The 72,089-nt window shown below is 42.9% G+C and overlaps 3 protein-coding genes across 4 annotated transcripts in view; all 3 read left to right on the top strand.

Moving 5' to 3' along the window:
* LOC110522040 (fibroleukin) overlaps positions 1-2,727 on the top strand; it is a 3,913-nt gene extending 1,186 nt beyond the window's left edge. Inside the window, exon 2 of the mRNA XM_021600111.2 lies at positions 1,309-2,727. Coding sequence (XP_021455786.2) covers positions 1,309-2,018 — 710 coding nt within the window. The 3' untranslated portion in view covers positions 2,019-2,727. The remainder of the gene's footprint in view (positions 1-1,308) is intronic.
* Positions 2,728-22,089: 19,362 nt separating this feature from the next.
* Positions 22,090-32,136, top strand: fam185a (family with sequence similarity 185 member A). The gene is made up of 8 exons (XM_021600264.2): positions 22,090-22,774; positions 23,037-23,146; positions 28,156-28,248; positions 28,385-28,523; positions 31,143-31,184; positions 31,303-31,401; positions 31,603-31,737; positions 31,888-32,136. Exons 1-8 carry the CDS (start codon positions 22,351-22,353, stop codon positions 31,998-32,000), a joined length of 1,155 nt encoding a protein of 384 aa, XP_021455939.2. The 5' UTR covers positions 22,090-22,350; the 3' UTR covers positions 32,001-32,136.
* A 5,357-nt stretch (positions 32,137-37,493) lies between these two features.
* On the top strand, positions 37,494-64,171 carry LOC110522092 (leucine-rich repeat-containing protein 17). Of its 2 annotated transcripts, none has more exons than XM_021600198.2 (9): positions 37,494-37,747; positions 43,670-43,934; positions 44,089-44,225; positions 46,894-47,233; positions 47,415-47,641; positions 58,227-58,382; positions 59,554-59,695; positions 59,811-60,068; positions 63,524-64,171. In XM_021600198.2, exons 2-9 carry the CDS (start codon positions 43,807-43,809, stop codon positions 63,597-63,599), a joined length of 1,464 nt encoding a protein of 487 aa, XP_021455873.2. In that variant the 5' UTR covers positions 37,494-37,747; positions 43,670-43,806; the 3' UTR covers positions 63,600-64,171. The 2 variants fall into 2 exon arrangements, 1 of the variants encoding a protein (XP_021455873.2); XR_002473256.2 differs by having other exon boundaries at positions 37,495-37,747; positions 59,811-61,633; positions 63,524-63,604.
* The last annotated feature ends 7,918 nt before the right edge of the window (positions 64,172-72,089 follow it).

Raw genomic sequence — 72,089 nt, 5'->3', positions numbered from 1 at the left:
AATGTGTTGACTTATTCAAAGCAAGATCCAGAAAGGCCATTCACTGTTATTAAGTTGTTAAGATGCCACTTTTTTTGTAAACTTAATAGAATCGTGCTATACAAATACGACACTACAAATTCTGATGACAGCTTACACAGATGTAGGATCTTCATTTGAGCCAGTTTGCTACGGCAGGAAAATAAACCTGCAGCAACAGGAGATTTTAATTATTATGTGGATTATAATTAATGGACATTTTTGTAGAGGTTAATACATTTTTCATAATGGAAAATCAAGTATGACACGTCTAAGTGGAAATGACAAATGACAAAAAGAAGCCTTTTTGAACCTCAAATACACTACAAGTTTTAAATGTCCTGCATTGCAGAAAATACATCCTGCAACAGATTGATCAAATTAAGATCCCACATAAGTACAAAAACCCTATTCCTTTCCCCGTTGGTTAAGATAAATTATAAACTTGTATTGAAACAGTGTAGCCTAGGTTATGGCAGATAACAGTGGAAATTGTGACTGGAAAATATATTGTTGTGAGTGGAACAATGTTGTTCTGGAATTTTCTTTTAAATATTGCTCAATCAACTTTATATCAGTGTGATATCATCTCCATTATAAATGATGAGGATTGTAACTTTGAAGTCCAAGCGACCTAAGGTGATGTTTAATGAGCCTATTATAATGTAGTGGAGGTTTGAGATCATCATCTTTGTAACAGATGTTGTGTGGTTTGTGGTTATTCTCTGTTAAATTAAGAATTTATATATGTGAGCATGTGCTTGTCTGTGAGTGTGTGTGGCTTAAATAGGGATCAAGGTGTGACTGTGCAGAGCATGCTTTTAGGTCATAGTCAGCTTAAACACACATTGTTATTGCTGAGTGGCACATATATCAAATAACAAATTAAGTGTCACACAAAGCTATTGCTAGCTTTTATTAATGTTCAAGGCCACTTTAAGCCAAGCACCTAAATGTCTTACCGACTTAACAACTCTAATTGACATTTAACTGAAATCTGTTTCAGGGACATTTTCTTTAACATAAAAAAGACTTCAAATTTATGGTAACCGATAAATGCTAGCTATTTCAGCATGATACAATCATATTCTAATCTTGTGTGTATAGTTTCAAATGTAAAAATTGCAAAAAATAAAAAATAAAATAACCTTTATTCAACCAGTTTAGTTTCTGTAGACCTACAGTAAGAATATGTATATTTGTGTTATGCTGCAAGGCACCTTTTCTTCAACAAAGATTACAGACTACTCCAAACTAATTTTGTCATTTCACTATCCTTACACTCAACAGTTACCATGGCACCCAGAGACTGCTCTGACCACATGGCCAGGGGGGATAGGAATAGCAGAGTCTACCAAGTGACCCCTGACCCTAAGAACAGAACCATTGCAGTGTTCTGTGACATGGAGTCTCATGGCGGAGGGTGGACCGTCATTCAGCTCCGTCAGGATGGCAGTGTGGACTTCAACCGGACCTGGGCTGAATACCGGACAGGCTTTGGTGACCTGATGGTTGGGGAGTTCTGGCTGGGCAACGACCACATCCACCTGCTGACACGAAACAGGGTGATGGTCCTTAGGGTGGAGCTGGAGGACTTTAACGGCATGATGGAGTACGCAGAGTACAGGCTCTTCCGTGTGGCTGGCGAGCGGCTACGCTACCGCCTGTCTGTGGGTGGGTACTCGGGCACGGCAGGAGATGCACTTCAATTTAGCAAGAGTTACGACCACAACAACAGGTTCTTTACGACTCCTGACAGGGACTATGACCGCTACCCTTCAGGGAACTGTGGGGCCTACTACAGCTCAGGCTGGTGGTTTGACGCCTGCATGGCTTCCAACCTCAACGGGAGATATTATGTGGGAAAATACAAAGGGGTGCGGAACGGAATCTACTGGGGGACGTGGCATAACATATCCACAGAGTACTACCCGACTAATGACAGACAATCTTTCAAGACTGTCAGAATGATGATCAGGCCAAGGGGCTATGCAAAGTGATCTACGGCTGGCTCCTCGGTTGGCGTTCTCAGCTGTTGCAATTCTCAAATAGGGGGGCCGGGGACCCCTATGAGGCCTCCGAGATTTTCAATGGGTCCATGACAAAAGCAGGAAAAAGCAGAACAAAAAATTAAAAATACGATTTTTTTAGGGAGGAGCACTGTTTGATACGCAAATGGAAACATTCAGATTGTACTGCTGATTCATATTTTGGGGGTTTATAATGCCTTTTGTTTAACAAGCAATTTTAATATATTCCATCATTTCATTTAATCTTTCAAATATTAAATCTCTGATTCAGGCGGGTCAACAACACCTAAATCTTCTTAATTTCTTGATAAATATTAGTGGGCCTCGGAAAAGCCTGCTCTGTTGGTAAAATACTGCCACTTAGTGGTCTGAAACGAAACAACATGGTTTATGGTTTCAAATGGAACACTCAAACTGTGGAAAAGATGTTCAGAGTTCCTGAAGTAATTTATAAGATGTCTTCTTGTTATCTATGTAAGGTTACAGTGTGAAAGTATTGTTGGAGAACGGTTTCATAGAAGTCTTTCTCCTGTGACGAGAAAGAGAAATACTCCTTGAGGAGGGTAATGAAATTGTACTGAAATTGTACTGGAATGATTGACTGACGATTGATTGTTGTAATGTTTTTTTATTCTCAGTATTTTTTACGGGAAAAATTAAATGAGGTCAATAAAACATAACTTAATTCCTTTGTTGATGTGTTCAGTCGCACCATGGTGTTGACGATACATGTATAACTTGTAGACTATTTATGCAAACCTCTCAGCTAGCACGTAAAGACTCACCCTCCACAGGTATGTATCCAAATATCCTCTTTGCAATGGCCTTTGTCACGTAGAGTATTAAGAACATAACTTACCGTCTACAACGTAATCCGAACGCCACAACCCACAGAAGTTGAACTCCAGTAAGAACCTGTACAGAAGTAGAGTTGTGGAGAAAATAAAGTTAAAAAACAACATCAGATCAAAGCAACTTTCCACTAGAGTGATGACAAACAGTATGTAGAGATCATTTCTCCCAAACTCATGGTGAATAGCGCATCTCACACTTACATCAACATGTGAGAGAAGAACCATTTGATTGATCGCTGCCGGAAGGCCGTAGAAAGGCTATAGGAAGGAGAGACGGAGATACAGAGAGAGAGAGAGAGAGTTGAAAGAGAAGAAAACACTAACACAGGTAACTCAAGTGAAAGAGAACAAGAGAGCATCTGCTAAATTACCATATTATTAAATTAGAAGGTAACACTTTATAATAAATTGAGTCAAAAGCCATTGATGAATAAATAATTTATAAGGCATTCATGTTCATGATTTTCAGATTATTTGTTCATCTTTACAACTATTTTTAAATGTCAGTGAGCAATTGATTAAAGATAAATAAATAAAGTCGCACACTGTATACAGTTGAAGTAGGAAGTTTACATACACTTAGGTTGGAGTCATTAAAACTTGTTTTTCAACCACTCCACAAATGTCTTGTTAACAAACTATAGTTTTGGCAAGTCTGTTAGGACATCTACTTTGTGCATGACACAAGTAATTTTTCCAACAGTTGTTTACAGACAGATTATTTCACTTAATCACAATTCTAGTGGGTCAGAAGTTTACATACATTAAGTTGACAATTTCTAAATGCCTGAAGGTACCACGTTCATCTGTACAAACAATAGTATGCAAGTATAAACACCATGGGACCACACAGCCGTCATACCGCTCAGGAAGGAGACGCGTTCTGTCTCCTAGAGATGAACGTACTTTGGTGTGAAAAGTGCAAATCAATCCCAGAACAACATCAAAGGACTTTGTGAAGATGCTGGAGGAAACAGGTACAAAAGTATCTATATTTACAGTAAAACGAGTCCTCTATCAACATAACCTGAAATGCCGCTCAGCAAGGAAGAAGCCACTGCTCCAAAACCACCATAATAAAGCCAGACTACGGTTTGCAACTGCACATGGAGAAATGTCCTCTGGTCTGATGAAACAAAAATAGAACTGTTTGGCCATAATGAACATCGTTATGTTTGGAGGAAAAGGGGGAAGCTTGCAAGCCGAAGAACACCATCCTAACCATGAAGCACGGGGTTGACAGCATCATGTTGTGGGGGTGCTTTGCTGCAGGAGGGACTGGTGCACTTCACAAAATATATGGCATCATGAGGCAAGAAAATTATGTTGTTATATTGAAGCAACACCTCAAGACATCAGTCAGGAAGTTAAAGCTTGATCGCAAATGGGTCTTCCAAATGAACAATGACATACTTCCAAAGTTGTGGTAAAATCGCTTAAGGACAACAAAGCCCTGACCTCATCCCATAGAAAATGTGTGGGCAGAACTGAAAAAGTGTGTGTGAGCAAGGAGGCCTACAAACCTGACTCAGTTACAGGTGACTGAGGTAGGGAGGATAGTCTCGGGGTCAGATGGTGTAGCAGCGGGGCTATACAGGCGTGAGAGCGCATAAGGCTTCACATACTTGGACCTAGGGCGGTAGGAGATAGTCCAACATTTTTTTTTTTGTTGTTGAATTTTACCCCTTTTTCTCCCCAATTTCCCCAAACAGTTCTATTTTTGTTAAAGTAGCTCGGGAGAGATGAAGGTTGAAAGTCATGCGTCCTCCGATACACAACCCAACCTAGCCTCACTGCTTCTTAACACAGCGTGCATCCAACCTGGAAGCCAGCCGCACCAATGTGTCGGAGGAAACACTGTGCACCTGGCAACATTGGTTAGCGCGCACTGTGCCCGGCCCGCCACAGGAGTCGCTGGTGTGCGATGAGACAAAGACATCCCTACCGACCAAGCCCTCCCTAACCCGGACGACGCTAGGCCAATTGTGCTTCGCCCAACGGACCTCCCGGTCGCGGCCGGTTACGACAGAGCCTGGGCGCGAACCCAGGGTGGCACAGCTGGTGCTGCAGTACAGCGCCCTTAACCACTGCGCCACCCGGGAGGAGATAGTCAAATTTAACAGAGTGAATAACAGGGCCCATCGAGATGAGTTGGGGCACTTAGCTGTGCGGAGATATTCCATGTTCTTATGGTCAGTCCACACTAAGAATGGATGTTCCGCCCCCTCTAACCAGTCCTTCCGCTCCTCCAACGCCATCTTGCCCGTGAGTAGGTTTCAATTTTCAATTTTCAATTTTCAATTTTCATAGATCCTCTTAGCGAGGTTAAGACAATGGGAAAGGAAAGCACAGGGATGCAGATTTTGGTCCTGTGCAGAACGCTGGACGGCCCCCACTCCGACGTCCGATGGGTCGACTGCCACCGCGAACTGACGGGACGGATCCGGATGGATTACGATGGAAGCTGTAGTGAATCAGTGCTTGAGGTCTGAGAACACCCGGTCAGCTGCTGGAGACCACGTGAGCAGAAACTTGGGGGAGATGAGTGCTGAGAAGGGGGAGGCCAGGGTGCTGTAAACCCGGATGAAACGGCTGTAGAAATGAGCAAACCCCAAGAAACGTTGCAGCTGCACTCTGGATGTAGGTTGAGGCCAATCCACCACCACTCTAGCCCTTGTCAGAATCCATCTGAGTATTTCCTGCAGCGATGGCGATGGCGTATCCTAGGAGGGAGATGGTGGAGCAATGGAACTCACATTTTTATCTGCTTTAACAAAAAGCTGGTTCTCCAAGAGACGCTGAAGGACCTGCGGAGGTCATGCTCTTGAGCTGAATGGGAAAAAACAAGGATGTCGTCGAGGTAGACAAACACGAACCAATTCAACATGTCACGGAGCACATCGTTGACCAAAAAACTGGGGGAGTGTTGATCAGTCCTTATGGCATAAGAAGGTATTCGTAGTGTCTGCTAGCCGTGTTAAAGGTTGTGTTCCATTCATCTCCTTCACGTATCAGAACCATGTGATAGGCGTTCCGAAGGTCCAACTTCGAGAAGATCGCCGCCCCCCGAGAGGCTCGAAAGCGGAGGAGATGAGTGGTAGAGGGCAACTTTTTTTTAACCGTGATGTCATTAAGGCCCGATAGTCGATACACGGGTGCACGGGTGCAGGGTTTTGTCCTTCTCCACAAATAATAACCTTGCAATGGCGGGGGGGGGGGGGGGGGAGATCTCTTGCAGCAAGAGAGTCCTCAATGTTTCTTTTCCATAGTCTTGGTCTCCAGACCTGACAAGGAATAAAGCCGCCCCCCAGGCGGTGTAGTACCTGGGAGAAGGTTGATAGTGCAGTTGTAGGGTCTATGCAGAGGGAGAGATGTAGCGTGGGTCTTGTTGAAAACCTCCTACAGGTCCTGGTCCTCTGTGGGAATGGCGGAGAGATCCAAGGCTTCTCCCAAGCCCACAGGATGACGTCCCAGGGCAAGTTGCGCAAACTTCAGACAATGTGCATAGCAGAACGGGCTCCAAACCCATGTTAGAACCAGTAGCTCAGTCGACCAGGGGATTGTGCCTCAGGAGCCATGAAAACCCCAAACCCATGGGTACATGAGGAGATTCAATGAGCAGGAACTGCATAGACTCATTGTGATTACCTGACACTCACAGGTTAATAGGAACCTTATTGTGGGTGACCTTATTGTGCCAATAGAACACCCATCCAGTGCTCTGACTTCCATGGGAATGGAGAATGGTTGTGTGGCGATTCCCAGCTCCAACACCAGGGTAGTGTCCATAAAGCTCTCGCCGGCCCCAGTCAATTGAGCACACGAAGAGATTTGGACTGGTCACTCCACAACAGGATGTTATGGAAAGGCATACGAGTAATGAAGGATTGGAAACTCCCCGTACGGTTCACCAGTGTACTCGTACCTACTGATGAGCCTGATCTTTTAATGGACAGGTAGATATGTAATGTCCTGTTGTTCCACAATACAGACAGATATTGGTGCTCAGTCTGCGTAAGTTTCAGCAGGAGACAATCTAGCCCTGCCCAGTTGACAGCCCTCAGTGATTCTTGAGGGAACTTCGGTGACATCGGACTATCCTGGTGTTGTAGATGCCGGGAACTTCCGGGATTCCTCGAAAGCGAGGTGGGAGCTGTTGATGAGAGAGTGTTTCAGGGAACAGACCTCCTCTCCCTCCTACGTAGCCGCCCATCGATCCGATAAAGGTTATGCTCATCTTTAACCACCTCCGATAATCCATGAAGGAATGTGTCAAACAGAGATTATGGGTTCCAGACACTACCACGCAGTTGAAGTAGCTTCCGAGCAACCTCTCTCCTAGACAACGGAGAATCGTTGTCCTCCAGACTGAGGCAAACGGTGGATTGTTGCTCCCAAATTGCCGTAGCCCAGGCGAGTGCCCTCTCCGACATCAGCATTATCAGGTACGCTATCTTCGAGCGATCAGAGGGAAACGAAGAGGGCTGCAGCTCGAAGATGAGGGAACACTGGTAGAGAAACTCCTGGATCTCCAGCGTAGCGCTCTGGAGGAGGTAGGCGGGGTTCTCGGGAAGCCGGGGTAGGCTGGGGAGAAGCGGGGTAGGCTGGGTAGCAGAAAACTACTCAAGTAAAAGTGAAAGTCACCCAGTAAAATACTACTTGAGTAAAAATCTAAAAGTATTTGGTTTTAAATATACTTAAGTATCAAAAGTAAATGTAATTGCTAAAATATATTGAAGTATCAAAAGTAAAAGTATAAATATTTTCAAATTCCTTAAAAAAGCAAACCAGACAGCATCATTTTCTTGTTTTTTTTAATTTACAGATAGCCAGGGGCATGCTCCAACACTCATACATCATTTACAAATGATGCATGTGTTTAGTGAGTGCCAGATCAGGGGCAGTAGGGATGACTAGGGATGTTCTCTTGATAAATGTGTGAGTTAGGCAATTTTCCTGTCCTGCTAAGCATTCAAAATGTAAAGAGTACTTTTGGGTGTCAGGGAAATATATGGAGTAAAAAGTACATCATTTTTTTTGAGGAATGTAGTGAAGTAAAAGTAGGCACAAATATAAATAGTAAAGTAATGTACAAATACCCCCAAAAAACCTGAGGAGTACTTTCAAGTATTTTTACTTTAGTACTATACACCACTGCTGCAGTGTTAGTAGGCTGATAGTAAGGACTTTTACAGTACACTGCTTATAGTCAGCATGACACACAACATGAACACCATCTATTTGATCCAAGAAGCTTAAGTTATGTTGTCTTGCTCTATTCAATATTCTGTAACTCTATGTACAGTATTTACCTGTTTACTATCATGTACTGTGTCTATGAATGAGTGCAACAGCTTATTCAACACAAAATGACCTAACCTACAGTACAGCATATGCTCCCATCTAGCTTTCCTTTGTCTGTCTTCTCTTACTGTAGCACATATCTGTTCCCCTGAATTATTATTCAAGGCCACTTTGTTTTAGCAACACTGTCCAAGTTTGCAAGTCTTTTCCCCCCATTATCCCCTTTCTTTCTAACTGTGGCTGACACTTTATTTCAATCGCAGGGAGAAGGGGAAAAGAGAGGAAAGGAATTTCCCTGTGGCTTTTTAAGAGATGCAGTGTTTACTGAGTGTGTGTGTGTGTGTGTGTGTGTGTGTGTGTGTGTGTGTGTGTGTGTGTGTGTGTGTGTGTGTGTGTGTGTGTGTATATGTGTGTGTGTGTGTGCTTAAGTTCCTAAAGCCAGAGCTCGGAATAGGACTTGACGCTCTATTTACATGGCAGAAATGCTGTGAAATAAAACTGCAATAACATTTTGGTGGAAAGCTTTGCAAACAACGCATCCATCATGGAATAGGAATCCAATGCAGTTCCAAAGAAGCAATGTGTCCTCGATCAAATCTATTACCGACATTTGCCTTTTGGTAGGTCGTCATTGTAAATAAGAATTTGTTCTGAACTGGCTTGCCTAGTTAAATAAAGGTTAAATAAAAAAATACTACATGTTATGAAGTCATCATCTAGACTTAGATCCACTTAGTCATAGTACAGTACTATACCTTTGGTACATCAGAACTTCTAAGGAAGTTGTGCATTGACCCATTTCTTGAAGTCAGTGCTGTAGTGCTTCTGTAGTAGAGTTAAAATGGTTATTCCATCAAACTTCAAATGATTAGAATAGTACACAACGCAGAACAGAACAACCAGGTTGAGGGTCAGTGGCCAAAGCCCGCCAACAGGAATATTCCAAGTTCAGACAGAAGTTCAGACAGTCAGATCGCTATGATCGCCAGGAACTTTACTTTAGGTGTCTATTTTTAATTGTTGCGCTACTGGTGCTGCCTGCTGATGTTAGATAGGCAGCTACAGTAGCTGAATTATGTTAACATCTTCGGGTTTTGTTTCAGTAAATGTATTTTATTTCATCTGGGTGCTTGCATCACCTACTAACACCTGGTACTACCCGTAGCTCCCGTTCTCCTCAATCCGAGAAAACACTGAGAAAGGTATGTGTTGCAGCTTAGTCCTTTGTAGCAGTCCATAACGTGAAATAAATAAAACATCCCAAGGTTAATGCTGTATATATTGTTATAAGGGAGTGTGAGACTATTGAAACATGTAATTTTCAGAGTTTTATTGTTGTTATTAATATAGTTTACAGAGTGCTAAAAGTGCTGCTGTCGCTAGCTAGCATGCCTTTCTGTGATGCAGACTGTTAGCTGAGCTGCCGACTGGTGCTGGCGTTGTATTATGGGAGATGTAGTTTGGTCCTCTAAGGTTTGAATGGGATAGTGTCGACTTCACGTTGTAACTTGTCTGTGTTGCAGTGTTTTTGTACACGAGTTGTTGTATTTTGGTACTGTCAACAATGAAAGCACCTAGCAATGTATTGGGGATGTGAGACAGGATATGTGTTTTACCTTTCTTCATGCTCCTGTGTAGAACAACTTGTCAGATGGTGCATTGGAGACTGATGTGTTCCTGTCCTCTTTTCACAATACTATTACAGGTATGGTTCTATTGTCTAAGAATTAAGATGATATATTCTTTATATTAAGGACTGGTTATTATTTTATAGTATACATTATGGCATTATGTATGAGTGTGATTGTGTGAGTCCGAGAAAACACAGAGAGAAAGAACAACTTGTCAGATGGTGCATTGGAGACTGATGTGTTCCTGTCCTGTCTTTACACAATACTATTGCAGATACTATTGCAGCCTAAAAGACAGCCGTGGTGTCGCTCTTAATTTCTTGGTTCTCCTGTGGTGCATATAAGACCCGCTACACTTCCATATGTCCAATGATTAAATATTTACAGAGCTCTCTGCCTTAGCGCAATCTCTCTATTGGATTATGTGACTTATGCCATACTATGATTAAATATTTACAGAGCTCTCTGCCTTAGCGCAATCTCTCTATTGGATTATGTGACTTATGCCATACTATCGTATATAAAATAGTCTAAAATCGTTTTTTTTAAACACACAAGAATTACGAAATAAGAAAAAGACAGAGAAAGTAAGCCATTTACAGGGTCAGTGCCAGTGCCACATTGTAACGATTGTCATCAGGAGAAGGAGAAGAGGACCAAAGTGCAGCGTGGTACGTATTCATAATAATTTAATAAAGAATGAATACTGAACAAAACAACAAACCGACATACGAACAGCTCTGTAAGATGCAACAAAAACACTAAACAGAAAATAACTACCCACACCCATAGTGGGAAAACAGGCTGCCTAAGTGTGGTTCTCAATCAGAGACAACGATTGCCAGCTGCCTTTGATTGGGAACCATACCAGGCCAAACACATAGAAATAGAAAACATAGAACACAAAACATAGAATGCCCACCCCAACTCATGCCCTGACCAAACTAAAATAAAGACATAAAAAAGGAACTAAGGTCAGGACGTGACACACATTTACAATGCAGGGTCAGTGTTGTGAGTTAATTAATTGACCATCTTCCCATTTAATGCTAAATACTGTAGCCCCAGATATTTCTGTAGTGAGTGAAGAATGCCCTCCAGTTCCTTCTCATACTGCTTTAAGGAGTACATTTTTTAACACTCAATGTTATACTATTTTAAACTGGTTTGTCTACTATATATGGATTTAACATGTGTGTTTGGAAAGAATAAACATCTACCACGAGAATCCAAATAGGTCAGAGCAGGTTTGCAATGAATAACTTCAATCAGCCTAGAGAGTTAAGGAAAAAACTAGTAGGGGTTAACAACTCACACCCTGTTGTAAATCAAGGGAGAAGATTCAGACCTGCACTCTCAAGATTCATCAAAGGAATGTACTTTTCCCCACTGAACCTCTTAACACATTCAAAAGTGAGTACTGGAACAATATTTCTAACATAGAATGTGGGGAATGGTCAGAGGCGATCTATAGAACACTGTCATTTTGTTTGTTATTTTGTGATGTCATAAAAATGTTCTAAAAGAAATACTGTAATTTGTAAAGTAAAGTATATAAAGTTTCCATACTCTGCGTTGTGCATGTAATATGAAAAATTATGAGTCTTTTTGTTAAGAGAGGGATGTGATTTGAGAAGCTATAAGAGATAATTGTTTTACCTAACTTTGCACAGTGAGTAGTTACCGCCCGGAGTGAGGTCAGAGAGCGTGCCAGCCTGCTGGAACCACCTCTTTCGACCAAACTCTATTAATCGATGGGTTAAGAAAAAAAAACGAGACCAGAAAAGTGTGAAGCTGCAGCTGAGTAAAGTAAAGTATCTTCTAAGTAAAGTATCTTCAAAAGCGAATTTAAGTAGGACCATCCTGTTACTCCGCTCAAATCAAATGTTATTGGTCACATACACATGGTTAGCAGATGTTAATGCGAGTGTAGCGAAATGCTTGTGCTTCTAGTTCCGACAGTGCAGTAATATCTAACAAGTCATCTAACAAATTCACAACGACTATCTTATACACACAATGTAAGGGGATGGAAAAATAATATGTACATATAAATGTATGGATGCGCGATGGCCGTGCAACATAGGCAAGATGCAATAGATATATTGCATCTTGTATAAAATACAATATATACATATGAGATGAGTAATGTAGGATATGTAAACATTAAAATGGCATTATTTAAAGTGAGTAGTGATACCTTTATTAAATCCATTTATTACATGGCCAATGATTTGAGTCTGTATGTTGGCAGCAGCCTTTCTATGTTAGTGATGACTGTTTAACAGTCTGAGGGTGGAAACAAACACTGACACGGAAAATAAACACCCACGAAACACAAGTGGGAAAAGGCTACCTAAGTATGATTTTCATTCAGAGACCTCGGCAGCTCAGGACAGACGGGCGACTCCGGCAGCTCAGGACAGACGGGCGACTCCGGCAGCTCAGGACAGACGGGCGACTCCGGCAGCTCAGGACAGACGGGCGACTCCGGCAGCTCAGGACAGACGGGCGACTCCGGCAGCGCTGGGCAGGACGAAAACTCTGGCAGCTCAGGACAGACGGGAGACTCTGGCAGCTCAGGACAGACGGGAGAACCTGTAGGGAGGAGACGGAGAGACATCCTGATGCGGGGGGCTGCCACCGGAGGGCTGGTGCGTGGAGGTGGCACCGGATAGACCGGACTGTGAAGGTGCACTGGAGGTCTCAAGCACCGAGCCTGTCCAACCCTACCTGGCTGAATGCTCCCCGTAGCCAGGCCAGTGCGGCGAGGTGGAATAGCCCGCACTGGGCTGTGCTGGCGAACCGGGGACACCATGCGTAGGGCTTGTGCCATGTACCCCGGCCCGAGGAGACGCACTGGAGACCAGAGCCGGCTTCATGGCACCTGAGCCGGCTTCATGGCACCTGGCTCAATGCCCAACCTAGCCCGGCCGATTCGAGGCGCTGCTATATACCGCACCGGGCTATGCCTGCGCACCGGGGACACCGTGCGCCTCTCAGCATAACACGGTGCCTGCCCGGTCCCTCTCTCTCCACGGTAAGCACGGGGAGTTGGCACAGGTCTCCTACCTGACTTCGCCACACTCCCCGTGTTCCCACCCCCCCAATACATTTTTGGGGCTGCCTCTTGGGCTTCCAGCCGCGCTGCCTCCTCTTTCGCTGCCTCCAGCTCAGCCTTGGGGCGGCGATATTCTCCAGCCTGTGCCCAGGGTCCCTTGCCGTCCAGAATCTCCTCCCATGACCAGGAGTCCTGAGATCGCTGCTGCTGCCCGTTACCATGCTGATTGGTCCTTTGGTGGTGGGTGTTTCTGTCACGGCTTTCCTCTTCTGAGGAGGAGTAGCAAGGATCGGACCAATACGCAGCGTGGTAAGTGTTCATCTTGGTTTTTAATAAGAACACTGAACAAAACAATAAACGACAACGTGAAAAAACAAAACCGAAACAGTTCTGTGTGGAAACAAACACTGACACGGAAAATAAACACCCACGAAACACAAGTGGGAAAAGGCTACCTAAGTATGATTCTCAATCAGAGACAACTAACGACACCTGCCTCTGATTGAGAACCATACCAGGCCAAACGCAAAACACAACATAGAAAACGGAACATAGACAACCTACCCAACTCACACCCTGACCATACTAAAACAAAGACATAACAAAGGAACTAAGGTCAGAACGTGACCAGACCATTGCGCCACCCGGGAGGCCGCCATTCCATTTCCTTTTGATACTTAAGTATATTTAAAACCAAATACTTTTAGACTTTTACTAAATAAGTATTATGCTGGGTGACTTCACTTGAGTCATTTTCAAAAAGGTATCTTTACTTTTACTCAAGTATGACAATTGAGTACTTTTTCCACCACTGGGCAGACGGCAGGTTGTATCTAATGAAGTCCGGGACATCGTCGTTGACCATGTGGTAAGAGGCTGACAGATTAGTTCACACCAATCTGAAAATATTAACTGTCAATTCGATCATGAGAACATTTCGCCAAGAAAACCGGTCTGCAGGATATACATTATGCATTATCATTACATTTACAGTAAATTACATATTGTAATGCATGTAAATTCACTAAACATGTTACAGTATACTCTATACTACCCTCAGAATTGACAGGAGAACACATGGTGGTGGCTGTGTGCTGACCGACCAGCAGGACTGGACAGTGGTGGAAATGGTGAGGGCCAGGAAGGACATACGGCTGTCCAAAATAAAGTAGGCTATTGAGGAGAACGATGTCACCTTTGCCAATGTGTGTTCCATCATGAAATACATTTACCTGTTGCCTTTTGAAAGAATTAACAATCGGGTAAAACAACTGTGGGTCAAGTATGTTCAGGTACAGCACTATATACTGTATTATTGTTAGTATTTGATGCACATGCTACTTCAATATTATATTGGAACTATACTGTAAAAATAACTCCCCCAAAAATGTAGATGATGGTGCTTGATGCTGCTGTGAACCATCACAAGTATATCTTTGTTGTTGAAGTGGGCTTCAACCTGGCCAAAACCCGGCACCTTGGGCGGATCGTCATCGGCCAACGGGCGACTGTCCAAGTGCCTGTAAAACGTGGGGGAAACATCTATATGCGCGCAGCCTTCTCTGAAGATGGTGTGGTAGGCCATTACTTGGACCATACAATGCTGCACACCTCATTGTGTTTCTCAATAAAATTGAGCAGGCAGGCAAGGTGAAGGGGTCACCTATGTCATTGTGCTCGACAATGTCAGGTTACACCATGCTGAATTGGTTCAGGCATGGTGTTGGGCCCATCCCCGATTCATGACCCTATACCAGCCCACATACTCTCCTTTCCTCAAACCTATTGAGTATTTTGTTTCAGTATGGAGGTGGAAGGTGTACGATCGACATCTCCATGAGCATGCCACCCTCCTTCTGGCCATGGATGAGACATGCAACGATATTAATGCAGACCAATGTCAGGCTTGGATTCGCCATACCAGAAGGTTTTTCCCACGGTGCATGAACAATGACATCCACTGTGATATGGATGAGAATTTATGGCCAAATGCTCAACACAGTCTTGATGCAAATTAATGCGTGCTAAACGTTATGTTTTACTTTCATTCGTTTCATCAAATTTCTTACATTTGATTACAGGCAGTACACCTATGTTGCAATTGTGCGTGAATGATTCTAGAGGATGTCTATGTTGATCACATATTGGATAGATATGGAAGGGATAGATTCTCTGTCAATTTTGTTGGGTAATGTACACTACCGTTCAAAGGTTTGGGGTCACTTAGAAATGTCTTTTTTTTTTTTAAAGAAAAGCGATTTTTTTCCCATTAAAATAACATTATATTGATCCGAAATACAGTGTAGACATTTAATGTTGTAAATGACTATTGTAGCTGGAATTGGCAGATTTTTTTATGGAATATCTACATAGGCGTACAGAGGCCCATTATCAGCAACCTTCACTCCTGTGTTCCAATGGCACATTATGTTAGCTAATCCAAGTTTAGCATTTTAAAAGGCTAATTGATCTTTAGAAAACCCTTTTGCAATTATGTTAGCACAGCTGAAAACTGTAGTGCTGATTAAAGAAGCAATAAAGTTGGCCTTTAGACTAGTTGAGTATCTGGAGCATCAGCATTTGTGGTTTCGATTACAGGCTCAAAATGGCTAGAAACAACACTCTTCTGAAACTCGTCAGTTTATTCTTGTTCTGAGAAATGAACGCTATTCCATGTGGGAAATTGCCAAGAAACTGAAGATCACGTACAACGCTGTGTACTACTCCCTTCACAGAACAGCGCAAACTGGTTCTAACCAGAATAGAAAGAGGAGTGGGAGGCCCCAGTGCACAACTGAGCAAGAGGACAAGTACATTAGATTGTCTAGTTTGAGAAACAGACACCTCACAAGTCCTCAACCGGCAGCTTCATTAAATAGTACCCGCAAAACACCAGTCTCAACGTCAACAGAGGCGACTCCGGGATGCTGGCCTTCTAGGCAGAGTCGCAAAGAAAAACCATATCTCAGACTGGCCAATAAAAATAAAATATTAAGATGGGCAAAAGAACAGACACTGGACAGAGGACCTCTGCCTCAAACATTGCCAATTGCATGTTATTCTAGGTACCTTAGGCAAAACATCTATCCTCTCAGAACAGAGATTCTGTAATTGTTGGCTAACAAAATAAGTGGGGCACATCAACTCAAAGTGATCCTCCAAATAAGAGTTTACAAGATCAAGCAACACATAAATTCTTATCACTGAACCATTTTCCATTGCTTATTGAATCAAAATCCTCAGCGGTTAGTGAAGACAGTTCTCTGAGTTGGCTTAGGAATGTCTTTACATTGAGAGAAATTCACATTCCTTGCATTAGACAGTGCATTAGTGAATTACTTTTTGAGACCAAAGTGGAGAACCTCTACTCTACTTATCCAGTCATATGCAACATGACAAAATGTGTCTTTGTGCAGCAATTTGTTGAGTAATTCTAAACTACAGCCCACTGACAACTTTGATGTCTCAGTGCAGTTTACATGCCAAAGCTTTTCATGACATGTATACCATTTCACAAATTAGTTTGTCTGAAAATGTGACTATATTGGAAATAGAAGTTTGGACACACCTACTCATTCAAGGGTTTTTCTTTATTTTTACTATTTTCTACGTTGTAGAATAATAGTGAAGACATCAAAACTATGAAATAACACATATGAAATTATGTAGTAACCAGAAAAGCGTTAAACAAATAAAAATATATTTGTACATATAATATACAACTGAGCTTTGAAGGAATACGCAGATTTAAAGAGGAGTCCGTAATTTGCTTTCTAATGATCATGATCTTTTCCTCAAAGAAGTTCATTAATTTATTATTGCTGAAGTGAAAGCCATCCTCTCTTGGGGAACGCTGCTTTTTAGTTAGCTTTGCCACAGTATCAAAAATACATTTAGGATTGTTCTTATTTTCCTCAATTAAGTTGGAAAAATAGGATGATAGAGCCCTCACTGCTGCTCTTCGATACTGCACGGAAGTCGGAAGACTTCCAGTTTGGTGTGGCGCCATTTCCGTTCCAATTTTCTGGAAGCTTGCTTCAGAGCTCGGGTATTTACTGTATACCAGGGAGCTAGTTTCTTATGACAAATGTTTTTAGGGGTGCAACTGAATCTAGGGTATTGCGCAAGGTTAAATTGAGTTCCTCAGTTGGGTGTTTAACTGATTTTTGTCCTCTGACGTCCTTGGGTAGGCAGACGGAGTCTGGAAGGGCATCAAGGAATCTTTGTGTTATCTGGGAATTTATAGCACGACTTTTGATGCTCCTTGGTTATGGTCTGAGCAGATTATTTCTTGCAATTGCAAACGTAATAAAATGGTGGTCCGATAGTCCAGGATTATGAGAAAAAACATTAAGATCCACAACATTTATTCCAGTGGACAAAACTAGGTCCAGAGTATGACTGACAGTGAGTAGGTCCAGTCTGGCTCAGAGTCAACGGAGCCAGGGCTGGCTGATAACCCAGGACACACTGGAAGGGAGTAAGCCCGGTGGAGGAGTGATGTAATGAATTCTGGGCGTATTCCACCCAGGGATGCAGTCGGGCCCACTCCCCCTTGACTCCTCAGGACCCTCCCCAGCTCCTGATTCGTTCTCGCCACCTGCTCGTTGGACTGAGGCCGGTACCTGGAAGTGAGGCTGACTGTGACCCCCAGTTTCTCCATGAAAGCCCTACATACCTGTGACATGAATTGGGGGCCACGGTCGGAGACAATGTCCTCCAGAAGGCCAGTGTCGGAAGACCTGCTGGAACAGTGCCTTAGCGACCTGGAGAGCGGTAGGGAGACCAGAGAGAGAAATAAACAGTCATGACTTAGAAAATCTGTCTACAACCACCAGAATGGTGGTGAAACCATCAGAGGGGAGATCAGTAACAAAGTCAATGGACAGATGAGATCAGGGATGCTGAGGCACGGGAAGGGAGCTTCCCTGCTAGAGCATGCCGGGGGGATTTTGTCTGGGCACATACGGAACATGAGTTTATCTAGTGGGCCGTGGCCTGCGCCAAGGTGGGCCACCAGTATTTCTCAGAGATGGAGTGAATAGTGTGAGTGATACCTGGGTGTCCAGTATGGGATGTGTGCGCCCAAGTCAATAGCCTATTCCTTACCTCCGAGGGGGATGTAGATGCTTTCAGGACGGCAGGTAGAGGTCGCGGTTTCCCTCTCCAGAGCCTGGCGGATGTCCACATCCACGTCCCAAAACACGGGGCCAACAGTAAAGGCGGGATAGGCTGGTGGCCGCTACCTGGCTCTCAGAAGTGGAACCACAAGGTGAGGGAAAGCAGGTCAACCGGCATCCTGGTGCCCAGGCGGTGATTCTCATCCTCAATCAGGAGATGGTGGGGTTATGAAGTTGAAGCCACGGGAGGCTGAGGATGACTGTGCGTGGGTGTGGTGATGAGGAAGGGAAGGCTATCCTGGTGCATAGGTCCCACAGTGAGAGTGAGTGAGTGTGACATTACATGATCCCAGTGGTTGTCCAGCCAACGCTTGAACCGGAAATTGAGAGCAGATATGAGGGGATGTTCAGTGAGGCTGCAAGGGCCTGTTCAATGAAATTCCCCGCGGCCCACTAGAGCAGTTGACAACATTTGAGGGACAGCCGGCTAGTGATATGGATTCTAGAAAGGGTTTGGCGGAAAGTTAGGATGGTGGAATACTCACGCCAAACCCAGGAGACGGATGATCACGGGACCGTCCCTCTACTCTTGGGACATATCAGACACTGCTGAAGCTGGTGCCCCTCCTGTCCGCAATAGGGACAGATCCCCAGCTGTCTCCGACAGTGTCGCTCAGCCATAGGTAGGCGAGGGGCCCCTACTTCCATGGGTTCAGGCTCTGACTCAGATTGGTCAATGAAGAGAGGTGGTGGTACATACCGCTACCGCAGAAGGTTATCTAGATGGATGGCCATCACGATAAGTGCGTCCAAGGAGAGATCTCAGCACGCCAACACCGTCTGGATTTCCTCGCGCAACCCTCTTTGGAATAGGGTGCGGAGTGCCAGCTCAGTCCATCTGCAGGATGCTGCCACTGTCCTGAAGATGAGGGTGTAATCCGCAGAGGTCTGGCCTTCCTGCCGTAGGTGGAGTAAGCACTCACCTCCATCTCTGGTGGATGATCGAAGACCCCCCTGAACAGAGCTGACCTGGACAGACTGCTGGATGGGCTGGGATACTGGCTCAACAGTATCCCAGCCTCTTGGGCAACGATGATACACCTCGCCAATAGCCGTCACCAGTTGAGCCAGCTGGTCGTGTTGTTGGCGAAGTAGGTCTTCCTGTTCGCTGACCATCTGGGAGATGCCTTGATCAACTGCTGCTTCCATGAGGTGAGGTGTTATTCTGTAATGAAGATGCAGGTCGTTAGGAAGCAGTTGTGTTCAATTTTATAAAATGTTCCATAATGATACACAACCAAGCACAGCATCTAAACATGAGAACATAAACAGAGACAATAACGCCTGATGGGAAATGACAATGGAGTGATATATATATATATATATATATATATATATATTAGGGGGAGTAATCAGGGAAGTGATCAGGTCCAGGTGTGCCAAATGATGAGGCACAGGTGTGCGTAATGAGGGTTGCCAGGTATACGCAGTGATGGGTTGCCAGGACCGGTGGTTAGTAGACCAGAGACGTCAAGTGGTGGAGCAGGAGTAGACGTTAGTCTTTTTCTACCATTTTCTGCTACACGGGGCACAGACATAAGAATATCTGGTGTGGTGGTCCAAACAGTCTGTCTAATGTATACACCATCACATTGACTGCATTTTGTGTGTGCACCCCCTTTAGTGATTAATTGCCTGAATATAATATCTAGCAATGGTGTGTCTGTATTTAGACTAACCTGAAAAATGTAGCTGAAGTAATTCTCATTGTGTGAGATGCTGTTTTTGCAAGTTTCACAGCTATCAGTATGCATAGCACTGATCACTGTTTAAATGGCCAACTATTTTAACCAGGAGTAATTGATACGTCAAATCTAGATGTGTCCAGGCCTTTGTACTGCAGACAACAAGAGAGCAGCAAAGTTCTTATTTAATATCTGAACATTTTGTCATGGATTGTGGGTCAAAATGTTTGACGGTAGAATTCACTATCCTGAGATATAACAATGATGCAAGGATGAGTTGAACTAACAGTTTGAAGCCCTGTTTGCAAATCTACATATTGTTATCTTGTATCGTTCAAGAAATCCTGCTGAAATGTCAACCTATTGACCAGATTTGGCACATTACACAGTAAATTCTGATCATTGTTCATCCCTGTCTTTTTCATTAAGACTGAATGATTCAGAACTTATAGCTGGAATCATTTGAAAAGACCTACAGAGATGCTTTGGTGATTTTTTTTCCCTTTTCTCACAGCTTTCCTCGGGTTGCGTTGCCTTTTGGGATTTCTAAGTTCGGTTTTCTCACATATGTTTCTCTGGATAGCTTTATGCAGAGTATAGATTTTGACAATGCACTCGTCAATTCTATGTTTTGTATCATCAAGAAATAAAACTATGATTTTGAACATTACCTCACTAATTGCTGTACTTATTCCGTCTTGGTTTTGACTTGTATGATGCAGAAAACCTCAGACCAAGTTTGTTTTACATGGAGAACGTTTTTGAAAAGTGTGTCCAACAGCCCTTTCATAAAGTAAGGGTTTTGATTAGTGTCCAATGCACATATACTAATGTCTCACAAGAAAACACAAGAGGCCCATACATTTTTAATGACTAACAATAACAACAAAGAAACACACTATTGATAACTATACCTACTTGAACATGGAGTTCAACTGTAAATTAATGTGAATTGGATAGCCTATGGATCTGTAATGCATTGCGTGCAGTGCGATCCTCATCTCATTTGAGTGCTGGATTTAGGCCTCAGGGTTGGGGTCAATTTGAATTGAAGGTTGTTTATTTTCATTTTCTTCTAAATAAGCTGATAAGGAAAGCTATTTAAAGTCAAGAAGCTATTTTTTCTCTCCATTTTCTAATTTAAAATTACTTCCAGAATTTATTGACTTCAATTTGACTCCAACTCATTTAGACCTATTAAATTAACAACACATAGACCTCCATACACAAACAGTAATAGTGACAAAAAATGTACAAATAACAACCAAAACACTGCATTGAGACCAATGTGGATTTAACAGAATCGTTGGAAGGCAATGAATATTTGAGATAATATAAAAGTATAGCAATATGATTTTGCTAGGATATGGCCTCAAAAATATTTTACACGTCGGGCCAAGATACATTTTTTGGCACAGGTCAAGGCTGGCCTTGTGTTGATTTTAATGTGTAGTCCCGTGTGGCTCAGTTAATAGAGCAGGGTGCTTGCAATGCCAGGGTTGTGGGCTTGATTTCCATGGGGGACCAGTACGAAAATGTATGCTCTCACTACTACTGTAAATGGTTCTGGATAAGAGCATCTGCTAAATGACTAAAATGTGTAGAAGGCGCAACTGGCTCATCCTTAATCTAGGTTAGTATGTCAGTCCTATGTTGTGTCTTTGAAGTAACTAATCACCTGCTAATAATTAGTATTTGGCACCTCCATTAGTGCAAGGCATGAGTTCATGAAAGTCTAGTATGGAATGGCATTTTATTTCACACTGGAAGCAAACAGGGTAAGCTAAAAAAACATTTTATAGACCTACAGTGTATTATTGCATTGGGGTGGAGTATAAAGTGTTGCTGGGTATTTAGACCCCATGAAATAAGACCATATATAGATTTTACACCAGTGGAGGCTGCTGAGGGGAAGACAACTCATAATAATGTCTGGAACTGCACTTATGGAATGGCATCAAACAAGTAGAAACCATGTGTTTGACACCATTCCACCGATTCTGCTCCAACCATTACCACGAGCCCGTCCTCCCCAATTAAGGTTCCACCAACCACCTGTGCTACAGACTCGACAGAGTTTTCCCAACCCTCCTTTTACAGTGGCACATAGAATACTTTTTTCTCTACAAGCCAATGTGTAATTTATAGGCCTACAGTGTATTGCATTGGGGGCATTTGTTTAACTTTGGGGGGAAATATAAATGTCACTTAAATATGAATCATTGTTAATGTTTAGACAATTATATTTAATATTTTATGATAAATACAGGTTAATTACAGTTTTCTACTATTACGTGGGGGACTTTTATTTAGACATTTTCAAAAATTCCCTCACCCGGAAGTACTTAGACGCTGACAGTGAATGACGAGAGGCTGGTTTATTTTTGGACAGGGGAAAAACACAGTGGTTCTAAACCTGTATTTGGTTAGAATATCACCTAAGGAACTTGTTTCATCATCCTTTGGCCAAAAGTATTGTCTTCCCGTAGGACGTGGAGCGTAACGCAACGGAGTTCCGCGCCGCAATAAAGGAGCCCTGGTGCAAATGTTTAAGTCTTTTCAAGACTGTTTATGATCTGTGACCGTGATGTTTTGTTGTTCCGCGAACCAACGTATAAGTCTCGGACTTCTATGCTGGAGGTCTCTGGCAGCGTGTCCAAATAACCTCCAAGACTCTTCCTTGTTGATTCTGAAGGCGTTCTCGACCTCGCCCCGCTCTTCAACCAAGAAAGAGGCGAGCAAACCCTTGAAGCAGTGGACTCTTGTTGTTAACCCCTTCAGCAAAGTACGGGTTCAGCTCCAATGTGACATCTCCGTACGACCTCTGGACCCGCACGCTTTCCCCGAGGCGAACCGGGCCTTCATCACCATTCATGGCACCAGCGCAGATCAAGCTGTCCAACTAGACAACTTCCAGGTGCACTATGATGACCAAAACAAGGAACTGTCCATCTTGTCCGAGGTCAAAAACAGCAACGTGTCAGTGGAGCTGACCGCTCCCATCAAAAGCGGTGAGTGTTTTGGTTTGTGAAGTTGAATCACGAGTTTAGAGTCACTGTCTGCTTCATGAATTAAATAAGTCCATTAAGAGAATGGCTCTAGGTGTACTAACTGTACTAGGATCAGACTGTCAGCTGATGCTCATGATTACATTATTAATATGATGACCCCAAGCCAAGCACTTCCCCTCCCTCTTATACAACCAGTGATTTAGTTAGATAAGACAGCAAAACGGTGAGTGAAAACACGTGTGTGTGTGTGTGTGTGTGTCAGACCTTTACATCACCACTCAAGGAGAGGGCAACGTGCATGTCCAGAAGATGGAGTGTGATACCTGCAGGGTGCAGACAGAGAGGGGGAATTGTGTGCTGCACTCAGTCAAGGTAAATATGAATATGATTAAAGTCTGTACAGTCAAGTGAAATATGAATAAGGTTATAGTTTGACTAAAACTACAGCCACATCTGTTATAATGGCCCAGCAGCCCCTTCAATTATTATTCAAAGGGCTTTATTGGCATGGGAAACACATGTTTACATTGCCAAAGCAAGTGAATACAGAATAAATATATAAAGCATATAGGAAAACATGGTAGCAATTGAAAAGAAACAGTTTGGAGATTATGAGAAAATTATTAGACCAAAAGGTGAGGGAGGACACAATAGGTTCACCTGACACGAGACTGAATCCAAACATTATATTAACCACGTTTACATCCACAGCTTTCATTTTATTTTATTTCACCTTTATTTAACCAGGTAGGCTAGTTGAGAGCAAGTTCTCATGTACAACTGCGACCTGGCCAAGATGAAGCAAAGCAGTTTGACACATACAACAACAGTTACACATGGAATAAACAAACATACAGTCAATAATACAGTTAGAAAAAGTCGATATACAATGTGTGCAAATTAGGTAAGATAAGGCAATAAATAGGCCATGGTGGCGAAGTAATTACAATATACCAATTAAACACGGGAATGGTAGATGTGCAGAAGATGAATGTGCAAGTAGAGATTTTATGTATTTATTTATTTTATTTCACCATGTAAAAAAGCTAACGTTTCAGTTCCTTGCTCAGAACATGAGAACATATGAAAGCTGGTGGTTCCTTTTAACATAACTCTTCAATATTCCTAGGTAAGAAGTTTTAGGTTGTAGTTTTTATAGGAATTATACGACTATTCCCCTCTATACCATTTCTATTTAATTAACTGTTGACTATTGGATGTTCTTATAGTCATTTTAGTATTGCCAGTGTATTAGTATAGCTTCCGTCCCTCTCCTCGCTCCTCCCTGGGCTCGAACCAGCAACACAACGACAACAGCCACCACATCGAAGCAGCGTTACCCATGCAGAGCAAGGGAAACAACCACCCCAAGGCTCAGAGCGAGTGAAGTTTGAAACGCTATTAGCGCGCGCTAACTAGCCAGCCATTTTACTAGCCAGCCTCATCTCGGGAGTTGATAGGCTTGAAGTCATAAACAGCGCAATGCTTGGCGCACAACGAAGAGCTGCTGGCAAAACGCACGAGAGTGCTGTTTGAATGAATGTTTACGCGCCTGCTTCTGCCTACCACCGCCTCAGTTAGATACTTAGATACTTGTATGCTCAGTCAGATTATATGCAACGCAGGACACGCTAGATAATATCTAGTAATATCATCAACCATGTGTAGTTAACAGTGATTATGCTTGCTTGTTTTTTATAAGATAAGTTTAATGCTAGCTAGCAACTTACCTTGGCTTACTGCATTTGCGTAACAGGCGTAAACTCCTTGTGGAGTGCAACGAGAGAGAGGCAGGTCGTTATTGCGTTGGACTAGTTAACTGTAAGGTTGCAAGATTGGATCCCCCGAGCTGACAAGGTGAAAATCTGTCGTTCTGCCCCTGAACGAGGCAGTTTACCCACCGTTTCTAGGCCGTCATTGAAAATATGAATGTGTTCTTAACTGACTTGCCAAGTTAAATAAAGATTAAATAAAGGTGTAGAAAAAAATACAGATTTCCGATTGTTATGAAAACTTGAAATCGGCCCTAATTAATCGGCCATTCCGATTAATCGGTCGAACCTCTAGTCCAGAGTGGTGATGCTGGACGGGCAGGCAGGTGCGGGCAGCGATCGGTTGAAGTGTAAAGCAGTGGAGTGTGTAAAGCAGTGGAGCCTCTGAGGAGGAAGGGGTGGACCATCCTCCTCTGAATTTCATAAAAATAGAAACATTACAATTATGCTTTTTAGATAAAAATATACTAAATAGATTCACGTCACCAAATAATGGATTAAAACACTGTTTTGCAATGACGGTCTACAGTAGCCTCAACAGCACTCTGTAGGGTAGCACCATTGTGGAGCCCGGAGGACAACTAGCTTCCGTCCTCCTCTAGGTACATTGACCTCAATACAAATCCTAGGAGGCCAATAGTTCTCACCCTTCCATAGACTTACACAGTAATTATGACAACTTCTGGAGGACACCCTCCAACCTATCAGAGCTCTTGCAGCATGAACTGACATGTCCACCCAATCAAAGGGTCAGAGAATTAATCTAGTACTGAAAGCATAAGCTACAGCTAGCACTGCAGTGCATAAAATGTGGTGAGTAGTTCAAATCAAACTGTATTTATCACATGCGCCGACGGTGATGCAACCGGTCAGGATGCTCTCGTTGGTGCAGCTGTAGAACCTTTTGAGGATCTGGGGACCCATGCCAAATCTTTTCAGTCTCCTGAGGGGGAAAATGTTTTGTCCTGCCTTCTTCACGACTGTCTTGGTATGTTTGGACCATGATAGTTCGTTGGTGATGTGGAGACCAAGGAACTTGAAACTCTTGACCCACTCCACTACAGCCCCGTCGATGTTAATGCATTTCCTGTAGTCCACGATCAGCTCCTTTGTCTTGCTAACAGTGAGGGAGAGATTGTTGTCCTGGCACCACACTGCCAGTTCTCTGACCACCTCCCTATAGGCTGTCCTGTCAGTGATCAGTTGTGTCGTCAGCAAACTTAATGATGGTGTTGGAGTCATGTTTGGTCATGCAGTCGTGGGTGAACAGGGAATACAGGAGGGGACGAAGTACACACCCCTGAGGGGCCCCAGTGTTAAGGGTCAGTGTGGCAGACGTGTTGTTGCCTACTCTTACCACCTGGGGGCGGCCCATCAGGAAGTCCAGGATTCAGTTGCAGAGGGAGGTGTTTAGTCCCAGAGTCCTTAGCTTAGTGATGAGCTTCATGGGCACTATGGTGTTGAACGCTGAGCTGCAGTCAATGAACAGCATTCTCACATAGGTGTTCCTTTTGTCCAGGTGAGAAAGGGCTGTGTGGAGTGCGTGGATCTGTGGATCTGTTGGGGCAGTATGCGAATTGGAGTGGGTCTAGGGTGTCCGAGAGGATGCTGTTGCTGTGAGCCATGACCAGCCTTTCAAAGCACTTCATGGCTACCGACATGAGTGCCACAGGGCGGTAATCATTTAGGCAGGTTACCTTCGCTTCCTTGGGCACAGGGACTATGGTGGTCTGCTTGAAACATGTAGGTATTACAGACTTGGTCAGGGAGAGGTTGAAAATGTCAGTGAAAATACTTGACAGTTGGTTCGAGCATGCTTTGAGTACACGTCCTGGTGATCCATTTGGCCCTGTGGCTTTGTGAATGTTGACCTGTTTAAAGGTTTTGTTCACTTTGGCAACCTTTATCGCGTTATTACAAAGTCATCCAGAACAGCTGGTGCTCTCATGCATGCTTCAGTGTTGCTTGCCTCGAAGCGAGCATAAAAGGCATTTAGCTCGTCTGGTAGGCTCGCGTCACTGGGCATCTTGCGTCTGGGTTTCCCTTTGTAGTCCGTAATAGTTTTCAAGCTCTGCCACATCCGACGAGCATCAGAGCCGGTGTAGTAGGATTGTCTTAATCCTGTATTGACGCTTTGCTTGTTTGATAGTTCATCTGAGGGCATAGCGGGGTTTCTTATAAGCGTCCGTATTAGTCTCCCGCTCACTGAATGCGGCAGCTCTAGCCTTTAGCTTGATGCGGATGTTGCCTGTAATCCATGGCTTCTGGTTGGGATATGTACGTACTGTCACTCTGGAGACGACGTTGTTGATGCACATATTGATGAAGCCGATGACTGAGGTGGTATAGTCCTCAATGCCATTGGATGAATCCCGGAACCTATTCCAGTCTTTGCTAGCAAAACAGTCCTGTAGTGTAGGGTCCGCGTCATCTGACCACTTCCGTATTGAGCGAGTCCCTGGTACATCCTGCTTTAGTTTTTGCTTGTAAGTGGGAATCTGGAGGATCGAATCATGGTCAGATTTGCCAAATGGGGGGGGGGCTTTGTTTGCATCTCCGTGTGCGGAGTAAATGTGGTCTAGGATTTTTTTCTCTGGTTGCACATGTGACATGCTGATAAAAATTTGGTAAAACTGATTTAAGTTTGCCTGCGCTAAAGTCCCTGGCCACTAGGAGCGCCACTTCTGGGTGACTAGAGAGACAGTATTGAACAAATTAATTTCTTAAAAAATGAAGGAGAAGCAAAAGGGAGAGCTAGCTATATTTCATAGTGTTTTTCTTTTCATTTAGTCAATCCAGCTAGCTAGTTTAGCCTACTTAAACATAGAGGGGTGCTATTTTAGCTAGCTAGCTATGACTATCCAACACTGGAACTCTTCCAAGTCAAGGTAAGCTTTTGGTTTTATTAATTTATTGCCATTGCAGCATACGCTCAAACCGGTGTGATTAGAACGCTTATTTAGAGCGTCCAGTTTCAATTGACGCAAGTCAGCGTTTGAGCTGGCCACACTGTTTTTTCACAGAAACATTTTGCACAAACACAGTCCTTACAAATGTTCTGAATGTGACCAGTTTCTTTTTGGATGCAATGTTCAGACATTCACAGAAGTAGAGACAGCATAACACAATCATGCAAACTGGAAAATGTAGGCTACAAGTCTAGCCTTTAGCATCATAGGTGTCCATTACAATCTAAGCGATAATCAGAATGAATTATTTGTCACAGTACTTGAAAACATGTGAATAATACAGTAAATACATTATCGTAGATATATACATACAGTAGAAACAACATGATAAAAATATAATTAGCAGGCAGCACAATGATCACATTTTGTAACCGTGATTGCTTTCGGACATCACGTGCATAAAACAACTCATGCTGGGATGACTGTTAGAGATATTTGGAACTCACAGGTGAAAAGGTTGATTTCGATTTGTCAGTGGGTGCTTCACCCTCAGCACCCCTACTTTCCGTGGCTATGCCTAGAAGGTTAGGGGGAGATTAGATATTGCTTGGGCATGCATTTTCTTGTGTGGGTTTTGGGGGCAATGGGAGGAGAGCAAAAAATATTTCCATCGTAAAAAATCTCCTATTCTACTCTACAGGGTCACCAGGTGCAGGTCCAGTCCCAGGGGGGCAACGTCACTGGGGTGGGAACCATCCATGGCAATGTGGACATCAGCACATCTGGACACAGTGTACAGTAGCTGCTGTTATACTCTGAGACCTACCCTACCCAATTATGTTTATTTTATATAAGTATATTTGTGTTGAATGGTATGAGTATTACAGTTAATACTAGATATAAGCTCTTTCTGTGCTCTGTGTCTGTAGGCGGTGAATGTGAAGAAGATCCAGGGTACTACTATGAACGTGTCGACAGAACATGGCCCTCTGAAGGTGAAAGCCATCTACGCTGAGTCCACCTCCATATCGTCCTCTTCAGGGAGGATACAGCTGGGACACATACATGGTGAGGAGGGGAGTGCTGCGCATATAGTGGATGGTACAGTTAGCATTGCATAGTAACATGGCCTTCATGAGACTTGAAACATTGTCACCCCAGAGCTTTGGCTTTTATGAGTCAATGGTAATGACAGTGGTTTGTGGGATACTTTGTCGTTGTGATATCGGTTTGAATTCACACATACAGTTGAAGTCGGACATTTCCATACACCTTCGCCAAATACATTTAAATTTACCACAGGTGGACTCCAAGTTGTAGAAACATCTCAAGGATGATCAATAGAAACAGGATGCACCTGCACTCAATTTGGAGTCTCATAGCAAAGGTTCTGAATACTTATTTACATAAGGCATTTCTAAAGACCTGTTTTCACTGTCATTACGGGATGTTGTGCGTAGATTTGAGGAACAAAAATGAATGTAATACATTTTAGAATAAGGCTGTAACGTAACAATATTTGGAAAAAGTCAAATGGTATGAATACTTTCCGAATGGACTGTACATGTTGGCCACAATATAATACTGTATACCTAGTCATATACAGTTGAAGTCGGAAGTTTCCATACACCTTAGCCAAATACTTTTAAACTCAGTTTCACAATTCCTGAAATGTAATCATTGTAAAAAATTCCATGTCTTAGGTTAGTTAGGATCACCACTTTATTTTAAGAATATGAAATGTTAGAATAATAGTAGTGAGAATCATTTATTCAGCTTTTTTCTCTTTCATCACATTCCCAGTGGGTCAGAAGTTTGCATACACTCAATTAGTATTTGGTAGCATTGCCTTTCAGGTAGCCTTCCACAAGCTTCCCACAATAAGTTGTGGGAATTTTATCCCCTTCCTCCTGACAGAGCTGGCTGGTATAACTGAGTCAGGATTGTAGGCCTCCTTTCTCGCGCACACGTTTTCAGTTCTGCCCACAAATTTTCTATGGGATTGAGGTCAGGTCTTTGTGATGGCCACTGCAATACATTGACTTTGTTGTCCTTAAGCCATTTTGCCACAACTTTGGAAGTATGCTTGGGTCATTGTCCATTTGGAAGACCCATTTGCTACCAATATTATGACTGATGTCTTGAGGTGTTGCTTCAATATATCCACATCATTCTCCTGCCTCATGATGCCATCTATTTTGTGAAGTACACCAGTCCCTCCTGCAGCAAAGCACCCCCACAACATGATGATGCAACCCTTGTGCTTCACGGTTGGGATGGTGTTCTTGGGCTTGCAAGCCTCCCCCTTTTTCCTCCAAACATAACGATGGTCATTATGACCAAACAGTTCTATTTTTGTTTCATCAGGCCAGAGGACATTTCTCCAAAAAGTACGATATTTGTCCCCATGTGCAGTTGCAAACAGTCTGGCTTTTTTATGGAGGTTTTGGAGCAGTGGCTCCTTCCTTGCTGAGCGGCCTTTCAGGTTATGTCGATATAGGACTTGTTTTACTATGGATACAGATACTTTTGTACCTGTCTCCTCCAGCATCTTCACAAGGTTATTTTCTGTTGTTCTGGGATTGATTTGCACTTTTCGCACCAAAGTACGTTCATCTCTAGGAGACGGAATGTGTCTCCTTCCTGAGCGGTATGGCGGCTGCGTGGTCCCATGGTGTTTATACTTGTGTGCTATTGTTTGTACAGATGAACGTGGTACCTTCAGGCGTTTGGAAATTGCTCCCAAGGATGAACCAGACTTGTGGAGGTCTGCAATTATTTTTCCTGTGGTCTTGGCTGATTTATTTTGATTTTCCCATGATGTCAATCGAAGAGGCACTGAGTTTGAAGGTCGACCTTTAAATACATCCACAGGTACACCTCCAATTGACTCAAATTATGTCAATTAGCCTATCAGAAGCTTCTAAAGCCATTACATAATTTTCTGGAATATTCCAAGCTGTTTAAAGGCACAGTCAACTTAGTGTATGTGAATTCTTACCCACTGGAATTGTTATACAGTGAATTATAAGTGAAATAATCTGCCTGTAAACAATTGTTGGGAAAAATTACTTGTGTCATGCATAAAGTAGATGTCCTAACCAACTTGCCAAAACTATAGTTTGTTAACAAAAAATTTGTGGAGTGGTTGAAAAACAAGTTTTAATGACTCCAACCTAAGTGTATGTTAAATTCCGACTTCAACTGTATACTGCCAAATACTGGCCAGCACTTTTAGTTAAGGCCCTGAATTTTTAGTGAACACGTGACATGTCATGCAAAAACCCTGGGCACTGTTTATCAGCTATATCTAAGGCACAGAGTTTTTCCTGGTCAGTACTGTTTTGGTTTAGTGACTACCATTAGACTAGACTAGAGACTTAAATGCTTTCCCTAACTTGGTGTAAACAAGATGATTAAGTTGTGGATGGCCTGAGTGAGTCACTGCTTAGATAAATCAAGGTTAGGTAGAGTGAAAGAAGAAGAGGAACCTCTGGTAAAGAAAACAACCAGGAAGAGCAATTAACAGAGAGAAAGTGAGGCGAGAAGAGGATGAGTCAGCCATAATTAATAGAGATTTCCCCTGAGATAGACAGCCTCTCTGTTCTTCTAGAGGACATGGAAACCATTAGCCTGTGAGCTCTCTGGGTACATCAGCATCTCACATTGAGTTTCTTTGTCATACAGGCGATGCCACAGTGCGGAATGAGACTGGAGATATAATTGTAGGTAAGTGGGAAAATACTCTGTTCTACATTTGAAAACCGATTGTGGCAAATTTTGTTTGAGGCTATTTTAACCTGATTTTAAGCGTTGTTCTTTTTTTTACTTTGACACGTTTTGCCAGATGGTTCTAACAATGGCTACCTGAAGGTGTCGTCAAAGAGTGGAAACATTGATGCATATGTAGGAGACAATGGCAGTGCAGAACTCCACTCTCAGCAAGGTAAACATAACATTCTGGGTGGATGTACTGGGTATAGAATGCTCAATAGGATGAGCCACATCTGGTCATCCTTCTGAATTGACTCTTTCTCTCTCTCCAATGTTACACCTCTGACCCAGTCTTCTCCTGTCACTGTCTTCCCATCACTATTTTCTCCCTTTTGCTTTCTATCCCCCCCCTCCTTCTTCCTCCCTCTCTCAGGTGCAGTGTCTGTGCGTGTCCCCTCCTCTATAAGAGCAGGAGTGCAGCTGTGTGGAATGTCAGTAGAGATCAGCCCAGAGATAGTCCTTCAGCAAGCAGAGAGAGATTCGAAAGATAGCATGACTACTGTCACTGGTCAGTCATCCCTATAAATACTACTGGGACTAAACTCACCAATGAGTTACACTTACTCCTACTATGTTTACTCACCCAGTGAGTATAGTACACAACTGCTACTGTTATTACTAAACCCACCCGATTCCATTTATTCTGCTCTCCCTGTAGGCCATATGAATGGGCAACTCCAGGGTGACCAGTGGATCAGGGCCCAGGCAGACAGAGGCTCCATCACCCTGAAGGCACAGAGCTGGTTTGAGTCTCTGAAGCTGGGCAGCTGAGGCTTCACTGCTACGCCCCATTCCAAAAATGTCCTACCTACAGTGCCTTGCGAAAGTATTCCGCCCCCTTGAACTTTGCGACCTTTTGCCACATTTCAGGCTTCAAACATAAAGATATAAAACTGTATTTTTTTTTGTGAAGAATCAACAAGTGGGACACAATCATGAAGTGGAACGACATTTATTGGATATTTCAAACTTTTTTAACAAATCAAAAACTGAAAAATTGGGCGTGCAAAATTATTCAGCCCCTTTACTTTCAGTGCAGCAAACTCTCTCCAGAAGTTCAGTGAGGATCTCTGAATGATCCAATGTTGACCTAAATGACTAATGATGATAAATACAATCCACCTGTGTGTAATCAAGTCTCCGTATAAATGCACCTGCACTGTGATAGTCTCAGAGGTCCGTTAAAAGCGCAGAGAGCATCATGAAGAACAAGGAACACACCAGGCAGGTCCGAGATACTGTTGTGAAGAAGTTTAAAGCCGGATTTGGATACAAAAAGATTTCCCAAGCTTTAAACATCCCAAGGAGCACTGTGCAAGCGATAATATTGAAATGGAAGGAGTATCAGACCACTGCAAATCTACCAAGACCTGGCCGTCCCTCTAAACTTTCAGCTCATACAAGGAGAAGACTGATCAGAGATGCAGCCAAGAGGCCCATGATCACTCTGGATGAACTGCAGAGATCTACAGCTGAGGTGGGAGACTCTGTCCATAGGACAACAATCAGTCGTATATTGCACAAATCTGGCCTTTATGGAAGAGTGGCAAGAAGAAAGCAATTTCTTAAAGATATCCATAAAAAGTGTTGGTTAAAGTTTGCCACAAGCCACCTGGGAGACACACCAAACGTGGAAGAAGGTGCTCTGGTCAGATGAAACCAAAATTGAACTTTTTGGCAATAATGCAAAACGTTATGTTTGGCGTAAAAGCAACACACCATCCCCACTGTCAAACATGGTGGTGGCAGCATCATGGTTTGGGCCTGCTTTTCTTCAGCAGGGACAGGGAAGATGGTTAAAATTGATGGGAAGATGGATGGAGCCAAATACAGGACCATTCTGGAAGAAAACCTGATGGAGTCTGCAAAAGACCTGAGACTGGGACGGAGATTTGTCTTCCAACAAGACAATGATCCAAAACATAAAGCAAAATCTACAATGGAATGGTTCAAAAATAAACATATCCAGGTGTTAGAATGGCCAAGTCAAAGTCCAGACCTGAATCCAATCGAGAATCTGTGGAAAGAACTGAAAACTGCTGTTCACAAATGCTCTCCATCCAACCTCACTGAGCTCGAGCTGTTTTGCAAGGAGGAATGGGAAAAAAATTCAGTCTCTCGATGTGCAAAACTGATAGAGACATACCCCAAGCGACTTACAGCTGTAATCGCAGCAAAAGGTGGCGCTACAAAGTATTAACTTAAGGGGGCTGAATAATTTTGCACGCCCAATTTTTCAGTTTTTGATTTGTTAAAAAAGTTTGAACTATCCAATAAATGTTGTTCCACTTCATGATTGTGTCCCACTTGTTGTTGATTCTTCACAAAAAAATACAGTTTTATATCTTTATGTTTGAAGCCTGAAATGTGGCAAAAGGTCGCAAAGTTCAAGGGGGCCGAATACTTTCGCAAGGCACTGTACTTCCTCTCTACCTACTGAACTAAGTCCTCAGGGACAAGAACTATCTCATTGACTGTGACTGTTGGGCAGAGTCCAACCACAGTTGTCTTTCTCGGTTACTGCTGAGCTGACATAGGAGAGGAGAAGAAAAAGAAAAGAGAAAGTTGCCAATGTGGAACTGGGAGACATATCAGTGATACGATGAAATGAATCGCCCTCTGGGAGCCTTGACACATGCAGACGGAGAACCCCATGAGAGCAGATTTAAACCAAATAAAATCTCATTGATTTCTGTTCTTAATCAATAGTTTTTGGTGAATTTCATGATCAAGTTTAAATCATATCTGTAGTATTGACAACGGCTACTAGGCTTTATTACGTGTCTAAATGCAGTTGCAAAACATGATCAAGATCATGTTTCTGCTTTAGCCAACTGTTATCATGAAATGGCTCAAGCATAATTTATGAAAAAAAAATCAAATTTACCTTTATTTAACTAGGCAAGTCAGTTAAGAACAAATTCTTATTTTCAATGACGGCCTAGGAACAGTGGGTTAACTGCCTGTTCAGGGTCAGAACGACAAATTTGTATCTTGTCAGCTCGGGGATTTAAACATGAAACCTTTCGGTTACTAGTCCAACGCTCTAGCCACTAGGCTACCCTGACGCCCCATGAATCTAGTGGCAGCCAGGCTAGTTCAGTCATTGGCTGTTTCTGAATACCCACGCTTGCGTTTTAAATACTATGCGAAAATAGAAAGTTTGATAGTATGTGAAATGTAAATGTTTTAGCTTTCTTTTAATGGCAGGATGTATATTCATTTTGGCTTTTCATCTAGTAGAATTCATTACACACTATTGAGGAAGATAATTGTCTTGTTTGTTATGACAAACCAGGAGAACCTCACTCTTAAGACTTTCTGACCGTAGGGTTGAAACTGCAAAATGTACAAAATGTTTTTGGATGCTTCGTAAAAGAATTACAAGTGTTTGTTGCCTTTTATTTTAAACTATTCATGGGGGGTTCAATTTACTGTGAATAAAAAATACTGGGAAAAGTGTTGACATGAACACTGACAATGAAATCATTGAGGCAATTTTGTTTTTTGAATATTTCAATGCAAAACTGTTTTGCTGTATGATGTAAATGAAATTCAACAATCTGTTGTAATGCATATAAAAAATCTAGATCCTTTCTCCCACTCAGTTGAAATGTTTTGATGTAAAAGCTTTACATAAATGTATATAATGCATTGATGTTCTGCTAAAAATTCAACAATATTTCCTAGCCTAAAAATAATCTGTTTTGTGGTTATTCATCTTTGGTCATTTGAGTCAGGTGCTTGACATTGAGTTAAAGGTGCAGTGAATGGTAGGGATTTGGTTGACCTTAAATTGGTAGTTGGAATGTATATATAAACTGTATAAACTCAGTCCTGGTGTTTTTGTTTGTCTGCATGGACTGTGTACTCATGTGTAATTGTAGTCCTCTCCACAGGCCTTTTATCAAATTCCAATTTTTGTTATTTCTACTTGGTGCTGGCTCGTCTTCCTCGTAGGTGTCCTTGTTCTAGTTGGATCATCTGATTGGATACAGCAGTCATAGCCAAACTAGTAGGGGGCTACATTGTTACTATGCTCCCACTGCTCAGGACTGCAGTCTCATGGCCTGGAAACATGAGTCAATTTTTGGGGGTGTTTGACATGGCTAACTAATTCTACACACATATACAGCAAGCTATGGAAGCATTACCTAGTCCATGATGTTGCATTGACTGATGTCTAGAGGGAGGAGAGAGGAACTGCTACTGCGCCATTCCAGACCAGAATCAAACATGTTATCACAGTAAAAGGCTCTGCATGGTTAATCCAAGTTCTGCATTGGACATACAGCATTTACTGCGATGCGGCCTCCACAGAAGTCAGAGCAAACCCACTTTTTGCACTTTGCAGAAAAAGTGGAAGTTGTCAAGGAAGTGAGTTTGTTTATATAGGACCTACCGCCAATCAATCAATGCGCCAATCAATATGGAGCCTACGCATTGTTACAAAATTTGGGAGGCGCACGGCAATGCAGTACGGAGCTCAATTTGGCTTCTGCAAGCCTCCAGAGGCCCCGCAATTGCGTCAAACCCTCCACGAGGAGCCTCCGGATTACATTTTCGGAGCAAGAATAGATTGGCTTTCAGACACACTCAGGTGGTTCAGCTCACTGCAACTAGTACAAACACATCACGCCAGTCAGTCAATGCGTGTACAGTACATGTGTGTATATGTGTGTTAATGTATTTGTATGACCTTACTCTGAGCCACCCTCATGATAGATAAGTTGATGTGGCTGCAGTTGCTCAGATTCAGCTCCCTCAGTTTAGAGGCAGAGAACCCTAAAGTCATGGAATCACTGTGCCTATTATTCACCCTGCAAAAAGCATGCACTCATACACACACACTGTCAGGTGATGCAACCGGATGTAATCTAAAGTAGAGAGACAGTACACACACACAAACACCTACTGCAGTGTGAGATGTCGAGGTAGACCAGGTTTTGGATGGCACCCATAGACTTGACTGGCGTCAGTCATTCTGGGGCAGTAAGCAGCATGGAGTGTAGCGAGGCCTGGAGAGCTATGACACAGAGCTCTGACTGCTACCTACAGGAACACACAGATATACTGTCAGAACAACACACACCATAACAAACTATGTGTGTGTTGATAATGCCCCTGAACCATCTGTCTTGACTAATCACATCTTCAGAAACAAACTGACCATCTCCTTTGGCTGAAGAGCTATAATCATTGGCTGATCACTTAACAGTGACCTGTGCCAGATACAGCACTGTATAAGGCCAAAAATGTGTGGATTTCCAAAGTTCCAGAGTTGACCAACAACATGGCCCACAAGATGTTTCTCTCCATGCTGCTGGATGCTGCATCATGGTTTGATGTCACAGACCAATCACATGAAATAAGGCGTGTAGCTTGTCACTTAGTCACCCAATCAGATTCCCTGTAAACATCACCCCGGCAACGAGACTCACCACAACGATAGTTGCCAAGACAATCAACGAAAACTTATAAACAGATATGGAACATGAGTCGTGGCACACACACTCACAGACACTCACCATCCACTCTGAACTTGGTGAGGTTGTCCATCTCAGAGATGGACAAAGTCTGAGAGATGTGCCGTGTTCCATAGGGAGATGGCAGACAGAGAGTGATACTTAGAGTCTAGCTCCAACTGGAGGAAACCAGACAGTGACAGGCAGAGGTCCATTAACTCATTCACTCACAAAATACACAGGTAGTCAATTGTGGTTAAAAAAGATGGTACTACTCCCTAGAAAGAGAACAACTATTGGCCAGAGCCTAAATTAGTTGTCTGGTAGCTCCATACATACCAGCACACAGTTGTCTGACAGAGTGGGCATGTCATTGAAGACTTCTGCTGCAGCAGACGGCAGCCCGCTGCTATGTACCTGAAACCATCCACTGAGATCTTTAGGGACAAGACGCGCACGCACGCGCACACACACACACACGCACACACACTACATTATAACATTAGAGAGCAGTGGGGTGAGAGAGGGAGAGGGTGAATATGGACATGTACATTTCAACAAACAAGTTAGCTGCAACCTTTCTGTCTCTCTCGCAGCAAAGTACAACCACTTAACCAGCTGGAAAAATGCTGGCCCTGGTGAGAGTCCTTGTTCATGCTGGAGTACATGTGCATGTGGGTGTGTGTGTTGTAATTTAAAACCAGTGCGTAAGCTGGAGCCCCCTCCTTCTCTCTCTCTCTCTCTCCCTCTCTCCCTCCCTCTCTCCCTCCCTCCCTCCCTCTCTCCCTCTCTCCCTCTCTCTCTCCCTTTCAGAGCCAGAGAGAGAACCTTTCTCATTCCCCAGGGTCAACATAGACTTGGAGAGGAGCACACAAACTGACTCCAGTGCAGCCAGGGGGCAGAGGACACAGATGTGTTGGAAAACTGATCTGGATATAGTTAAAGCAGATAGAAGAGGAGACATATGGATCAGAGAGGACCGCAGAAACTGAACTGAGTGCAGCCGGAGAGATTGAGGTGGATGAGCTTGTGGCAGCCCTTCCCTTTGGCCAGGTACTGTAAGCCTTTAACAGTGAATCTACCTTCCGACAGCTCCTGGACAGACAGACAGAGAGGGGTTTAAGATCAATATGTGAACAGTGCTGGGCCACAACTGGCTGTGTGTTAGCTTCATATTCATACTGGATGTTCTGAAGGCACCTCTAAAGATCTATGATTTGTAACAAGTAATTTGACAAGTAAGACTCCATAGTATTTATAAAGACAATGTGTTCTTTTATCACAGCTCTGCACCTGCAGCCTGTTATCAGCCTGATTCCACTAATTCAAGTCTTCTCACTTTCTTCGATTTGTGTAGGTGTGGGTTTTGGGGTTATGACAATATATGACTGATTATTTGACTTCTGGTGGGGTTTCCCCAGGTGAACGACCAATGTAGGAGGGCAAGAAAGGGGTGAGCGGGTTGGTGGAGGGATGTGAGGTAGGCAGTCGTAAATTGACTGTGGCATTTGATTGGGAGAAGCTTTTTAACCTTAGTTTAGACCTTGACAATCAGGAGGAATCCCATAAGAACAGCAGAGGAAGGATGGACAGAGAGAGAGAGGAGGAGAGGAGGGACTACCAGAGAAAGAGGGACGTGTAGGTATGTGTTGACAGCAGCACTGACAGTCAGATGGTTAAAAGTCTTTGGAAATGAACTGAAATAAGACTTTATTTCTGCAGGTTCATTCTTAGCCAGCTCTGTGAAGCAATTTCCAAAAATGTATTCTCCATGAGCTCATAGGGTTTAACAGAAAACAGAGCCTATGGAATTGCTTTCAGGTGTAAAATGTTTTGGAATATAAACACTTATGGAGAGGGTACAAAGACACATGGTCAAGGTCCCTGTTAATCGAAGGCTGTTCGGGTCAGTGGACAGCTTGTTATTTAACGTCTTAATTTTGACACAAAGACCTAAACGACCTTCCATGCCTTTTGGGTTTGACAGACAAAGCCTGGTTTGGTTTTTCTCTCTCTCTGTTTCTCTCATTCATTGTTTCAGCTTGCCACATTATCTCACTACATAACTGGGATAATAGTATTGGGAAATCATAACTGGCGTACGGTTGAAGTCGGAAGTTTACATATACCTTAACCAAATACATTTAAACTCAGTGTTTCACAATTCCTGACATTTAATCCTGGTAAAAAGTCCCTGTCTTAGGTCAGTTAGGATCACCACTTTATTTTAAGAATGTGAAATGTCAGAATAATAGTAGAGAGAATCATTTATTTCAGCTTTTATTTCTTTCATCACATTCCCAGTGGGTCAGACGTTTACATACACTCAATTAGTATTTGGTAGCATTGCCTTTAAATTGATTAACTTGGGTCAAACATTTCGGGTAGCCTTCCACAAGCTCCCACAATAAGTTGGGTGAATTTTGGCTCATTCCTCCTGACAGAGCTGGTGTAACTGAGTCAGGTTTGTAGGCCTCCTTGCTCGCACAGGCTTTTTCAGTTCTGCCCACAACCTTTCCATAGGATTGAGGTCAGGGCTTTGTGATGGCCACTCCAGTACCTTGACTTTGTTGTCCTTAAGCCATTTTGCCACAACTTTATAAGTATGCTAGGGGTCATTGTCCATTTGGAAGACCCATTTGCGACCAAGCCTTAACTTCCTGACAGATGTCTTGAGATGTTGCTTCAATAGGACGACATAATTTTCCTGGTCCTTTCACATATCACACTCATATAGCATTATGAGACTAAATAAGCATGCATATACTGTTCCTTGCGAAAGTCTTCATCCCCTTGGCATTTGTTAAATGTTGTTGTCTTACAACCTGGAATTAAAATAGGTTTTTGGGGGGGTTTGTATCATTTGATTTAGACAACATTAAAAAAACTGAAAACTTGAGCATGCATAACTATTCACGCCCACCCCACCAAAGTCAATACTTTGTAGAGCTACATTTTGCAGCAATTACAGCTGCAAGTCTCTTGGGATATGTCTCTATAAGCTTGGCACATCTAGCCACTTGGATTTTTGCCCATTCTTCAAGACAAAACCGCTCCAGCTCCTTTAAGTTGGATGGGTTCCTGCTGGTGTACAGCAATCTTTAAGTCATACCACAGATTCTCAATTGGATATAGGTCTGGGCTTTGACCAGGCCATTCCAAGGCATTTAAATGTTTGCCCTTAAACCACTCGAGTGTTGCTTTAGCAGTATGCTTAGGGTCATTGTCCTGCTGGAAGGTGAACCTCTGTCCCAGTCTCAAATCTCTGGAAGCCCTCAAGAATTTCCCTGTATTTAGCGCCATCCATCATTCCTTCAATTCTGACCAGTTTCCCAGTCCCTGCTGATGAAAAACATCCCCACAGCATGGGGATGGTGTTCTCGGGGTGATGAGAGGTGTTGGGTTTGTGCCAGACATAGCATTTTCCTTGATGGCCAATAAACTCTATTTTTTGTCTCATCTGACCAGAGTACCTTCTTCCATATGTTTGGGGAGTCTCCCACATGCCTTCTGGTGAACACCAAACGTGTTTGCTTATTTTTTTCTTTAAAGCAATGTTTTTTTTCTGGCCACTTCCGTAAAGCCCAGCTCTGTGGAGTGTATGGCTTAAGTGGTCCTATGGATGTTTCAGCTCCTTCAGGGTTATCTTTGTTATTTTTGTTGCCTCTCTGATTAATGCCCTCCTTGCCTGGTCCGTGAGATTTGGTGGGCGGCCCTCTCTTGGCAGGTTTGTTGTGGTGCCATATTCTTTCCATTTTTTAATAATGGATTTAATGGTGCTCCGTGGGATGCTTAAAGTTTCAGATATGTTTTACAACCCAACCCTGATCTGTACTTCTCCACAACTTTGTCCCTGACCTGTTTGGAGAGCTCCTTGGTCTTCATGGTGCCGCTTGCTTGGTGGTGCCCCTTGCTTAGTGGGGTTGCAGACTCTGGGGCCTTTCAGAACAGGTGTATATATACTGAGATCATGTGACAGATCATGTGACACTTAGATTGCACACAGGTGGACTTTATTTAATGAATTGTGTGACTTCTGAAGGTAATTGATTGCACCAGATCTTATTTAGGGGCTTCATAGCAAAGAGGGTGAATACATATGCACGCACCACTTTTCTGTTTAAAAAGAAAAGTTTAATCTTTTGAAACAAGTCATTTTTTTCATTTCACTTGACCAATTTGGACTATTTTGTGTTTTTCCATTACATGAAATCCAAATAGAAATCAATTTAAATTACAGATTGTAATGCAACAAAATAGGAAAAACGGCAAGGGGGGTGAATACTTTTGCAAGGCACTGTATTCCCTTATAACAAACAAGCCCTCAGAGTTCATTAGATGGTTTATAAAAATCTAACAGGGCCACTTAACAAACAACAATATGTACAATGCCTTTGGAAAGTATTCAGACCCCTTGACTTTCTCCACATGTTGTTACGTTACAGCCTTATTCGAAAATGTATAAAATATTTGATTTTTTTCAGCAATCTACAGACAGTACCCTATAATGACAAAGTGAAAACAGGTTTTTGAATTTTTTTGAAATGTATTAAAAATGAAAAACATAAATAACCTATTTACATAAGTATTCAGACCCTTTGCTATGGGACTCAAAATTGAGCTCTGTTACATCCTGCTTCCATTGATCATCCTTGAGATGTTTCTACAACATGATTCAATTCAGTTGATTGGACATGATTTAGAAAGGCACACACTTGTCTATATCAGGTCCCACAGTTGACAGTGCATGTCAGAGTAAAACCAAGCCATGAGGTCGAAGGAATTGTCCGTAGAGCTCCGAGACAGGATTTTGTCAAGGCACAGATCTGGGGAAGGGTTCCAAAAAATGTATGCAGCATTGAAAGTTCCCAAGAACACAGTGGCCTCCATCATTCTTAAATGGAAGATGTTTGGAACCACCAAGACTTTTCCTAGAGCTGGCAGCCCGGCCAAACTAAGTAATCGGGGGAGAAGGGCCTTGATCAGGGAGGTAACTAAGAACCCAATGGTCACTCCAACAAAGCTCTAGAGTTCCTCTGTGGAGATGTGAGAACCTTCCAGAAGGACAACCATCTCTGCAGCACTCCACCAATCAGGCCTTTGATGTAGAAAATGTGTCCCTATTTTTTACAGTAATGACATGTTATTTAAAGAATGTAGTGTTATCGGTAAAGATGAATGGTGACTGTAAATCACATTATACGACAAGCAGTTTCCCCCTCCACCCGAGTCCCCATGTGGTACTGATTTCACTGTAGCTTTACACCCAAACAGTTTTGGGAAGTATACATCATATGGAATAAAGGGAAAAGGAATGATTCCCTGTAGTCCTCTTAATGTCATGTTGTAGATAATAGTAGTGGTGCTGTATAATCAAGCAATGTCTAGTTTTAATAATCTGACTCCAACTGTCAGTCTGAGTGGTGATGAGCTTCAGAACAGTGGCATTCCATCAAGGCTAAGCACTTGGTTTACAAAGGTGTTTGTACCTGTGCAAAGTTTGCACCCATTATCAAAAGGGAATGAATGAAAAGCATAAACTAAAGATGTTCTTCCTGGTCTACCGTTAATTCCCCCCCTGGAAGATAAGATAAGAGGGTAGTTTGTACCCGTGACAGGATGTTGCCGTTACTCATGTTAATGTTGGAACAGTGGCAGGTTCAGCTCCTGTAGGTTTCTGCATTCACCTCTGAAAGAGGGGGATACAGAAAGAGAGAGAGCTGAGATGGAAAAGCAGCAGAAGGAACAGAAGAATGTTTCCAGATGTGTGTGCTTTATTTGAAATAATATACTCAGGAGCAAATACATATAAACAAACACCAACAAACAAATCCCTGACTGTGATGAATGTTTACAGGGAAGGACTGGTTTCTGCCATGACTTGTCTCATCAAGTTTTACAAAGCTGTTTTTATCTGGGTAATCTCGCCCACATTGACTTCATGGTTTCAGCTGAATTTACTGTCACGTGTAAGTAAAATAAGCAACTGCTAAATGCAGAAAGAATGTGTAAATCAAACAATATTCGAAATGTTGACATTTAACCATTGTGTTGCTTTAATGCCATCCGTCAACTTTCTCTCTGTCCCAGTCACTCACACTGTCTGTTTTCTCTCTGTCCCATTCATTCACACTGTCTGTTTTCTCTCTGTCCCATTCATTCACACTGTCTGTTTTCTCTCTGTCCCATTCCCTCACACTGTCTGTTTTCTCTCTGTCCCATTCCCTCACACTGTCTGTTTTCTCTCTGTCCCATTCCCTCACACTGTCTGTTTTCTCTCTGTCCCATTCCCTCACACTGTCTGTTTTCTCTCTGTCCCATTCACTCACACTGTCTGTTTTCTCTCTGTCCCAGTCACTCACACTGTCTGTTTTCTCTCTGTTTCAGTCACTCACACTGTCTGTTTTCTCTCTGTCCCATTCCCTCACACTGTCTGTTTTCTCTCTGTCCCATTCACTCACACTGTCTGTTTTCTCTCTGTCCCAGTCACTCACACTGTCTGTTTTCTCTCTGTCCCAGTCACTCACACTGTCTGTTTTCTCTCTGTCCCAGTCACTCACACTGTCTGTTTTCTCTCTGTCCCATTCACTCACACTGTCTGTTTTCTCTCTGTCCCATTCACTCACACTGTCTGTTTTCTCTCTGTCCCAGTCACTCACACTGTCTGTTTTCTCTCTGTCCCAGTCACTCACACTGTCTGTTTTCTCTCTGTCCCAGTCACTCACACTGTCTGTTTTCTCTCTGTCCCAGTCACTCACACTGTCTGTTTTCTCTCTGTCCCATTCACTCACACTGTCTGTTTTCTCTCTGTCCCATTCACTCACACTGTCTGTTTTCTCTCTGTCCCAGTCACTCACACTGTCTGTTTTCTCTCTGTCCCAGTCACTCACACTGTCTGTTTTCTCTCTGTCCCAGTCACTCACACTGTCTGTTTTCTCTATTTCCCATTCTCCCTCCCTCTCTCTCTCTCTGCAGGAACAGCAGCTGTATCCCATTATATCAGACACTGTCAACATGCAATCCTCCACTCCCATTTTCCAGTAAAACCTCCACTCCACCCACTGCTTCGCTCCAGCTATCACCAGCGAGAGGCAGCCCCAGCTGGGCTGAGGATGCGTGTGACCTCCCCTCTCCTCCTGGCTCTCCTAGTACTCCTGCTGCTCCCATCACCCTCCCAGCTGAGGAAGGCAGGCCAGGGCAGGCGGCTCAAAGTAGGCAGACGCCTCCTCAGACGGGACAGGTATGGATGGATTCTAGGTGGTTTCTCTCATTTTATATCTTACTCGTTTGAACCACAATGTTTTATTGACTTTATTAGGTGTTATAAGTAAGTCTATTTAGCTGCAAATATTATCTACATTAATTATGCTAAAATGTATTGTTCTCATCATTAGGGTGAGAGGTCAGGGGCGCCAGGGCAGGTCAGGAGACTCCAGGCATCAGGTCCCTGAATGCTCAGAGTACAGCGACTCTGAAGACCTCTTCGTGGACTGCCAAGGGAGAAAACTTTCCTCCATCCCCATTGCCTTATGTAATTATAATGCGCTGGATTCTAGCTTATTTACTTTATGATTTTACTGCCTATAAAGATCAAATAGGGACAGATTTAGCCTACTCCTGGACAAAACATCACTTTCAATGGGGGTTCTTCACTGAACACGGTTTTTAGTCCAGGACTGGATTAATCTAGTATCAGGTCACTGGCGAGGGCCGAGTGTCTTGAAAAGTGCTTACAGTATCTGTCTTTTTGGCGCGCAAAACGTTTTGTGGATGGTACTGCGCTGCGTACAGAACCACCGCGCACTCAACGTTATGGAGATACATTGAGTTTCCTTTTATATCCACAGAGGGTACTTGAGAAGACTCACGAGACCATATGCCTACTGGTAAAATGCACACGAGGGGCTACTTCAGGGCTACTCTGGGAAGAGCAACATTAAGTTAGTGGTACAGTAACCGAAAAAGGTTGGGAATCACTGGCCTAGGTTATCCTACACAATTGCACACAGAAGCCTAACACTGTCCAATCTGAAGCACAGAAACATGTGAAAACATTCACTCATTATCTTGATACTTTCGGTTAAATATTTTAGACCCTGCTGTTAATCAAGCAACAAAAAAAGCAGAAAACAAATGAAGGCATATTGGATTGGATCCAACGTGGATCAAAGGTCTTCACTGGCGCATTGAACAAAACATCAACATATTCTGGACATTCTTACGAACACCATTTTTCCTGCACTGACTGTTTTTGCATCAGGTGCTATAACATAACAGCTGCTTGTCATTCAGAAAAATACTTCCTGGATCAGCTGATGATGGTCGACAATATCACTAGGCCTAACTAAACAGCTGGATATAACGCACATCCAATAAGTAGGTATATTAGCCTTGCATAGCGTACTGAAGAACCACGCAAATTAGGTGACTTTCGGTTGGAAGCATTCGATTTTGCAAATCGCATACATAATTTTGGATTTGTGTGCCCATAAAAACAATGTTTGTGTCGTAGTCTAAAATACTAAATAAATTGATAAAGTGGTGCTGCCGTTAATAGCGCAACATCTCTTAGGCTCAGCAATACTTTTGTCCCGCTGATGGCCCATAAGGGGTAGGTTTCGGAACATTTCACACCTATAGTCTATTGGTCAATCAGCTCCCAGTGGTCTGGACACGTTCCTGTCTGCATTGCAGGGCAGTCAAGATTTAATTCAGTCTCCTTTTCATATAAAAAAAAATTGCAACTGGTTGCCTGTTGGTACCCCAGCTAGCACAGTGGATTTGGGCCGATTCCGGCTGAGAGTCAGCGCACTCAGCTGAGAGTCAGACTCGGCCGAGGTCATGTGGCCGGAGTATGGGCCGCCTTTGGCAGTATTACTTATGGCTAGAATACGGGGATTGAGCCCTGGCAGATTCCAGTGTGAATTATCTGCCCCAAATGTATTACTTGGGGCTCGGGCCGATTCCGGTATGAGTTATCTAGCCCAAATGTAGTACTTGGGGCTCGGGCCGATTGTGGCTACTCTCTGGCAGATGATTACACAGGCTACTTTATATAATTAACATTTCATTATTGATTTATTTTTCCATATTTTCTGTATCAGAAAATAAAATTAACATTTAAATAAAATTCTTTAAATCCTGTTTAAGAAGGATTTTAGTGTTTGGATACATTGTGCAAACACTGATAAGCATTAAAACCTTTGTGGATGGGGCCTCCCGAGTGGTGCAGCTGTCTAAGACACTGCATCGCAGTGCAAACTGCGTTGCTACTGATGCTGGTTTGATACCCATGCCGGCTGCGACCGGGAGACCCATGAGGCAACGCACAATTGGGTAAGGCCGGACGGGATGTCCTGCGGGCCAGGCACATGCACGCTTCCTCCGACATATGGATGCGGCTGGCTTCCGGGTTAAGCTTGCATTGTGTCAAGAAGCGGTGCGGCATGGCGGGGTTGTTTCGGAGGACTCATGGCTCTCGACCTTCGCCTCTCCCTAGGCCGTATGGGAGTTGCAGAGATAGGACAAGACAATTGGATATGACAGAAAGGGGGTAAAGAATAAACAAATACAATTATTTAAAAAAATGTGTGGATGGGTGTAATTTGTATGTACAATAGTCATTTTTAAAATGACTAAATCGGGTAATTTTGTAAACATTTATTTCAAATTGTATTGGGCCACTTCTGAGGGGATTCTGGTAAAATGCCGACAAATTCGGCTGAATTCCGGAACACTGAAACTGCCTGATGTACTTGGGCCGATTCTGAGCAGTCATTCATTTTGATTCCAGGCCGAGTCCGACACCCGATTCTGGGCCAATTCAATCAGTTCCGGTCCCCCGGAATCAGTTCCTCATTGCTAACTGGGACAGACTTTACCTAGGTTATTGATGCCGATCAATGTATTAGTAGGCTTATGGATTACATTTTTCAAGTTATTCACCCAACCCTGTTTTATTTATTCCATCTAAAAGGAAGGCAGCGAATTTGTATTTATTTATTTTATACAATTTTCTGCCAATATGAACAAATGTATTTTTGGCGTCAGTGAACACCTTCCTAATATTGAGTCGTCGATAAAGGAGTTTACTTCTGCTGCAACCTTCACTGTAACAAAATACAACACGTTGCGCCTGTGCTTTGCTTGAAAAGTGTTATGGAAATGAAACATAATATCATGATCATTCTTATTGTCAGCCTGGTCACGGGCTCCAGACCACCTCCTGCTGGCCCGTAACCGTATCCGGGTCCTCCACGACGGGGCCTTCTCTGGCTTCGAGGGCCTGAGGAGCCTGGACCTGCAGCAGAACCGGATCTCAGTGTTGGAGGAGGGGGTGTTCCTGGGCCTGATACACCTCACCACCCTTCTGCTGCAGCACAACCGTCTGGGCACGCTCAGCGAGGAGGCTCTCATCCCCATGCCAGCCCTGCGCTACCTGCGTCTCCATGACAACCCCTGGAGCTGCCGCTGCACACTCGACAGTCTGGTTCGCACCCTGCAGGTGCCCAGCAACCGTAACCTGGGGAACCATGCCAGGTGGGTGGGAATAGAATGTGACACAGGGCTCAACAGAGGTGTCCCAAATTACATCTGTGGGCATTGGTCTAAATAAGTGTACTATACTTTATATAATGGACAACAGAAATCTATGTTCTCATCTTCATGTTGCTATAGCACCTCCCTGTTTAAAACAAATGCTCTACTGAACACAATCTAGGTGTGCGGAGCCAGTTGGGCTGAGGGGCAGGAAGCTGAGACAGGTGGACCCAGAGCTGCTGTGTCTGGAGCTGGAGCCTCCCAGCGACCCCCCAGACCCACAGGGGGAGGACCAGAGGGACTCCACATACCCTCTGCAGCCCATCCCCATCAGGGGCAAGCCTGACGCCACCACCTCCTGCCATACCTACCTGTTCCCCACACCCCGACTGGACTGCAGAAGCAGAGGTGAGGTCACAAACTATCAGACCCACCTGGTTCAAATACTTGAGGTGGGCTTTATTTACACTGAACAATAATATAAACACAACATGCAACAATTTCAAAATACAGATATGCATGTGTTGGTCACAGATGCTTTAAAAAATGTAGGGTTGTGGGTCAGAATACCAGTCAGTATCTGGTGTTACCACCATTTGCCTCACGCAGCTTGACACATCTCAAGATGTTGCTTGTGGCCTGTGGAATGTTGTCCAATTCCAATTCAATGGCTGTGCGAAGTTGCTGGATATTGGCGGGAACTGGGACACGCTGTTGTCCTCAATGGGTGACATGTCTGGTGAGTATGCAGGCCATGGAAGAACTGGGACATTTTCAGCTTCCAGGAATTGTGTACAGATCCTTGTGACATGGGGCCATGCGTTATCATGCTGAATCATGAGGTGATTGCGGCTGATGAATGGCACATCAATAGGCCTCTGGATCTTTTTTATTCAGTGTAGCTTGCTTGACCAGCATGTAGGGTGGGTGGTATTTGCACTTTTGGAACTATTCCATTGGTTTCATTGTACCATTTTACCTATCTATGTGTAGGCAGACCTGTTTACAGACTGGTTGCTTTTACGCTAGGAAGCGAAGCAGCAGAAGCTGTAGGTTGTGAATATCTTAACCAAATCAGCATGTTTTATCCAACCTTATGTTTGTGTTTCTCTGGAAATTCACTACAGATGTGGATTACCATAATTACATCAATTTACTTCGTCAGAGGGCAGGTTAGAATGAAAACAAGAGCATGTGTACATGTGAGTTTGTGTGTAGAGATTGGTATTTGGTATTTTATTGGTATTTTATTTGGATCCCCATTAGCTGTTGCAAAAGCAGCAGCTACTCTTCTTGGGGTCCACACAAAACATGAAACATGACATAATGCAGAACATTAATAGACAACAGCTCAAGGACAGAACTACATAAATACATAAAAATGAATAAATTATCATTACGAAAGGCACACGTAGTCGACATGTCAATACATATACACAAACTATCTAGGTCAAATAGGGGAGAGGCTTTGTGCCGTGAGGTCGTTCTGTCCTTGAAAAAGGCAGGTCAATTTGTTCTTAACTGACTTGCCTAGTTAAATAAAGGTTAAATACATTTTTAAAATTATCTGTTTTTTTAAGCCAGGTTTCCTGTTAACTTGAGCAATATGAGATGGAACAGAGTTCCATGCAATAATGGCTCTATATAATAGTGTACACTTTTAAAAATTGGTTCTGGATTTGGGGACTGTGAAAAGACCCCTGGTGGCATGTCTGCTGGGGTAAGTGTGTGTGTAAGAGCTGTGTGTAAGTTGACTATGCAGACAATTTGGGATTTTCAACACATTAATGTTTTTATAAAAAGAAGAAGTGATGCAGTCAGTCTCTCCTCAACTCTTAGCCAAGAGAGACTGGCATGCATAGTATTTATATCAGCCCTCTGATTACAATGAAGATCAAGACGTAGCGCTCTGTTCTTAGCCAGCTGCAGCTTAACTAGGTCTTTCTTTGCAGCACTTGACCATATGACTGGACAATAACCAAGATAAGATAAAACTAGAACCTGCAGGACTTGCTTTGTGGAGTGTGGTGTCTGCTTTATTACGGACAGACCTCTCTCTATCTTTTCAACCATTGAATCTATACGTTCTAACAATGACAGTTTACAATCCAAGATAACGCCAACTCTTTGTTAACGCTTTCCGTGACTATTAGCTGTGGTTGCTGATGCGAATATGGTTAAATCATCAGCATACGTGGACACACATGCTTTGTTTAATGCCATTGGCAGGTCATTGGTAAAAATAGAAAAGAGTAGAGGGCCTAGAGAGCTGCCCTGCGGTACACCACACTTTACATGTTTGACATTAGAGAAGCTTCCATTTAAGAAAACCCTTTGAGTTCAATTAGATAGATAGCTCTGAATGGCAGAGGTTGATTAAGAAATAAGGCCCGAGGAGGTGCGGTATTTGGCCAATATACCACGACTAAGAGCTGTTCTTGGGCACGACGCAACATGGTATATTGGCCATATATCACAAATCCCCAATGTGCCTTATTGCTATTATAAACTGGTTACCAACGTAATTGTAGATGTAAAAATAACTGTTTTGTCGTACCCGTTGTCAGCCAATCAGCATTCAGGGCTCGAACCACCCAGTTTATAAAAAGCCATAACACCTACGTTTTTTCAACAACAGGTTATGGTCAATAATATCAAATGCTTGACTGAAATCTAACACTACAGCTCCCACAATCTTCTTATTATCAATTTCTTTCAACCAGTCATCAGTCATTTGTGTCAGTTCAGTACATGTTTAGTGCCCTTCTCTATAAGCATGCTGAAAGTCTGTTGTTCATTTGTTTACAGAGAAATAGCATTGTATTTGGTCAAACAACATTTTTTCGAACAGTTTGCTAAGAGCAGCAGCAAGCTTATAGGTCTGCTGTTAGAACCAGTAAAGGCCTTTTCACCAGTCTTTAGTAGCGGAATGACTTTGGCTTCCCTCCAGGTCTGAGGACAAAGACTTTCCTCTAGGCTCAGTTTAAAGATATAACACATAGGAGTGGCTATAGAGTCAGCTCCATCCTCATTAGCTTTCCATCTAAGTTGTCAATGACATTTTTGTCATTATTGATCGATAACAATCATTATCCCACCTCTCCCACACTAACTTTACAAAATTCAAACTTGCAATGCTTTTCTTTCATTATTAGTTTTTTTTTATGTATGAATATGATGGCTCACTGTTCATTATTGCCATTTCCTGCCTAAGTTTGCCCACTTTTCCAATGAAGTAACCATTAAAATAATTGGCAACATCAAATGGTTTTGTGATAAATAAGCCATCTGATTAGATGAAAAATGTAGTTGAATTTGTATTTCTGCCCATAATTTCATTTAAAATACTCCAAAGTTTTTTTTCCATCTTTCTTTATATTATTGATCTTGGCTTCATAATATAGTTTATTCTTCTTTTTGTTGAGTTTAGTCACAACATTTCTCGATTTGCAGTAAGTAAGCCAGTCAGATGTACAGCCAGACTTATTAGCCACTCCTTTTGCACCATCTCTTTCAACCATACAGTTTTTCAATTCCTCATCAATCCATTGAGCCTTAACAGTTTTAACAGTCAGTTTCTTAACAGGTGCAATTTCATAAATTCATCAACTGCAGTGTCTGGATGCTCCTTATTAATCACACCAGACAAACAAATATTTTTAACATTATCCACATAAGAGTCACAGCAAAATATTTTGTGTGATCTCTTATATACTATTTTAGGGCCAGCTTTTAGAACTTTGGCTTTCCTGGATATAGCCACTAGATTGTGATCACTGCATCCAATGGGTACGGATACAGCTTTAGAAAGGGAAACAAAGTTCTGCAGTATTAGAAACAATGCTATTGACACATGTGGATGATCTTGTTTCTGCAGTGTTTGTAAACACCCTGGTAGGTTGATTAATAACCTGAACCAGATTACAGGCACTGGTTACTGTGAGAAGCTTCCTCTTGAGCAGACAGCTTGATGAAAACCAGTCAATATTCAGGTCCCCAAGAAATACCTCTCTGTTTACATCACATACACTAACTATCAAGCATTTCACATATATTATTTTGATACTGACTATTTATTTAGATACTGACAGATGTGCCAAGTGAACCTGTAACCACAACACTTCAATAACACTTGACATAAGATCTTCTCTAAGCATTACAGGGATATGGCTCTGAATATATAGAGCAACACCTCCCCCATAAGAATTTCTATATTTAGTCTCTTATATATATAGTCTCTTCTATATTTGTTATATCCTTGTATTGCTACTGCTGTGTCATCAAATGAAATATCTAAGTGAGTCTCAGAAATGGCTAATATATGAATGTTATCTGATGTTAGCAAGATATTGATTTCATGAACCTGATTTCTAAGGCTACATATATTAATATGGGCTATGTTCAGCCTTTTCCTGGGTAGCTTATCAGAGATAGACATAATATGGAAAAGAGCAAACAAAGCAAGAAAAAAATAGACATTCAGCAGTCTATTAATCAGTTGGTGTATGTGTGTGTGTGTGTGTGTGTGTGTGTGTGTGCGCTGCGGGGTTGAAGCTACGAACCCATATGCTTGGCTCCCTCATCCCTTCCAGACTTCTGAGAGGGAGGGTGGACAATGAGCCTGTCATAGCGGATATAAGCAATGTCCCCACACGGTCTTGCAGCTTTCATGGCTGAGATAAGTTCTTTCCTCTTCTGGCGCACAGCTTCAGAATGGTCCTGGTTGGCTCTTTACAGAACAGCTATCTTGTCCTTGAACCTCAGGAACTTTACCACTATCGGCCTGGGCATGTCGCCGGTGGTGGGTTTTCCAGTCCTGTGGGAACGCTCCTCCTCAATCTTCCTGTGGTCCTTCTTCAATTTCTCAGTGATCATTTCCCTCACTTTGTCCTCAGACTCCGTCCAGGTCTCATATGGAGATTCTGCAATTCCGTCCACAAGCATGTTATTCCGCCTTGATTGTCCCTCAAGTCTGATTTATCCATCATTGTTATCATGGATTCACAGACAGAACTGATGTCCTCTCTCAATGACTTACAGATTGCTGTCATCTTGCCGTTCTCCTGTTTCACCTCATCGAGCTGACCCTGGGAGAACTGCAAGCTTGTATCTCAATCCAAGATGGCATAGCAGTTGGACGTGTGTCTTTGTCTTGTCCCGTGTATATATATTTTTCTTCATGTATATTTTGTAGATGTTTTAATCTAATTTTCCATCTACGGACTGAATATACTCTCCTGCAAACCGCCTCACCCAATGTGGTACGGATCTGCTATTTTTATAGTTTAGAACCGGAACCCCCTTCAGGAGCTAGCCAGCTAACTAGCTACTAGCTAGTAGTCAGTTAGCCACTGCTAGCGGTCCTCACAATTAACTCGGACATCAGCCAGCCTCAACCCAGTCAATTCCTGCCAGTCTGCACAGCGCGATATCAGCCCAGAGCATATCAGACTGCTTTTTCTCTACCACATCTCCGGATTCCTACCTCAAACTCTGAACCTTTACACCAGATCATTGCAGCTAGCTAGCTGCTATCCGAGTGGCTACTCCTGGCTAATGTCTCTGTCCCGAAGCAAGCACCAGTTAGCCTGGAGCTAGCCTTGAGCAAGGCCCATTTCCCAGCTAGCCAAAGAGGTCCACCAGCCATTTCTTGGGCTACAATACCTATTTTGGCAATTGGCCTGGACCCTTTACTGCTGACACAGAGCCCCGCCGATCCATCACGACTAGTCTGCCGACGTAACCGTCCGAGGTGGTCTCAACACGCTCTTCCGGCCCGCTAGCTGTCTGAATCACTGTGTCTCCAGCTCGCCTAGCATAGCAGCAACTACGGAATTGGCTCCCTGACTCGTCTAGTGCTACTCATTGGATCCTATGATCACTCGGCTACACATGCCTCTCCCTAATGTCAGTATGCCTTGTCCATTGCTGTTTTGGTTAGTGATTATTGTCTTATTTCACTGTAGAGCCCTTAGCCCTGCCCAATATGCCTTAAATAGCCCTTTTGTGCCATCCACACACATGCAGTGACCTCACCTGGCTTAACTGGTGCCTCTAGAGACAAAACCTCTCTCATCGTCACTCAATGCCTAGGTTTACCTCCACTGTACTCACATCCTACCATACCTTTGTCTCTACATTATGCCTTGAATCTATTCTTCCGCGCCCAGAAATCTGTTCCTTTTACTCTCTGTTCCGAATGCACTAGACAACCAGTTCTTATGGCCTTTAGCCGTACCCTTATCCTACTCTGTTCCTCTGGTGATGTAGAGGTTAAGCCAGGCCCTGCAGCCCATAGCACCACTCCCATTCCCCAGGCACTCTCATTTGTTGACTTCTGTAACCGTAAAAGCATTGGTTTCATGCATTATTCATTGCTTTAGCACACTCTGCCAACCCTGATGTCCTAGCCGTATCTGAATCATGGCTTAGGAAGGCAACCAAAATTCCTGAAATTTCCATCGCTAACTATAACATCTTCCAACAAGATAGTATAAGGGCACAAGGCGAGACACAGATGCGGACATAGGAGGCAGATGATTTGTCCAAGATGTTTATTAACAATCCAAAATGGGTAGGCAACAGAATGGTTGTGGACAGGCAAAAGGTCAAAACCAGTTCAGAGTTCAAGAGGTACAGAATGGCAGGCAGGCTCGATGTCAGGGCAGGCAGAATGGTCAGGCAGGTGGGTATGGAGTCCAGAAAACCAGGCCGAGGTCAAAACTGGGAAGACTAGTAAAGAGAGTAGAACAGCAGGCGCACGGGAGAAAGACGCTGGTTGACTTGAACATACAAGACGAACTGACACAGAGAGATAGGAAACACAGGGATAAATTCACCAGGGAAAATAAGCAACACCTGGAGGGGGTAGAGACAATCACAAGGACATGTTAAACAGATCAGGGCGTGACAGATAAAACCGCCTAAGGGGGCGGAGTTGCAATCTACTACAGAGATAGAATTCTGCAGGCTGTCATACTATCCAGATCTGTGCCCAAACAATTCAAGCTTCTAATTTTAAAAATCCGCCTTTCTAGAAACAAGTCTCTCACTGTTGCTGCTTGTTATAGACACCTTTCAGCCCCCAGCTGTGCCCTGGACACCATATGTGAATTGATTGCCCCCCATCTATCTTCAGAGTTTGTACTGTTAGGTGACCTAAACTGGGATATGCTTAACACCCCGGCTGTCCTACAATCTAAGCTAGACACCCTCAATCTCACACAAATGATGAAGGAACCTACCAGGTACAACCCTAAATCTGTAACCATGGGCACCCTCTTAGATATCATCCTGACCAACTTGCCCTCTAAATACACCTCTACTGTCTTCAACCAGGATCTCAGCGATCACTGCCTCATTGCCTGTGTACGTGATGGGTCCGCGGTCAAACGACCACCCCTCATCACTGTCAAACGCTGCCTAAACCACTTCAGCGAGCAGGCCTTTTTAATCGACCCGGCCCGGGTATCCTGGAAGGATATTGACCTCATCCCGTCAGCAGAGGATGCTTGGTTGCTTTTTAAACGTGCTTTCCTCGCCATCTTAAATAAGCATGCCCCTTTCAAAAAATGTAGAACTAAGAACAGATATAGCCCTTGGTTCACCCCAGACTTGACTGCCCTTACCAGCGCAAAAACATCCTGTAGCGTTCTGCATTAGCATCGAACAGCCCCCGCGATATTCAACTTTTCAGGGAAGTCTGGAACCAATATACTCAGTCAGTTAGGAAAGCTAAGGCTAGCTTTTTCAAACAGAAATTTGCTTCCGATAGCACAAATTCCCAAAAGTTTTGGGACACTAAAGTCCATGGAGAATAAGAGCACCTCCTCCCAGCTGCCCACTGCACTGAGGCTAGGAAAGACTGTCACCACCGATAAATCTATGATAATCAAGAATTTCAATAAGCATTTTTCTATGGCTAGCCATGCTTTCCACCTGGCTACCACTACCCCAGCCAACAGCTCAGCACCCCCTGCTTCTCCTTCACCCAAATCCAGACAGCTGATGTTCTGAAAGAGCTGCAAAATCTGGATCCCTACAAATCAGCTGGGCTAGACAATCTGGACCCTCTCTTTCTAAAATTATCCGCCGAAATTGTTGCAACCCCTATTCCTAGCCTGTTCAACCTCTCGTATGAGATCCCCAAAGATTGGAAAGCTGCAGCGGTTATCCCCCTCTTCAAAAGGGGGAGACACTCTAGACCCAAACTGTTATAGACCTATATCCATCCTGCCCTGCCTTTCTAAAATCTTTGAAAGCCAAGTTAAAAAAAAGATCACCGACCATTTCGAATCCCTCCGTACCTTCTCCACTATGGAATCTGGTTTCCGAGCTGGTCATGGGTGCTCCTCAGCCACTCTCAAGGTCCTAAACGATATCATAACCACCATCGATAAAAGACAGTACTGTGCAGCTGTCTTCATCGACCCGGGCAATGCTTTCGACTCTGTCAATCACCACATTCTTATCGGAAGACTCAATAGCCTTGGTTTCTCAAATTACTGCCTCGCCTGGTTCACTAACTACTTATCAGACAGAGTTCAGTGTGTCAAATCGGAAGGCCTGTTGTCCGGACCTCTGGGAGTCTCTATGGGGGTGCCACAGGGTTCAATTCTCGGACCAACTCTTTTCTCTGTACATATCAATGATGTCGCTCTTGCTGCTGGTGATTGTCTGATCCACCTCTACACAAACGACACCATTCTGTATACATCTGGCCCTTCTTTGGACACTGTGTTAACAAACCTCCAAACGAGCTTCAATGCCATACAACACTCCTTCCGTGGCCTCCAACTGCTTTTAAATGCTAGTAAAACTAAATGCATGCTCTTCAACCGATTGTTGCCCACACCCGCCCGCCCGACTAGCATCACTACTCTGGACGATTCTGACTTAGAATATGTGGACAACTACAAATACCTAGGTATCTGGTTAGACTGTAAACTCTTCTTCCAGACTCACATTAAGCATCTCCAATCCAAAATTAAATCTAGAACCGGCTTCCTATTTTGCAACAAAGCCTCCTTCACTCATCCTGCCAAACATACCCTTGTAAAGCTGACTATCCTACCGATACTTGACTTCGGTGGTCATTTACAAAATAGCCTCCAACACTCTACTCAACAAACTGGACGTAGCCTATCACAGTGCCATCCGTTTTGTTACCAAAGCCCCATATACTACCTGTAGCAGGTATATTTCACTGGTCATCCCCAAGCCAACACTTCCTTTGGCCACCTTTCCTTCCAGTTCTCTGCTGCCAATGACTGGAACGAATTGCAAAAATCACTGAAGTTGGAGTCTTATATCTCACTCTCTAACTTTAAGCATCAGCTGTCAGACCAGCTTACCGAGCTTACCCTGTACACAGCCAATCTGTAAATAGCACACCCAACGACCTCATCCCCATGTTGTTATTTATCCTCTTGCTCTTTTGCACCCCCAGTATCTATCACCCCAGTGTTAATGCTAAATTATTATTTCACCTCTGTCATATTTATTGCCTTACCTCCCTACTCTTCTACATTTGCACACACTGTACATATATTTTTCTAGTGTGTTATTGACTGTACGTTTGTTTTTGTCGCACTGCTTTGCTTTATCTTGGCCAGGTTGCAGTTGTAAATGAGAACGTGTTCTCAACTGGCCTACCTGGTTAAATAAAGGTGAATTAAAAGGAAATTAAAATAAAATAAAAGCTGTTCTTTAGGTCCTGGACCTCTCTGGTCAGGTCGTCCATTATTTTATTAGTTGAATCCACCAGTATTTGGACAAAACACATGAAGCCATTTTTTTGGTAATATGACAACTGCTTGTAGAACTCTTTTTGATCGTTTAAAAGATCCTTCACCTGTGATAGAGAGACACCACTGTCCTCAACAGTACTCCTGTTGGCTTTGGTGTTTGTCATGGTAGCTAGCAATGTAGGTTACGTTGTTACTCATCGCAGTTCCAGACAGAGAAGGTCACAGGAAAGACTGAAAACAACAGGGATCTAGACAGCCACAAACCCGGGACAATCCACGGTCCCAGCCACAATGGCTAACCGCGTCACGGGCTGCGTTCAAGCCCTCAAGAACCCCGCTAGCTTGATAGGCAGTTAGCTAGCAGCTAGGCTAGCTGCTTTGTCAAATAGCTCCTCAGACCCGGCCTTGGTCGGCAGGATCACTGGACAGAGAGTAGCAGTCCCAGCAACTGATGCCAACTGCTTCGCTGGATCCAAACTAAAATGTTAGCAAGCTACTAATAAACTTTCCAATACACTTTCCAAAACAACAAACCGAGCTCTCCCTCATTCAACAGGAAGTGACGAAAAGAGCTATGTCTTGACGTGGGTTCATGGTTAGACACTATGGCCATGCCTGGTACATGTGTATCTGCGTATGTATGTTTAGTACTTAGAACCCGTGCTACGAACACAACAGGACAGATGAAAGAAATCACTCCATGTTGTATGTCAGAGAACACGTATCTTTGTGAAAATCTTACTAGACCATGTCACACCACAGGAATGACAAACCCCCATTCCTCTGACGATTCATACAATTAGAGACAGAGCTGGAGAGAGGGAGATCACGGCTGGCAGGTGTCCTATTTTTCAGTCTCTATCACTCTCTTTGACTTAATCCCACGGTTTTATATACAGTCGTGGCCAAAAGTTTTGAGAATGACACATATTAATTTTCAGTCTGCTGCCTCAGTGTCTTTAGATATTTTTGTCAGATGTTACTATGGAATACTGAAGTATATTTTCCTCTCTCTCGTTATAAGAGATCAGCGATCTATATGCCAAATCAGATTCAAATCAAATCACATTTTATTGGTCACATACACGTGTAGCAGATGTTTTTGCGGGTGTAGCGAAATACTTGTGTTTATAGCTCCAACAGTGCGCTAATATCTAAAACAAAAAAAAAAAAATTGCGACAGAGAATGACTATCACCCATAAACTCTCTCTGTTATCTCCCCTATTCCCCTCTCGGTCTCTAGATCTGGCGGAGGTACCTGCAGACATCCCAGGGGACATGGTTCACATGGACCTGTCCCAAAATTCCCTCCGGCGCCTGAAGGCCAGAGACTTTGTGGAGGCCAGAAGCCTAAGGTCACTCAATCTCAGCGACAACAACTTGGAGGACATGGACACAGGTGTGTGTGTACGTGAGTGTGTAAGTGAGAGAGAGGGAGATAGTGAGAAAGGGGCAAAGAAATAGAAAGCCTAATTATAATATCAACCTGTTATGAGTGGGAGTCAGACAGGTAGAATATTCCTTAACCAGATCATGGATAAATGAAAACCATATGTTTACTATTCACTGTGATATCCAGAAGAAACCTATAAACACAGTTGTGTATCCCATCAGCAGATGAATAACACATGGGAGGTTTGAAGCATTTTGCATTGCCAAATAACTAATTCTGTTTGAATCCACAGAAGTCTTGGAAGTGCTTAAAAAAGGGAAGAAAATATTATATTGAAATAAATTTATATATTGAAATATAAATCGCAACATACAACAATGAAGATTTTACTGAGTTACAGTTCAAATAAGGAAATCAGTCAATTGAAATAAATTGATTAGGCCCTAATTTATACATTTCACCTGACTGGGAATACAGATGGGCATCGGTTGGTCACAGATACCTTAAAATAACTAGGCCTCATGATCTCGTCACGGTATTTCTGTGCAAATTGCCATCGATAAAATGAAATTTTGTTCATTGTCCATAGCACATGCCGGCCCATACCATAACCCCACCACCACCATGGGGCCCTCGGTTCACAAAGTTGACATCAGCAATCCGCTCGCGAACACACAACCGCAGACCACGTGTGGCTTTGAGGCCAGTTTGACGTACTGCCAAATTCTCTAAAACGAATGAACATTCAATTCTCTGGCAATAGCTCTGGTGGACATTCCTGCTGTCAGCATGCCAATTGCACTCTCCCTTAAATCTGTAGCATTGGGAGAGATATCTGTAGCATTGGGTGGTGTGACAAAACTGCACATTTTAGAGTGGCCTTTTATTGTCCTAAGCACAAGGTGCTCCTGTGTAAAGATCATGCTGTTTAATCAGCTTCTTGATATGCCACACCTGTCAGGTGGGTAGATTATCTTGGCAAAGGAGAAATGCCAACTAACAGGGATGTAAACACATTTGTGCAGAAAATTTGAGAAATAAGCTTTTTGTGTGTATGGAACAATTCTGGGATCTTTTTATTTCAGCTCATGAAACATCGAACCAACACTTTACAGGTTGCGTTTATATTTTTTTAAGTGTAGTTTGACCTTGATAATCACACTTCTCTGCTTCTCAGCCTCCCTGTCTGGCCTTCTCCACCTCCATGAGTTGGACCTTTCCAACAACAACCTGCACTTCTTCCACTATGGTGTTCTAGAAGACCTCTATTTCCTGTCCCTGCTAAGGTTGGGGGGAAACCCCTGGGTCTGTGACTACAGGTGGGTAGAACTACTACAATGCATTTGACCGTGAATCATTCAATGTGTCAATGTTTCAAATGGGCCTGTCCCTCATAAATAAACCATGAAATAAATAGATAAATTAATATTCCAGCATTCACTACCTGGTGTACTGGCTACGTCTGCACCCAGGGGTGACCCACTCTGGCCTGCTGTGCCACTCCCCTCCTGAGCTCAGAGGAAAGAGTGTGGAGGACTATGTTCACTCCTACAACAGAGCCTGCAGCCAGACAGAGCACAGTCAGACAGAATACGGCCAGACAGATCCAGAATTGTGGGTCACATCTATGGAGCTGCAGGAGGAGATGGAACCGGCACATCTGAGAGGACCGCAGAAATACCACGTCACCAGGTTGAATTAACAAACTACCCCAGGATGGAATGACTGACACATTGAACACATTGCCTTTTTATAGAGCATTCAAATTAATTCTGTATTAGATGGTAAACTTGAACTTTGTTCAATATTGTCGATCCTGCTTTGTCCCAAAAAACAAGAAATAACAATCCAAGTAGATATATTGGATTTAGCATATGTGAGAATCCAGAATATAAATGTGGTGTGTATAGACCGTATATAATTTGGGAAAGAAAAAAGGTATATTAGGATGAGCTATATCTAGAATACAATATATACATACACAGTGAGTAAACAACAGTATATAAAACAGAATATGAGGTGACCAGCATTCAATACATATTTTTGGGGCGGCAGGTAGCCTAGTGGTTAGAGCTTTGGGCCAGTAACCCGAAAGGTTGCTGGATCGAATTGACAAGGTAAAAATCTGTCGTTCTGCCCCTGTTCCTTGGCAGTTAACCCACTGTTCCTTGGTAGGCCGTCATTGTAAATAAGAATTTGTTCTTAACCGACTTGCCTAGTTAACTAAAAATGGCTCTATTTAAAATGGGGCATTAGTCTGTAGGCCTTGATTTACTGCAGGTCTACTCAAACTTTTCACCCATACTGTTTATGCCATTTGCACTCCCATTGTGAGTCAATCTGAATCCATTTCATTTTGAGAGCACACAGCAGAACAATCTCTGCCCACATTCCTCTTGCTATTTCCCACAATTATATTAAGATTTTGCCTTTAAAAAAATACTGAACAAACTGTCAAAGCATTTAGGAGCCCTGCTCCTTTCCCAAACATAGTCATGGCCCAGGAATATTTATTTGGCAAGATGTTTGATTTTTTTTAAAAAGCATAGTAATCTCTGCCAAGAAATACGCCTTGGTGCCATAGCTACTCTGTAACTGCTAGATTCCTACAGAATGGTCCCAGAGACAAAACAGTCCTGTATAATACTATTATAGGTACGCATTTATTTTATATGACCCATTTCCTAGCATACCCCCACACTAAACATGAACCACTGCTGATTAGTTTCCCTGTGGTTACAACACCCCTGGCCCTACAAATCAAAAACAAGGTCACTAAAAATGTCCTTTGCTAGCAGACATAAAACATACAGGGGTACTTGTTATTATGGGGTAACTGCTTTCAGAAATGGGTCCAGTGACACTATCATCCAGAGAACGAGAGCCATTCCATCCACATAAACCCAATTCAAAATAAAATAAAATAAAGTGCGCGAACGCTGGAAATAGAATGCATATAGTGTGTGATGACGGCCCATGTACAATTAGCACAAGATGCTGCGCGGTGAAACACCACTTCCCATTCATTTCAATGGGGGGGAAAGCGGTGAGAACCGGAGAGGTCGTGGGTCCTTTGGGCGGTGCAAAGGTGGCGTGGGAGGCGGTGAAAAATAACTTTTTCCCAAATGTATGGAAAGTCAGCAGCGGTGACCAATCATATCGAGTGGCTCCCATGACGAATTTGACACTGTGCGACCCAAGGCTGGAGACTTTCTTTAGCAAAGACGGCTGACAAAAATACTAGGATGGAAGCAAATGTAAGTGATTATAACGCCATAACGAATCATGCAAAAAAAAGTACAGTTGACAGGAATATGTCAGTTAATGTAGAGACAAACGATTATGCATTTTTTTGTCATAAAGTTTATTTACGAAAATTTGACTGGCTAACATTCGCCAGCTAGCTGGCTAGCGTAATGGGTGTTGTGACATGAGTATGAAATTGTCGTTCTGGCTGTATGGACTCCTGAAACAACCAACAAACCAGGCTGTCGTCTTGTGAAACAGTGGATGTAAAGAATCTAGCTAGCTAAAGCATTTACTGCACATTTAATGTACAATTGTGTAAGCTTGCCTTGCTGATATTTGCCATGCAATACAGATAGGTGAAATAAAGTAGCTAGTTAACTAATTTCTTGCTTATTGTACAATGGAGAATAAAAAAAACCTGTATGCCTATGGATGTGTAGCTAGCTATGTAGCTGATCTGTGTATGGACCCTAAAACGTTTGGTATACATATTAGTTCAGAACCTAGCTATGAACCTTGGGCTCCCAGTCGACCCAAAGGTTATCTTTAAGAGCGGGTGAGGTGGCGATGACAGGACTGGGGGTTGGCATCCTCTCTCACATATAAAAACATACCTGCAGACGAGAGACAGATGGAGAGATGTTTAAGCCTTGTTTTTTATTTTTTTATTCTAACACTGTCAGTTATCAATCATCAGGAGGTTAAATGCATAACTGACCTTGGATCATTAACTCTGGGACTACTGCAACTCTATTTCAATGTAAAGCATCTCTTTAATAATACTTCCTGTTGACCTGACCAAGTGACCGACAGCTGATATAAACTAGAGGATTTAGGGAGAAGGGGAGAGCGGGATGAAGTGAAGGAGAGAGACTGTTATTGAGAAAATAAGGTAGTTAAAGAGACAGTGTTCAACAGGAATACGTGCTTGTGGCCTCACCTGGTGTCCACACTAAGTGGCTGCAGAGTACTTTATACTGAAAAACATGCAGACACGAGGACAAACAATATATATAGCATAGAAATAATGAAGTGTCTTACTGTTCTCCATGGTTGGCCCTCTTGCATATTCTTTGAAGGTGGAAGGAGCCACAGTTATAAACCTGAGCCTGCTTACTGCACAACAATCAGATTGATACATGAGTGTGTAGGTGTGGGTTATAGGGTGTCTAATTGTTCTACATTTTTTTCAATATGGGTGACTTAAAATAACCTGTTTTGTTTTTGTACATATATTACACCCTTACCTACACAGTACCCTCACCTGAGAAGTAGAAATCAAAGGGAGAGAAAATGGGAATTGAAACTGCAGTTGACATAGCTAAGTAAATGGAAGAATACTCTTATTGCAATGTGGATGGGTCTTAAAAGAGCCTTTGGTTGTGCATAGTGTATTCTATGGTGTTGCCAGGGAACAGCACCCTCTTTGAAGAAGTAGGAGGTGAAGATCTCCCGCACACAGATTGCCTCTCTTGCTGCGTTGTTGGACACCATCCTTGAAACATCCAGAATTCTCCTCTGGCACACGGCGGTGAGCTGCAGATCTTCTTCTGGACCTTGTGTTCATCCTCATGAAGTTATGAAGGACATAGGTAGCCTTCACACGCCTGAATTCCTACAGGAGACAGTCCCAGGTGGCCCTGGTCACCCAACCTTGCAGTGCCCTACACAGTAACTGTAGGTCATTGTTTTGAAATAATCACCAGTTACAAGGTATCTGTAGGAAAATGGAAGATAAAAATCTAATAATGACATTACATCACCAGGTAATTGTGGATTACTAAAGTATAATAAAGGTCCAGTCTGTCCAGTTTCTCCAGGTGCATGTGACACATGGCCACATTATTTAGCCTTGTTTGACTCATCGATGATCTAAGGCATGTCTTATGTCTCCTCAGGGCACTAAAACTCCTCTCAGCCTCTACAGAGGAGGAAGGGACGACCAGCAGAAGCCTTAATAAAGCTTCCACTTGACTGAAGAGACCTCTGGCTCCATTTCCTGAATAATGCTAGCAACAGCCGAGCTCATTTGATATGTGTAATTAGCCCCAAACATGGCCAGCTGCACCTGCAGTAGTCTTGAATTAAATTCAGGATACTCATCTACCACCTTGTCCATGTCTCCGCGTAGCAGCACATTTTCAAGCTGCTGCAGCTTGTGGAATCCAGCTTGATCAAACCTCTAAATTGAGTTTTCACTGTGTCCAAGGCGTTGTAGAATTGGGCTCTGTACAGACTGGGCATCCGGATGGATATGGACCACAGCCTGACTGGTGTAACGCTTTGTAGGCTTGCGGATAGAAGACTCTTAACCATCAATATTTGCACGATCTGATATCTCCGTCTTGGTGTTGTTCCTAAGACATAATGTTTCTCCTGGACCATCATTGCAACTGACCTGTAGTTAGTTGGTTACCCCAGTCCAAAGACAGAATATTCCCTTGCGCCCCACCCTTTGACCTAACCCTAACCTCAGGTTAAGACACAGGTGCCAGCCACTAAGCTCAGTTGTGCCAACATTAATTATGTCGTAGGAACAACACCAACATAGAGATATCAGATCAGTCATCAATATTTGCTCCTTTTCTCACTCACCTCCATGTCACCTGCTCTCCCTGCCCTGTTAGCATCCTCATGCTTTCTCTTTACTATGAATGCACCAGTGACCATGAAATAAATATCAGTAAATCAAATCAAATTTATTTATATAGCCCTTCGTACATCAGATGATATCTCAAAGTGCTGTACAGAAACCCAGCCTAAAACCCCAAACAGCAAGCAATGCAGGTGTAGAAGCACAAGTGGTGTTTCTTGCCCTGATGTTCAGGAATGGATTACTAACCATTTCTGATCTGAATGGCAATGATTATTATATCAAGAAACATTGACTCCTCTTGTGCTACTGTATACTTTTATCATCTGTTTGTACTCATTTTCTCAACATACTTTTCTTTTCTGAGGTCCCAAAAAAACTTTCAACAAAACGAATGTCACTGCCACCCTTCCTCTTGCTCATGATGACATCACTGAATGAAAGCTGACTAATAAAACTTCTTGAACTTTAATCAAACAAACCCTAATAATGCTATTAATCATAAGCAAGTACAGCTATACAGTATACAAATATGCAGTAAATGAAAGGTACTACTGTCTACATAAATTACACATGCAGCGCAACAAATTATTGACACTTTACTCAGACTTCACATGAGCTTTCTGACAAATATAACGTAATAAAGACATTAACGTTAGTTGAATACGCCCATGGGCATCATTGTTGGTCGCTGGGTGAATGTGTGGCTAATTAACTTCCTATGTAACTTAGCTATGATAGCTAACGTTAGCGATGGTTGATTGATTAGCACTAGCAAATCGGTCTGTTTTCACCAAAAACGTTTGTTTCCACTCCATGCAATCAAAGTAACAGCATCACCTATAAATTACGTCTGAAGCTTTGTTTGATCACGTGGTTTTTGAATCAGTATTTTGCAAAATACGAAATCCCACTGATTTTGCTGTGGTTCCGGTGCTTTCTTCGATTCCAAGTGGCTCTTGAAACACCGACCTTTACTTGACACCATATTTACAATGTAGTTAGGATTATTTAATGTAGTGTCACCTGAACGGTAGTTTAGCAGGTAGAGTTAAAAATTGTTTTGCGACACCATACTTTCTACAAATTGTTGTTCAAACAATTAATTTTATTTAGTAAAGTATAAGCGTCTATCCTAAATAATGCAATACATTCCGTTTTTGACCGCAAAAAAACGGGATTCACAACAAAAAATGGAAGTTGCGAACCTATAACGGTAACTAATAGGAGGCTAACCACTGCGCCTCAGAGATTTAATTAATATTGTTTAAAAAACTTCTACTGTATATGAATATCAAACAATGCTTTTCATTACTGACCAGCAGATGTCACTAAAGTGTTAAAAGCTCAGAGTAATTAACCGTTTTTCGGTACAATTTGGTGAAAGCCCCAAAGGCTTCGGAAAGCCCGTTGCCCATCACTAGTAGTTGCCTACAGTTCTGCCTCCTCTTGCGGCGTGCGAGTCTCCAAATTCAGCGTCAGCACCGTGGCATCCTTCCGTTTATTCCAGATAATTTTTTTAGAGCTGGCAGGCAGGCAGGTAAAACTGCCCCTGTACACTTTCATTCAATCAGCGGGGTAAAACATGAACCAGGGGCATTTTCATTCATTAGACCATTATGTGCCTCAGTTATCTTGTTGAATAGAAGTCTCTGAATATTCTATACAGCACTTTAAAAAAGTTTTTTTAAAGCATCACTTTAAAGGTGTAACTCTCCTCAATGAGCTATTCGCCCCAGATAATCAGCTATTCAGATAGCACAAAGGCAGTCGGTGGTGATGTTACGTTTGATAACGGAGCTCCGAGAAATGCGTCGAAATCACTAAGCAGTTAACTTCGAAGCAGTGAGCCGATGCATGTATCACTTTATCAGAGATACATCATCAATGACGTCCGAAGCCTCATTTGATCATGTGCTTTTTGAACCGTGTGTTGCAAAATGCGAGACCCCACTGATTTCGGTGGTCCCGGCGCTCTCTTCAATTCCAAGCTGCTTTCAAACACTGACCTTTACTGGACACCATCATTACACATATAGTTAGAATGTTGGACAAAACGTTTCACCTGACAGATAGCAGCAAGTAGAGTAGGGAATTTTATAGAACAGGTTGCTCTAATCCTGAATGCTGATTGGTTAAAAGCTCATTCCAGCCGTTGTCTATTTCACAAGTTTACACCACCTAAATCTATGATGTTGAAATGCCTATTTACTCTGTTCCATCTGACTGTGCAATCGACTGTCTCATCAGCCCAGCCAGGCAATTTATAAACTTGATCTCTACTATAAAAATCAGCTAGAAATGATCTCACATTTATTTTAGACTAACATTTATTAGCAGAGATTTGTATAAACCTTGCTGTCTGTCTCTCCAACATTTGCAGCATTGTTTCAAAATTCAAATTTGATCTCTAGCTGTCTTATAGTAATGAATGTGTCGGGAGTCATAACGAGACAGACAGGCAGGCAGTGTTTCTCAGCCAGTCGAAATCAGGAATCAGCTGGCATAATTTATGTGGATATATATATATATATATATATATATAAAGAAATGTACATTGAAAAGAGGTCAAACGAAACAAAGTGCAGCTAGTTTGCAGTCTTTTCAGCTTCACTTTGAAGTGATTGTGTTAGCTGTATTGTTGGCTAGCTCCTCTGAACAACAGTGTCTTGACAAGAGAGCACATTTTCTACGTCAGTCACCTCATTAGCTCATTGTTATGGATGTATCCAAATAAATGTCACTAGAAAACAGCTTGAACAAAAGCTAATGCAGCTACTTTGTTGTTTTTCTGGCTGCACTGTTTGATGTGACTGTAAGTTAGCCATAGTTGACTAGCTAGCAAGCAAGGGATAAGAAGGTTGCCACCCAGTATGGCAATGGAACATTTAGAACGTATGTCTGGGTTGCTTCCATAGATACAGAACATCTGTGTCACGTCTCTGGCAACTGAACCGATAGAACAAACGACCAGCCGGCTTGGGTAGCAACCCGAGATTTGTGTTGGGACTATATCTTGTTGAAGGATGAAATACTATGAATAAGTTCATCAAAATAACGGTTTTAATGAAACATTTTAAACTTATTTTTTAAACTTATTTTGTACATAATGTTGCTGCTACAGTCTCTTATGACCAAAAATAAATTCTGGACATCAGGACTGCGATTACTCACCACGGACTGGCAAAATCCTTCTTTTCCTTTAACGAGTCTGACGAGCCTGACGCAAACGATATACTGCTTTCTCGGGAACAGGCCCAGATCCCCGTGATTTGCGTGAAGTGGAGGTGGAGAAAAAAAGGCCGGAGGGCGGGCTGCCTTCTGAGAATTCGTAGACAATCTAATAAACCCCCACTTCCTTCCATTCTGCGAGCAAATGTGCAATCTCTGGAGAATAAAATAGATGACCCACGCAGAAGATTAAACTACCAACGGGACATTCAAAATTGTTATATCTTATGCTTCACGGAGTCGTGGCTGAACGACGATACTATCAACATACAAATGGTTATACGCTGCACCGGAAGGATAGAACAGCGACGTCTGGTAAGACAAGGGTCGGCGGACTATGTATTTTTGTAAATAACATCTGGTGCACGATATCTAAGGAAGTCTTGAGCTATTTCTCGCCTGAAGTAGAGTATCCCATGATAAGCTGTAGACCACACTATTTACCTAGAGAGTTTATCTATATTTTTTGTAGCTGTTTACATACATACCACCATAGTCAGAGGCTGGCACTAAGACAACATTGAATGAGCTGTATTCCGCCATAAGCAAACAAGAAAACGCTCACCCAGAGGTGACACTCCTAGTAGCCGGGGACATTAATGCAGGGAAACTATAATCAGTTTTACAAAATTTCTATCAGCAAGTTAAATGTGCAACCAGAATGAAAAAGCTCTGGACTACCTTTACTCCACATACAGGGATGCATACAATGCTCTCTTCACCCTCCATTTGGCAAATCTGACCATAATTCTATCCTCCTGACTCCTGCTTAAAAGCAAAAATTAAAGCAAGAAGCACCCGTGACTAGATCAATGAAAACGTGGTCAGATGAAGCAGATACTAAGCTACATGACTGTTTTGTTAGCACAGACTGTAATATGTTTCCGGGACTCCTCCGATGGCATTGAGGAGTACACCACATCACTCATTGGCTTCATCAATAAGTGCATCGATGACGTCGTCCCCACAGTGACTGTACGTACATACCACACCCAGAAGCCATGGATTACAGGCAACATCCGCACAGAGCTTAAGGCCAGAGTTGCTGCTTTCAAGGAGCGGGACTCTAACCCGGAAGGTTATAAGAAATCCCGCTATGCCCTCGTACGAACCATCAAACAGGCAAAGCGTCAATACAGGACTAAGATCAAATCGTCCTACACCGGCTCTGACGCTCGTCGGATGTGGCAGGGTTTGCAAACCATTACAGACTACAAAGGGAAGCACAGCCGAGAGCTGCCCAGTGACACGAGCCTACCAGACGAGCAAAACTACTTCTATGCTTGCTTTGAGGAAAATAGCACTGAAACATGCATGAGAGCACCAGCTGTTCTGGGAGACTGTGTGATCACACTCTCCGCAGCCAATGTGAGTAAGACCTTTAAACAGGTCATTCATTCAACATTCACAAGGCCACAGGGCCAGACGGATTACCAGGACGTGTACTGCGAGCATGCGCTGACTAACTGGCAAGTGTCTTCACTAACGTTTTCAACCTCTCCCTGTCCGAGTCTGTAATACCAACATGTTTTAAGCAGACCATAGTGCCTGTGCTCAACAACACTAAGGTAACCTGCCTAAATGACTACAGACATTTGACTACAGTGCTTTGAAAGGCTGGTCATAGCTCACATCAACACCATTAACCCAGAAACTCTAGAACCACTCAATTTGTATATCGCCCTAACAGATCCACAGATGATGCCATCTCTATTGCACTCCACACTGCCCTTTCCCACATGGACAAAATTAACACCTATGTGAGAATGCTATTCCTTGACTACATCTTAGCGTTCAACAACATAGTGCCCTCAAAGCTCATCAATAATATATCAGGGGAAGGCCCTAAAAATGATCAAAGACTCCAGCCACCCTAGTCATAGACTGTTCTCTCTGCTACCGCATGGCAAGCGGTAACAGAGAGCCAAGTCTAGGACCATGAGGCTTCTAAATAGCTTCTAACCCCAAGCCATAAGACTCCTGAACACCTAATCAAATGGTACCCAGACTATTTGCATTAACCCCCCCCCCCCCCCTCTCTTTTACACAGCTGCTACTCTCTGTTGTTATCATCTATGCATAGTCACTTTAATAACTCTACCTACATGTACTTTATTACCTCAACTAACCGGTGCCCCCACACATTGACTCTGTGCCGGTACCCCCCTGTATATAGTCTCGCTATTGTTGTTTTACTGCTGCTCTTTAATTACTTGTTACTTTTATTTTGTATTCTTATCTGTAATTCTTTTAAACTGCATTGTTGGTTAGGGGCTCGTAAGTAAGCATTTCACTGTAAGGTGAAACCTGTTGTATTTGGCACATGTGACTAATAAAATTTGTTTTGATTTGATAAGCTTCTGTCTTAAACATCCAAAATAATGCAATATATAGTTTTTTTATATTGTAAACTTGAAGGCAAAAAAGGGAAGAATTATGTAAAATGCGAACCTGAGATCCCTACTGATTGATTTTTGGCTATGGAGTTTTGACAAAAACAGTGGCAAATATTTTTCACTTCTGATAATCAGATGCTGCTATATTGCTGATCAGCATATGTCACTACTGTGCATTGTGAACAGATAATGAAGCTCAGAGTATTTAACTGGTTTTCAGCACATTTTGGTGAAAGTGCCGAAGCCTTTAGAAAGCCTCAGTTTCCCATCACTAGCAGTCAGTGACACTGGACAATAATATCAGCCTCCCAGGGCCTGTGCTACCTGAAACATTAGGCAGTGAAAGGAAATCCAAGGGTGTATTCATTTCGGAAACGGTTTACCGGGACGGAAACAGAGCAAAACCAGAGTTTATTTTGGACAAGATCATGTAGGTCCCTCCGCTTTCTGTTCCATTTACTTCCGTTTAAGAAAAGTTTTGCAACCAATCTTTTGACCAATCACATCAGCTCTGAATGTGATTGGTCAAAAGACCAATTAGTGGAAAAACCATCAGAATTGGGCTGCCTGTGTACCGGCAGCCATATTGATGTCTAAGCTGATGATTTACTTTGGAATGGACTAATCAATTGGAAGAGTGGTGTTCTATTCAACATGGGACCCACTTATCTAATGGCTACACATTTCTGTGGGCCTGGGTCACATTATCAGCTGTGTAATCAGCCAGCCAGAGAGCAGTATGACAAAACGTTGTGTAACGTTGAATTCAAAAGAAAAGTTCTGTACTGAACAACCAGTTGAAGAACAGTGTGATCATGATGGCCCAGAGGGAGATTGTGTGGTGTGTGCTGCATGAGTTTTGTGATTTCAAATGGTCACAGTTATCGATCAGGCTACACAGACAAAACGATAGCAAATGTACCTCAAAGGTTGCTGAAGAGTGGTGCGGGAAACGTGTCATTCAGTTCAAACCGTCACACAACGTAGTAACCACTGAATTGAACTGAATGCACCCCAGAGGTATATAACAAATGGAATCGAACTGAACAAAACGGGGAGGGGCCTACCTGAATTTATGCAATAGGAACTTTAGTTTTTGTTGCAAAACGTTTCCTCTACGAAATTAAACATTTTGCTCCGGTGTACACTAATGAATACATGACCCCAGCACTCTCCCAGTTAAGGCAGAAAGGCTCTCACAGGGATGTTCTACTGGGCTGGTATCTCACTCCATAGCTGCTGGGAGTTTCTAGTGTGGTGGCGTATCAGAAGACTGCTATGGCTCCTGAGCTCACTTTCAGGTAAGTTCAATTGCTGAATTAATTGTTTTCTGTTTGTTTGTAAGTTGGTAAAGTGGTTTATGGTGGCCTATTTCTAATTCCAATGTTTTACAGGGCCATCTGGATTTGTTTTCTATTGTTTGACAGTGCTAACCGTTTACCTGCCCCAAAAGGTGTGAATTCTGCAGACGCTGTCCCATTTGCATTGACCAGAATAGTACAGCAACCTTAATAATATTAAACCATGTGTGAAAATCATTCCACGGAGTGATGATTGTCTGCGGGTTCTCTTCCCCCTTGTACTTGATGGAATAATTAAGGTCGCTAACCAGTAAGGCACTCCCCTCACTTGGTTGTTTAGGTCTTAATTGAAAGGAAAAACCAAAAACCTGCAGACACTCAGTCATCCATGGAATGAGTTTGACACCACTGGGCTAAACTTTACACCTTGTTTGTCCTCAGGAAACCCTGTTCTGCGTGAATATCCTTTCAGTAACATTGAGTCCAACATTTATGGAGATGTGCCTGCCCCGTATGGAGATGCCTCAGGCCTCCTGAACTCTGGAGGCTTCCCAAGGTCTGGTTCGGACTCTAGCTCTGCTGGCATGAGCTACCAGTTCAGTGGAGAGAAACCAGCCCCCAGCTTTGTCTCTGTACAGAGAGAACCAGTCCCCCAATCCCAGGAGCCTGGGCAGTACACCCAACTTGTGTCCACTCCAACTAAACCAAAACCTATGCCAAGCGGATTAAGCCTCACCAAGGGTGGAACTGTCCCAAACGAATATGAGCCAAGTGAAACCGTGGAGCAGGCTAACTACCCCAGTCACTCCAGCGTTTATCACAATAATGTTTCTAGCCATTCTGGATCTGCCCAGACCGGAAACTCCACAGGGCACGAGCCCAATGAGTTTCTCAGCTCCGTCCGACACCTTTGTTCAAGAGCCTGAATATGCTAGCACTGGTA

The sequence above is a fragment of the Oncorhynchus mykiss genome, chromosome 1 (genome assembly GCF_013265735.2).
Source record: "Oncorhynchus mykiss isolate Arlee chromosome 1, USDA_OmykA_1.1, whole genome shotgun sequence".
NCBI lineage: Eukaryota > Metazoa > Chordata > Actinopteri > Salmoniformes > Salmonidae > Oncorhynchus > Oncorhynchus mykiss.
Note: the sequence above shows the minus strand (reverse complement) of the source record. Positions and strands in the feature narration are given on the sequence as shown.

Bases quoted from the DNA above. Each gene is read 5' to 3' on its own strand.
- fam185a (XM_021600264.2), top strand. From the start codon at position 22,351: ATGTTTTGTTGTTCCGCGAACCAACGTATAAGTCTCGGACTTCTATGC. The intron at 31,185-31,302 runs GTAAGTGGGAAA...ACGTTTTGCCAG, and splicing joins GACTGGAGATATAATTGTAG to ATGGTTCTAACAATGGCTAC. The intron at 31,402-31,602 runs GTAAACATAACA...TCCCTCTCTCAG, and splicing joins AGAACTCCACTCTCAGCAAG to GTGCAGTGTCTGTGCGTGTC.
- LOC110522092 (XM_021600198.2), top strand. From the start codon at position 43,807: ATGCGTGTGACCTCCCCTCTCCTCCTGGCTCTCCTAGTACTCCTGCTG. The intron at 44,226-46,893 runs GTAATTATAATG...TCTTATTGTCAG, and splicing joins CTCCATCCCCATTGCCTTAT to CCTGGTCACGGGCTCCAGAC. The intron at 59,696-59,810 runs GTGGGTAGAACT...TTAATATTCCAG, and splicing joins CCCTGGGTCTGTGACTACAG to CATTCACTACCTGGTGTACT.